At 45.7% G+C, this 72089-nt stretch overlaps 1 protein-coding gene across 1 annotated transcript; it reads right to left on the bottom strand.

Annotated features, from left to right (window-relative positions):
- Nucleotides 1-34523: 34523 nt before the first annotated feature.
- On the bottom strand, nt 34524-38228 carry LOC122559477 (transmembrane protein 213-like). The gene is made up of 3 exons (XM_043708967.2): nt 38072-38228; nt 37891-37968; nt 34524-36457 (listed from the first exon to the last, which is right to left on the bottom strand). Exons 1-3 carry the CDS (start codon nt 38154-38156, stop codon nt 36273-36275), a joined length of 348 nt encoding a protein of 115 aa, XP_043564902.2. The 5' UTR covers nt 38157-38228; the 3' UTR covers nt 34524-36272.
- Nucleotides 38229-72089: the final 33861 nt, after the last annotated feature.

Below are 72089 nucleotides of genomic sequence, written 5' to 3'. Positions count from 1 at the left end.
TGTTTCACAGTGATACTGACTCACTGCACACTCCGACCAGTGTGTTTCACAGTGATACTAATTTACCGCACACACCTCCCAGTCTGTTACACAGTGATACTGACTCACTGCACACTCCTACCAGTTTGTTTCACAGTGATACTGACTCACTGCACACACACCTCTGTCTGTTTCACAGTGATACTGACTCACTGCACACTCCTCTCTGTCTGTTTCACAGTGATACTGACTCACTGCACACACCCCTCTGTCTGTTTCACAGTGATACTGACTCACTGCACACTCCTACCAGTGTGTTTCACAGTGATACTGATTTACCGCACACACCTCACAGACTGTTTCACAGTGATACTGACTCACTGCACTCTCCTCCCAGTCAGTTACACAGTGATACTGACTCACGGCAGACTCCCCCCAGTCTGTTTCAGTGATACAGATTCGCTGCACACTCCCCTCAGTCTTGTTCACAGTGATACTGACTCACCGCACACTCCCCTCATTCTGATTCACAATGTTACTGTCTCTCTGCACACTCCTCTCTGTCTGTTTCACAGTGATACTGACTCGCCGCACACTCTCCTCAGTCTGTTTCAGTGATACTGACTCACTGCACACTCCTACCAGTGTGTTTCACAGTGATACTGATTTACCGCACACACCTCCCAGTCTGTTTCACAGGGATACTGACTCACTGCACACTCCTCCCAGTCTGTAACACAGTGATACTGACTCACTGCACACTCCTCCCAGTCTGTTTCGCAGTGATACTGACCCACTGCACACTCCCCTCAGTCTGATTCACAGTGATTCTGACTCACTGCACACTCCTCCCAGTCTGTTCCAGTGATACTGACACACTGAACACTCCCCTCAGTTTGTTTCAGTGATACTGATTCACTGCACACTTCCCTCAGTCTTTTTCACAATGATACCTACTCGCCGCACACTCTCCTCAGTCTGTTTCAGTGATACTGACTCACTGCACACTCCTACCAGTGTGTTGCACAGTGATACTGATTTACCACACACACCTCCCAGACTGTTTCACAGTGATACTGACTCACTGCACACTCCTCCCAGTCTGTTACACAGTGATACTGACTCACTGCACACTCCACCCAGTCTGTTTCACAGTGATACTGACCACTGCACTCTCCTCCCAGTCTTTTACACAGTGATACTGACATACTGCACACTCTTCCCTGTCTGCGTCATAGTGGTACTGACTCACTGCACACTCCTCCCAGTCTGTTTCACAGTGATACTGACCCACTGCACACTCCCCTCAGTCTGTTTCAGTGATGCTGACTCACAGCACACTCCTCCCAATCTGTTTCACGGTGATACTGACCCACTGCACACTCCCCTCAGTCGGATTCAGTGATACTGACTCACCACACACTTCTCCCAGACTGTTACACAGTGGTACTGACTCAGTGCACAATCCCCTCAGTCTGTTTCGCAGTGATACAGACCCACTGCACACTGCCCTCAGTCTGACTCAGTGATATTGACTCACTGCACACACCCCTCTGTCTGTTTCACAGTGATACTGACTCTGCACACTCCTCCCAGTCTGTTACACAGTGATACTGACACACTGCACACTCCCCTCAGTCTGTTTCAGTGATACAGATTCACTGCACACTCCCCTCATTCTGATTCACAATGTTACTGTCTCTCTGCACACTCCTCCTGTCTGTTTCACAGTGATACTGACTCACTGCACACTCCTACCAGTGTGTTTCACAGTGATACTAATTTACTGCACACTCCTACCAGTCTGTTACACAGTGATACTGACTCACTGCCCACTCCTACCAGTTTGTTTCACAGTGATACTGACTCACTGCACACACACCTCTGTCTGTTTCACAGTGATACTGACTCACTGCACACTCCTCCCAGTCTGTTTCACAGTGATACTGACCCACTGCACACTCCCCTCAGTCTGATTCTCAGTGGTACTGACTCACTGCACACTCCTCCCAGTCTGTTACACAGTGATACTGACACACTGCACACTCCCCTCAGTCTGTTTCAGTAATACTGACTCACCGCACACTCCCCTCATTCTGATTCACCATGTTACTGTCTCTCTGCACACTCCTCCCTGTCTGTTTCACAGTGATACTGACTCACAGCACACTCCTCCCAATCTGTTTCACGGTGATCCTGACCCACTGCACACTCCCCTCAGTCTGTTTCAGTGATACTGACTCACCACACACTTCTCCCAGACTGTTACACAGTGGTACTGACTCACTGCACACTCCCCTCAGTCTGTTTCGCAGTGATACAGACTCACTGCACACTGCCCTCAGTCTGACTCAGTGATATTGACTCACTGCACACACCCCTCTGTCTGTTACACAGTGATACTGACACACTGCACACTCCCCTCAGTCTGTTTCAGTGATACAGATTCACTGCACACTCCCCTCATTCTGATTCACAATGTTACTGTCTCTCTGCACATTCCTCCCAGTCTGTTTCACAGTGATACTGACTCACTGCACACTCCTCCCAGTCTGTTTCACAGTGATACTGACACACTGCACACTCCCCTCAGTCTGTTTCAGTAATACTGACTCACCGCACACTCCCCTCATTCTGATTCACCATGTTACTGTCTCTCTGCACACTCCTCCCTGTCTGTTTCACAGTGATACTGACTCACTGCACACTCCCTTCAGTCTGTAACACAATAATGCTGCCTCACTGCACACTCCCCTCAGTCTGTTTCACAGTGATACTGACTCACTGCACACTCCCTTCAGTCTGTAACACAATAATGCTGCCTCACTGCACACTCCCCTCAGTCTGATTCACAGTGATACTGAGACACTGCACACTCCTCCCTGTCTGCTTCACAGTGGTACTGACTCATTGCACACTCCCCTCAGTCTGTTTTAGTGATACTGACTCACTGCACACTCCTCACCGTCTGTTACACAGTGATACTGACTGACTGCACACTCCTCCCTGTCTGTTTCACAGTGATACTGACCCACTGCACACTCCTCCCAGCCTGTTACACATTGATACTGGCTCACTGTACACTCCCCTCAGTCTGTTTCACAATGATATTGACTCACTGCACACTCCTCCCTGTCTGCTTCACAGTGATACTGACGCATCGCACACTCCTCCCCAGTCTTTTACACAGTGAGACTGACTCACTGCACACTCTCCTCAGTCTGATTCACAGTGATACTGACACACTGCACACTCCTCCCAGTCTTTTACACAGTGATACTGACTCACCACACACTCCCCTCAGTCTGTTTCACAGTGATACTGACTCACTGCACACTCCTACCAGTGTGTTTCACTGAGATACTGACTCACTGCACACTCCTCCCTGTCTGTTTTTTACACAGTGATACTAACTGACTGCACACTACTCCCTGTCTGTAACACAGTGATACTGGCTCATGGCACACTCCACTCAGTCTGATTCACGATGATACTGACTCAGTGCAGACTCCTCCCAGTCTTTTACACAGTGATACTGACTCACCAAACACTCCCCTCAGTCTGATTCACAGTGATACTGACTCACTGCACACTCCTCACAGTTTTTTACACGGTGATACTGACTCACTGCACACTCCTCCCAGTCTGTTACCCACTGATACTGACTCACTGCACACTGCTCCCTGTCTGCGTCACAGTGATACTGACCCACTGCACGCTCCTCCAGGTCTGTTTCACAGTGATACTGATTCACTGCACACTCCCCACTGTCTGTTTTTTATACAGTGATACTGACTGACTGCACACCACTCTCTGTCTGTAACACAGTGATACTGGCTCATGGCACACTCCCTTCAGTCTGTTTCATGACGATACTGCCTCACCGCACACTCCCCTCAGTCTGATTCACAGTGATACTGACTCACTGCGCACTCCTCCCAGTCTGTTTCAAGACGATACTGCCTCACCGCACACTCCCCTCAGTCTGATTCACAGTGATACTGACTCACTGCACACTCCTCCCAGTCTGTTTCACACTGATACTGACACACTGCACACTCCTCACTGTCTCTTTCACAGTGATACTGACTCTCCGCGCACTCCCCTCAGTCTGTAACACAGTGATACTGACTCACTGCACACTCCTCCCAGTCTGTTACCCACTGATACTGACTCACTGCACACTCCCCTCAGTCTGAATCAGTGATACTGACTCACCGCACACTCCTCTCAGTCTGTTACCCACTGATACTGACTCACTGCACACTGCTCCCTGTCTGCGTCACAGTGATACTGACCCACTGCACGCTCCTCCCAGTCTGTTTCACAGTGATACTGATTCACTGCACACTCCCCTCAGTCTATTTCAGTGATACTGACTCACTGCACACTCCACCCAGTCTGTATCTCAGTAATACGGACTCACTGCACACTGCTCCCTGTCTGCTTCACAGTCGTACTGACTCACTGCACACACCCTCAGTTTCACAGTGATACTGATTCACTGCACATTCCTCCCAGTCTTTGACACAGTGATACTGACTCACTGCACACTCCTACCAGTGTGTTTCACAGTGATACTGACTCACCGCACACTCCTACCAGTCTGTTTCACAGTGATACTGACTCACTGCACACCCCTCTCAGTCTGTTACCCTTTGATACTGACTCACTGCACACTCCTCTCAGTCAGTTACCCACTGATACGGACTCACTGCACACTCCTCCCTGTCAGCGCCACAGTGATACTGACTCACTGCACACTGACCTCAATCTGTGACACAGTGATACTGGCTCACCGCATACACCTCTCAGTCTGTTTAACAGCGATACTGACTCAGCGCACACTCTCCTCAGTTTGATTCACAGTGATACTGACTCACTGCACACTCCTCCCAGTCTTTTACACAGTGATACTGACTCACCACACACTCCCCTCAATCTGTTTCACATTGATACTGGCTCACCGCACACTCCACTCAGTCTGATTCACAGTGATACTGACAAACTGCACACTCCTCCCTGGCTGCGTAACAGTGATACTGACTCACTGCACACTTGTACCAGTGTGTTTCACAGTGGTACTGACTCACTGCACACTCCTCCCAGTCTGTTTCTCAGTGATACGGACTCACCGCACACTACCTCCCAGTCTGTTTCTCAGTGATACGGACTCACCACACACTCCTCCCAGTCTGTTACACAGTGATACGGACTCACCGCCCACTCCTCCCAGTCTGTATCTCAGTGATACTGACGCATCGCACACTCCTCCCAGTCTTTTACACAGTGATACTGGCTCACTGCACACTCCCCACAGTCTGATTCACAGTGATTCTGACTCACTGCACACTCCCCTCAGTCTGTTTCACTCTGATACTGACTCACTGCACACTCCTCTCAGTCTGTTACCCACTGATACTGACTCACCGCACACTTCCCTCAGTCTGCTTCACAGTGATACCGACTCACTGCACACTCCTCCCAGTCTGTTTCTCAGTGATATGGACTCACCGCACACTCCTCCCTGTCAGCATCACAGTGACACTGACTGACTGCACGCTCCTCCCAGTCTGTTTCACAGTGATACTGATTCAGTGCGCACTCCCCTCAGTCTGTTTCAGTGATACTGACTCACTGCACACTCCTCTCAGTCTTTTACACAGTGATACTGACTCACTGCACACTCCACTCAGTCTGATTCAGTGATACTGACAAACTACACACTCCTCCCTGTCTGCGTCACAGTTATCATGACTCACTGCACACTCGTACCAGTGTGTTTCACAGTGATACTGACTCATTGCACATTCCTCCCTGTCTGCTTCACAGTGGTACTGACTCATTGCACACTCCTCCCAGTCTGTATCTCAGTGATACGGACTCACTGCACACTGCTCTCAGACTGTTACCCCGTGATACCGACTCACTGCATACTCGCCTCAGTCTGCTTCACAGTGATACTGACGCATCGCACACTCCTTCCAGTCTTTTACACAGTGATACTGACTCACCGCGCACTTCCCTCCGTCTGATTCACAGTGATACTGACTCACTGCACACTCCTCCCAGTCTGTTTCACAGTGATTCTGACTCACTGCACACTCCTCCCAGTCTGCTTCACAGTGATAGTGACGCATCACACACTCCTCCCAGTCTTTTACACAGTGATACTGACTCACCGCACACTTCCCTCAGTCTGCTTCACAGTGATGCTGAGTCACTGCACACTCCTCCCAGTCTTTTACACAGTGATACTGACTCACTGTACACTCCCGTCAGTCTGATTCACAGTGATACGGACTCACTGCACACTGCTCCCTGTCTGCCTCACAGTGATACTGACCCACTGCACGCTCCTCCCAGTCTGTTTCACTGTGATATTGATTCACTGCACACTCCCCTCAGTCTGTTTCAGTGATACTGACTCACTGCACATTCCTCCCAGTCTTTGACACAGTGATACTGACTCACCACACACTCCCCTCAGTCTGTTTCACAGTGATACTGACTCACTGCACACTCACCTCATTCTGTAACACAGTGATACTGGCTCACCGCATACTCCCTTCAGTCTGTTTCACAGTGATACTGACCCACTGCACTCTCCTCCCAACCTTTTACACTGTGATACTGACACACTGCACACTCCTCCCTGTCAGCGCCACAGTGATACTGACTCACTGCACACTGACCTCAATCTGTGACACAGTGATACTGGCTCACCGCATACACCTCTCAGTCTGTTTAACAGCGATACTGACTCAGCGCACACTCTCCTCAGTTTGATTCACAGTGATACTGACTCACTGCACACTCCTCCCAGTCTTTTACACAGTGATACTGACTCACCACACACTCCCCTCAATCTGTTTCACATTGATACTGGCTCACCGCACACTCCCTTCAGTCTGTAACATAGTGATACTGACTCACTGCACACTCCACTCAGTCTGATTCACAGTGATACTGACAAACTGCACACTCCTCCCTGGCTGCGTAACAGTGATACTGACTCACTGCACACTTGTACCAGTGTGTTTCACAGTGGTACTGACTCACTGCACACTCCTCCCAGTCTGTTTCTCAGTGATACGGACTCACCGCACACTCCTCCCAGTCTGTTTCTCAGTGATACGGAATCACCACACACTCCTCCCAGTCTGTTACACAGTGATACGGACTCACCGCCCACTCCTCCCAGTCTGTATCTCAGTGATACGGACTCACTGCACACTGCTCTCAGACTGTTACCCCGTGATACCGACTCACTGCATACTCGCCTCAGTCTGCTTCACAGTGATACTGACGCATCGCACACTCCTCCCAGTCTTTTACACAGTGATACTGGCTCACTGCACACTCCCCACAGTCTGATTCACAGTGATTCTGACTCACCGCACACTCCCCTCAGTCTGTTTCACTCTGATACTGACTCACTGCACACTCCTCTCAGTCTGTTACCCACTGATACTGACTCACCGCACACTTCCCTCAGTCTGCTTCACAGTGATACTGACTCACTGCACACTCCTCCCAGTCTGTTTCTCAGTGATACGGACTCACCGCACACTCCTCCCTGTCAGCGTCACAGTGACACTGACTGACTGCACGCTCCTCCCAGTCTGTTTCACAGTGATACTGATTCAGTGCGCACTCCCCTCAGTCTGTTTCAGTGATACTGACTCACTGCACACTCCTCCCAGTCTTTTACACAGTGATACTGACTCACTGCACACTCCACTCAGTCTGATTCACAGTGATACTGACAAACTGCACACTCCTCCCTGTCTGCGTCACAGTTATACTGACTCACTGCACACTCGTACCAGTGTGTTTCACAGTGATACTGACTAACTGCACATTCCTCCCTGTCTGCTTCACAGTGGTACTGACTCATTGCACACTCCACCCAGTATGTTTCTCAGTGATACGGACTCACTGCACACTCCTCCCAGTCTTTACACAGTGATACGGACTCACTGCACACTGCTCTCAGACTGTTACCCCGTGATACCGACTCACTGCATACTCGCCTCAGTCTGCTTCACAGTGATACTGACGCATCGCACACTCCTCCCAGTCTTTTACACAGTGATACTGACTCACCGCACACTTCCCTCAGTCTGATTCACAGTGATACTGACTCACTGCACACTGCACTCAGTCTGTTTCACAGTGATACTGACCCACTGCACACTCCTCCCTGTCTGATTCACAGTGATACTGAAAAACTGCACACTCCTCACTGTCTGCGTCACAGTGATACTGACTCACTGCACGCTCGTACCAGTGTGTTTCACTGTGATACAGACTCATTGCACACTCCTCCCTGTCTGTTTCACAGTAATACTGACTCACTGCACACTCCTCCCAGTCTGCTTCACATTGATACTGACTCACTGCACACTCCTCCCAGTCTTTTACACAGTGATACTGACTCACTGTACACTCCCCTCAGTCTGCCTCACAGTGATACTGACCCACTGCACGCTCCTCCCAGTCTAGTTCACTGTGATACTGATTCACTGCACACTCCCATCAGTCTGTTTCAGTGATACTGACTCACTGCACATTCCTCCCAGTCTTTGACACAGTGATACTGACTCACTGCACACTCCCCTCAGTCTGTAACACAGTGATACTGACTCACTGCACACTCCACTCCGTCTGATTCACAGTGATACTGACAAACTGCACACTCCTCCCTGTCTGTGTCACAGTGATACTGACTCACTGCACACTCGTACCAGTGTGTTTCACAGTGATACTGACTCATTGCACACTCCTCCCAGTCTCTTTCACAGTGATACTGACCCACTGCACACTCCCCTCAGTCTGTTTCAATCATAGTGAATCAGTGCACACTCCTACCAGTGTGTTTCACAGTGATACTGACTCATTGCACACTCCTCCTTGTCAGCGTCACAGTGATACTAACTGACTGCACACTCCTCCCTGTCTGTTTCACTCTGATACTGACTCACTGCACACTCCTCTCAGTCTGTTACCCACTGATACTGACTCACTGCACACTGCTCCCTGTCTGCGTCACAGTGATACTGACCCACTGCACGCTCCTCCCAGTCTGTTTCACAGTGATACTGATTCACTGCACACTCCCCTCAGTCTATTTCAGTGATACTGACTCACTGCACACTCCACCCAGTCTGTATCTCAGTAATACGGACTCACTGCACACTGCTCCCTGTCTGCTTCACAGTCGTACTGACTCACTGCACACACCCTCAGTTTCACAGTGATACTGATTCACTGCACATTCCTCCCAGTCTTTGACACAGTGATACTGACTCACTGCACACTCCTCCCAGTCTGTTACCCACTGATACTGACTCACTGCACACTGCTCCCTGTCTGCGTCACAGTGATACTGACCCACTGCACGCTCCTCCCAGTCTGTTTCACAGTGATACTGATTCACTGCACACTCCCCTCAGTCTATTTCAGTGATACTGACTCACTGCACACTCCACCCAGTCTGTATCTCAGTAATACGGACTCACTGCACACTGCTCCCTGTCTGCTTCACAGTCGTACTGACTCACTGCACACAACCTCAGTTTCACGGTGATACTGATTCACTGCACACTCCTCCAAGTCTTTTACACAGTGATACTGACTCACCACACACTCTCCTCAGTCTGTTTAACTGAGATACTGACTCACTGCACACTCCTACCAGTGTGTTTCACTCTGATACTGACTCACTGCACACTCCTCACTGTCTGTTTTTTATACAGTGATACTGACTGACTGCACACCACTCTCTGTCTGTAACACAGTGATACTGGCTCATGGCACACTCCCTTCAGTCTGTTTCATGACGATACTGCCTCACCGCACACTCCCCTCAGTCTGATTCACAGTGATACTGACTCACTGCACACTCCTCCCAGTCTGTTTCACACTGATACTGACACACTGCACACTCCTCACTGTCTCTTTCACAGTGATACTGACTCTCCGCGCACTCCCCTCAGTCTGTAACACTGTGATACTGACTCACTGCACACTCCTCCCAGTCTGTTACCCACTGATACTGACTCACTGCACACTCCCCTCAGTCTGAATCAGTGATACTGACTCACCGCACACTCCTCTCAGTCTGTTACCCACTGATACTGACTCACTGCACACTGCTCCCTGTCTGCGTCACAGTGATACTGACCCACTGCACGCTCCTCCCAGTCTGTTTCACAGTGATACTGATTCACTGCACACTCCCCTCAGTCTATTTCAGTGATACTGACTCACTGCACACTCCACCCAGTCTGTATCTCAGTAATACGGACTCACTGCACACTGCTCCCTGTCTGCTTCACAGTCGTACTGACTCACTGCACACACCCTCAGTTTCACAGTGATACTGATTCACTGCACATTCCTCCCAGTCTTTGACACAGTGATACTGACTCACTGCACACTCCTACCAGTGTGTTTCACAGTGATACTGACTCACCGCACACTCCTACCAGTCTGTTTCACAGTGATACTGACTCACTGCACACCCCTCTCAGTCTGTTACCCTTTGATACTGACTCACTGCACACTCCTCTCAGTCAGTTACCCACTGATACGGACTCACTGCACACTCCTCCCTGTCAGCGCCACAGTGATACTGACTCACTGCACACTGACCTCAATCTGTGACACAGTGATACTGGCTCACCGCATACACCTCTCAGTCTGTTTAACAGCGATACTGACTCAGCGCACACTCTCCTCAGTTTGATTCACAGTGATACTGACTCACTGCACACTCCTCCCAGTCTTTTACACAGTGATACTGACTCACCACACACTCCCCTCAATCTGTTTCACATTGATACTGGCTCACCGCACACTCCCTTCAGTCTGTAACACAGTGATACTGACTCACTGCACACTCCACTCAGTCTGATTCACAGTGATACTGACAAACTGCACACTCCTCCCTGGCTGCGTAACAGTGATACTGACTCACTGCACACTTGTACCAGTGTGTTTCACAGTGGTACTGACTCACTGCACACTCCTCCCAGTCTGTTTCTCAGTGATACGGACTCACCACACACTCCTCCCAGTCTGTTACACAGTGATACGGACTCACCGCCCACTCCTCCCAGTCTGTATCTCAGTGATACTGACGCATCGCACACTCCTCCCAGTCTTTTACACAGTGATACTGGCTCACTGCACACTCCCCACAGTCTGATTCACAGTGATTCTGACTCACTGCACACTCCCCTCAGTCTGTTTCACTCTGATACTGACTCACTGCACACTCCTCTCAGTCTGTTACCCACTGATACTGACTCACCGCACACTTCCCTCAGTCTGCTTCACAGTGATACCGACTCACTGCACACTCCTCCCAGTCTGTTTCTCAGTGATATGGACTCACCGCACACTCCTCCCTGTCAGCATCACAGTGACACTGACTGACTGCACGCTCCTCCCAGTCTGTTTCACAGTGATACTGATTCAGTGCGCACTCCCCTCAGTCTGTTTCAGTGATACTGACTCACTGCACACTCCTCTCAGTCTTTTACACAGTGATACTGACTCACTGCACACTCCACTCAGTCTGATTCAGTGATACTGACAAACTACACACTCCTCCCTGTCTGCGTCACAGTTATCATGACTCACTGCACACTCGTACCAGTGTGTTTCACAGTGATACTGACTCATTGCACATTCCTCCCTGTCTGCTTCACAGTGGTACTGACTCATTGCACACTCCTCCCAGTCTGTATCTCAGTGATACGGACTCACTGCACACTGCTCTCAGACTGTTACCCCGTGATACCGACTCACTGCATACTCGCCTCAGTCTGCTTCACAGTGATACTGACGCATCGCACACTCCTTCCAGTCTTTTACACAGTGATACTGACTCACCGCGCACTTCCCTCCGTCTGATTCACAGTGATACTGACTCACTGCACACTCCTCCCAGTCTGTTTCACAGTGATTCTGACTCACTGCACACTCCTCCCAGTCTGCTTCACAGTGATAGTGACGCATCACACACTCCTCCCAGTCTTTTACACAGTGATACTGACTCACCGCACACTTCCCTCAGTCTGCTTCACAGTGATGCTGAGTCACTGCACACTCCTCCCAGTCTTTTACACAGTGATACTGACTCACTGTACACTCCCGTCAGTCTGATTCACAGTGATACGGACTCACTGCACACTGCTCCCTGTCTGCCTCACAGTGATACTGACCCACTGCACGCTCCTCCCAGTCTGTTTCACTGTGATATTGATTCACTGCACACTCCCCTCAGTCTGTTTCAGTGATACTGACTCACTGCACATTCCTCCCAGTCTTTGACACAGTGATACTGACTCACCACACACTCCCCTCAGTCTGTTTCACAGTGATACTGACTCACTGCACACTCACCTCATTCTGTAACACAGTGATACTGGCTCACCGCATACTCCCTTCAGTCTGTTTCACAGTGATACTGACCCACTGCACTCTCCTCCCAGCCTTTTACACTGTGATACTGACACACTGCACACTCCTCCCTGTCAGCGCCACAGTGATACTGACTCACTGCACACTGACCTCAATCTGTGACACAGTGATACTGGCTCACCGCATACACCTCTCAGTCTGTTTAACAGCGATACTGACTCAGCGCACACTCTCCTCAGTTTGATTCACAGTGATACTGACTCACTGCACACTCCTCCCAGTCTTTTACACAGTGATACTGACTCACCACACACTCCCCTCAATCTGTTTCACATTGATACTGGCTCACCGCACACTCCCTTCAGTCTGTAACATAGTGATACTGACTCACTGCACACTCCACTCAGTCTGATTCACAGTGATACTGACAAACTGCACACTCCTCCCTGGCTGCGTAACAGTGATACTGACTCACTGCACACTTGTACCAGTGTGTTTCACAGTGGTACTGACTCACTGCACACTCCTCCCAGTCTGTTTCTCAGTGATACGGACTCACCGCACACTCCTCCCAGTCTGTTTCTCAGTGATACGGAATCACCACACACTCCTCCCAGTCTGTTACACAGTGATACGGACTCACCGCCCACTCCTCCCAGTCTGTATCTCAGTGATACGGACTCACTGCACACTGCTCTCAGACTGTTACCCCGTGATACCGACTCACTGCATACTCGCCTCAGTCTGCTTCACAGTGATACTGACGCATCGCACACTCCTCCCAGTCTTTTACACAGTGATACTGGCTCACTGCACACTCCCCACAGTCTGATTCACAGTGATTCTGACTCACCGCACACTCCCCTCAGTCTGTTTCACTCTGATACTGACTCACTGCACACTCCTCTCAGTCTGTTACCCACTGATACTGACTCACCGCACACTTCCCTCAGTCTGCTTCACAGTGATACTGACTCACTGCACACTCCTCCCAGTCTGTTTCTCAGTGATACGGACTCACCGCACACTCCTCCCTGTCAGCGTCACAGTGACACTGACTGACTGCACGCTCCTCCCAGTCTGTTTCACAGTGATACTGATTCAGTGCGCACTCCCCTCAGTCTGTTTCAGTGATACTGACTCACTGCACACTCCTCCCAGTCTTTTACACAGTGATACTGACTCACTGCACACTCCACTCAGTCTGATTCACAGTGATACTGACAAACTGCACACTCCTCCCTGTCTGCGTCACAGTTATACTGACTCACTGCACACTCGTACCAGTGTGTTTCACAGTGATACTGACTAACTGCACATTCCTCCCTGTCTGCTTCACAGTGGTACTGACTCATTGCACACTCCACCCAGTATGTTTCTCAGTGATACGGACTCACTGCACACTCCTCCCAGTCTTTACACAGTGATACGGACTCACTGCACACTGCTCTCAGACTGTTACCCCGTGATACCGACTCACTGCATACTCGCCTCAGTCTGCTTCACAGTGATACTGACGCATCGCACACTCCTCCCAGTCTTTTACACAGTGATACTGACTCACCGCACACTTCCCTCAGTCTGATTCACAGTGATACTGACTCACTGCACACTGCACTCAGTCTGTTTCACAGTGATACTGACCCACTGCACACTCCTCCCTGTCTGATTCACAGTGATACTGAAAAACTGCACACTCCTCACTGTCTGCGTCACGGTGATACTGACTCACTGCACGCTCGTACCAGTGTGTTTCACTGTGATACAGACTCATTGCACACTCCTCCCTGTCTGTTTCACAGTAATACTGACTCACTGCACACTCCTCCCAGTCTGCTTCACATTGATACTGACTCACTGCACACTCCTCCCAGTCTTTTACACAGTGATACTGACTCACTGTACACTCCCCTCAGTCTGCCTCACAGTGATACTGACCCACTGCACGCTCCTCCCAGTCTAGTTCACTGTGATACTGATTCACTGCACACTCCCATCAGTCTGTTTCAGTGATACTGACTCACTGCACATTCCTCCCAGTCTTTGACACAGTGATACTGACTCACTGCACACTCCCCTCAGTCTGTAACACAGTGATACTGACTCACTGCACACTCCACTCCGTCTGATTCACAGTGATACTGACAAACTGCACACTCCTCCCTGTCTGTGTCACAGTGATACTGACTCACTGCACACTCGTACCAGTGTGTTTCACAGTGATACTGACTCATTGCACACTCCTCCCAGTCTCTTTCACAGTGATACTGACCCACTGCACACTCCCCTCAGTCTGTTTCAATCATAGTGAATCAGTGCACACTCCTACCAGTGTGTTTCACAGTGATACTGACTCATTGCACACTCCTCCTTGTCAGCGTCACAGTGATACTAACTGACTGCACACTCCTCCCTGTCTGTTTCACTCTGATACTGACTCACTGCACACTCCTCTCAGTCTGTTACCCACTGATACTGACTCACTGCACACTGCTCCCTGTCTGCGTCACAGTGATACTGACCCACTGCACGCTCCTCCCAGTCTGTTTCACAGTGATACTGATTCACTGCACACTCCCCTCAGTCTATTTCAGTGATACTGACTCACTGCACACTCCACCCAGTCTGTATCTCAGTAATACGGACTCACTGCACACTGCTCCCTGTCTGCTTCACAGTCGTACTGACTCACTGCACACACCCTCAGTTTCACAGTGATACTGATTCACTGCACATTCCTCCCAGTCTTTGACACAGTGATACTGACTCACTGCACACTCCTCCCAGTCTGTTACCCACTGATACTGACTCACTGCACACTGCTCCCTGTCTGCGTCACAGTGATACTGACCCACTGCACGCTCCTCCAGGTCTGTTTCACAGTGATACTGATTCACTGCACACTCCCCTCAGACTATTTCAGTGATACTGACTCACAGCACACTCCACCCAGTCTGTATCTCAGTAATACGGACTCACTGCACACTGCTCCCTGTCTGCTTCACAGTCGTACTGACTCACTGCACACAACCTCAGTTTCACGGTGATACTGATTCACTGCACACTCCTCCAAGTCTTTTACACAGTGATACTGACTCACCACACACTCTCCTCAGTCTGTTTAACTGAGATACTGACTCACTGCACACTCCTACCAGTGTGTTTCACTCTGATACTGACTCACTGCACACTCCTCACTGTCTGTTTTTTATACAGTGATACTGACTGACTGCACACCACTCTCTGTCTGTAACACAGTGATACTGGCTCATGGCACACTCCCTTCAGTCTGTTTCATGACGATACTGCCTCACCGCACACTCCCCTCAGTCTGATTCACAGTGATACTGACTCACTGCACACTCCTCCCAGTCTGTTTCACACTGATACTGACACACTGCACACTCCTCACTGTCTCTTTCACAGTGATACTGACTCTCCGCGCACTCCCCTCAGTCTGTAACACTGTGATACTGACTCACTGCACACTCCTCCCAGTCTGTTACCCACTGATACTGACTCACTGCACACTCCCCTCAGTCTGAATCAGTGATACTGACTCACCGCACACTCCTCTCAGTCTGTTACCCACTGATACTGACTCACTGCACACTGCTCCCTGTCTGCGTCACAGTGATACTGACCCACTGCACGCTCCTCCCAGTCTGTTTCACAGTGATACTGATTCACTGCACACTCCCCTCAGTCTATTTCAGTGATACTGACTCACTGCACACTCCACCCAGTCTGTATCTCAGTAATACGGACTCACTGCACACTGCTCCCTGTCTGCTTCACAGTCGTACTGACTCACTGCACACACCCTCAGTTTCACAGTGATACTGATTCACTGCACATTCCTCCCAGTCTTTGACACAGTGATACTGACTCACTGCACACTCCTACCAGTGTGTTTCACAGTGATACTGACTCACCGCACACTCCTACCAGTCTGTTTCACAGTGATACTGACTCACTGCACACCCCTCTCAGTCTGTTACCCTTTGATACTGACTCACTGCACACTCCTCTCAGTCAGTTACCCACTGATACGGACTCACTGCACACTCCTCCCTGTCAGCGCCACAGTGATACTGACTCACTGCACACTGACCTCAATCTGTGACACAGTGATACTGGCTCACCGCATACACCTCTCAGTCTGTTTAACAGCGATACTGACTCAGCGCACACTCTCCTCAGTTTGATTCACAGTGATACTGACTCACTGCACACTCCTCCCAGTCTTTTACACAGTGATACTGACTCACCACACACTCCCCTCAATCTGTTTCACATTGATACTGGCTCACCGCACACTCCCTTCAGTCTGTAACACAGTGATACTGACTCACTGCACACTCCACTCAGTCTGATTCACAGTGATACTGACAAACTGCACACTCCTCCCTGGCTGCGTAACAGTGATACTGACTCACTGCACACTTGTACCAGTGTGTTTCACAGTGGTACTGACTCACTGCACACTCCTCCCAGTCTGTTTCTCAGTGATACGGACTCACCACACACTCCTCCCAGTCTGTATCTCAGTGATACTGACGCATCGCACACTCCTCCCAGTCTTTTACACAGTGATACTGGCTCACTGCACACTCCCCACAGTCTGATTCACAGTGATTCTGACTCACTGCACACTCCCCTCAGTCTGTTTCACTCTGATACTGACTCACTGCACACTCCTCTCAGTCTGTTACCCACTGATACTGACTCACCGCACACTTCCCTCAGTCTGCTTCACAGTGATACCGACTCACTGCACACTCCTCCCAGTCTGTTTCTCAGTGATATGGACTCACCGCACACTCCTCCCTGTCAGCATCACAGTGACACTGACTGACTGCACGCTCCTCCCAGTCTGTTTCACAGTGATACTGATTCAGTGCGCACTCCCCTCAGTCTGTTTCAGTGATACTGACTCACTGCACACTCCTCTCAGTCTTTTACACAGTGATACTGACTCACTGCACACTCCAATCAGTCTGATTCAGTGATACTGACAAACTGCACACTCCTCCCTGTCTGCGTCACAGTTATCATGACTCACTGCACACTCGTACCAGTGTGTTTCACAGTGATACTGACTCATTGCACCTTCCTCCCTGTCTGCTTCACAGTGGTACTGACTCATTGCACACTCCTCCCAGTCTGTATCTCAGTGATACGGACTCACTGCACACTGCTCTCAGACTGTTACCCCGTGATACCGACTCACTGCATACTCGCCTCAGTCTGCTTCACAGTGATACTGACGCATCGCACACTCCTTCCAGTCTTTTACACAGTGATACTGACTCACCGCACACTTCCCTCCGTCTGATTCACAGTGATACTGACTCACTGCACACTCCTCCCAGTCTGTTTCACAGTGATTCTGACTCACTGCACACTCCTCCCAGTCTGCTTCACAGTGATAGTGACGCATCACACACTCCTCCCAGTCTTTTACACAGTGATACTGACTCACCGCACACTTCCCTCAGTCTGCTTCACAGTGATGCTGAGTCACTGCACACTCCTCCCAGTCTTTTACACAGTGATACTGACTCACTGTACACTCCCGTCAGTCTGATTCACAGTGATACGGACTCACTGCACACTGCTCCCTGTCTGCCTCACAGTGATACTGACCCACTGCACGCTCCTCCCAGTCTGTTTCACTGTGATATTGATTCACTGCACACTCCCCTCAGTCTGTTTCAGTGATACTGACTCACTGCACATTCCTCCCAGTCTTTGACACAGTGATACTGACTCACCACACACTCCCCTCAGTCTGTTTCACAGTGATACTGGCTCACCGCACACTCCCCTCAGTCTGTAACACAGTGATACTGACTCACTGCACACTCCACTCAGTCTGATTCACAGTGATACTGACAAACTGCACACTCCTCCCTGTCTGCGTCACAGTGATACTGACTCACTGCACACTCGTACCAGTGTGTTTCACAGTGATACTGATTCATTGCACACTCCTCCCTGTCTGCTTCACAGTGGTACTGACTCATTGCACACTCCTCCCAGTCTCTTTCACAGTGATACTGACCCACCGCACACTACCCTCAGTCTGTTTCAATCATAGTGAATCACTGCACACTCCTACCAGTGTGTTTCACAGTGATACTGACTCATTGCACACTCCTCCTTGTCAGCGTCACAGTGATACTGACTCACTGCACACTCCTTCCAGTCTGTTTCACAGTGATACTGACACACTGCACACTCCACCCTGTCAGAGTCACAGTGATACTAACTGACTGCACACTCCTCCCTGTGTGTTTCACTCTGATACTGACTCACTGCACACTCCTCTCAGTCTGTTACCCACTGATACAGACTCACTGCACACTCCCCTCAGTCTGCTTCACAGTGATACTGACGCATCACACACTCCTCCCAGTCTTTTACACAGCGATACTGACTCACTGCACACTCCCCTCAGTCTGATTCACAGTGATACTGACCAACTGCACACTCCTCCCTGTCTGCATCACAGTGATAGTGACTCACTGCACACTCCTCCCAGTCTGTAACACAGTGATACTGACTAACTGCACACTCCTCCCTGTCTGCATCACAATGATACTGACTCACTGCACACTCCTACCAGTGTGTTGCACAGTGATACTGACTCACTGCACAATCCTCCCAGTCTGTTACACAATGATACTGACTCACTCCACACTCCCCTCAGCCTGAATTACAGTGATACTGACTCACTGCACACTCCTCTCAGTCTGTTACCCACTGATACTGACTCACTGCACACTGCTCCTTGTCTGCGTCACAGTGATACTGACCCACTGCACGCTCCTCCCAGTCTGTTTCACAGTGATACTGATTCACTGCACACTCCCCTCAGTCTGTTTCAGTGATACTGACTCACTGCACACTCCTCCCAGTGTGTTTCACTGTGATACTGACTCACAGCACACTGCTCCTTGTCTGCGTCACAGTGATACTGACTCACTGCACACTCCTCCCAGTGTGTTTCACTGTGATACTGACTCACAGCACACTCCTTCCAGTCTGTTTCACAGTGATACGGACTCACCGCTCACTCCTCCCAGTCTGTATCTCAGTGATACGGACTCACCGCACACTCCTCCCAGTCTGTATCTCAGTGATACGGACTCACTGCACACTGCTCTCAGACTGTTACCCCGTGATACCGACTCACTGCACACTCCCCTCAGACTGCTTCACAGTGATACTGACGCATCACACTCCTCCCAGTCTTTTACACAGTGATACTGACTCACCGCACACTTCCCTCAGTCTGATTCACAGTGATTCTGACTCACTGCACACTCTTCCCAGTCTGTTTCACAGTGATACTGATTCACTGCACATTCCTCCCAGTCTTTGACACAGTGATACTGACTCACTGCACACTCCTACCAGTGTGTTTCACAGTGATACTGACTCACCGCACACTCCTACCAGTCTGTTTCACAGTGATACTGACTCAATGCACACTCCTCACTGTCTGCGTCACAGTGATACTGACTCACTGCACGCTTGTACCAGTGTGTTTCACTGTGATACAGACTCATTGCATACTCCTCCCTGTCTGTTTCACAGTAATACTGACTCACTGCACACTCCTCCCAGTCTGTTTCACTCTGATACTGACTCACTCCATACTCCCCACTGTCTGTTTCACAGTGATACTGACTCACTGCACACTCACCTCAATCTGTAACACAGTAATACTGACTCACTGCACACTCCTCCCAGTCTGATTCACAGTGATACTGATTCACTGCACATTCCTCCCAGTCTTTGACACAGTGATACTGACTCACTGCACACTCCTACCAGTGTGTTTCACAGTGATACTGACTCACCGCACACTCCTACCAGTCTGTTACCCTTTGATACTGACTCACTGCACACTCCTCTCAGTCAGTTACCCACTGATACGGACTCACTGCACACTCCTCCCTGTCAGCGTCACAGTGATACGGACTCACTGCACACTCCTCCCTGCCAGCGTCACAGTGATACTGACTCAATGCACACTCTCCTCAGTCTGATTCACAGTGATACTGACTCACTGCACACTCCTCCCAGTCTGTAAAACGTGATACTGGCTCACTGCACACTCCTCCCAGTCTGTTTCACAGTGATACTGACTCACCACACACTCCCCTCAGTCTGTTTCACAGTGATACTGACTCAATGCACACTCCTCACTGTCTGCGTCACAGTGATACTGACTCACTGCACGCTTGTACCAGTGTGTTTCACTGTGATACAGACTCATTGCATACTCCTCCCTGTCTGTTTCACAGTAATACTGACTCACTGCACACTCCTCCCAGTCTGTTTCACTCTGATACTGACTCACTCCACACTCCCCACTGTCTGTTTCACAGTGATACTGACTCACTGCACACTCCCCTCAATCTGTAACACAGTGATACTGGCTCACCGCATACTCCCTTCAGTTTGTTTCACTGTGATACTGACCCACTGCACTCTCCTCCCAGCCTTTTACACTGTGATACTGACACACTGCACACTCCTCCCTGTCAGCGCCACAGTGATACTGACTCACTGCACACTGACCTCAATCTGTGACACAGTGATACTGGCTCACCGCATACACCTCTCAGTCTGTTTAACAGCGATACTGACTCAGCGCACACTCTCCTCAGTCTGATTCACAGTGATACTGACTAACTGCACACTCCTCCCAGTCTTTTACGCAGTGATACTGATTCACTGCACACTCCCCTCAGTCTGTTTCAGTGATACTGACTCACTGCACACTCCTCCCAGTGTGTTTCACTGTGATACTGACTCACCGCACACTCGTTCCAGTCTGTTTCACAGTGATACGGACTCACTGCACACTCCTCCCTGTCTGCATCACAGTGATAGTGACTCACTGCACATTCCTACCAGTGCATTGCACAGTGATACTGACCCACTGCACACTCCTCCCAGTCTGTAACACAGTGATACTGACTCACCGCACACTCCCCTCAGTCTGTAATACAGTGATACTGACTCACCGCACACTCCCCTCAGTCTGTAACACAGTGATACTGACAAACTGCACACTCCTCCCTGTCTGCGTCACAGTAATACTGACTCACTGCACACTCGTACCAGTGTGTTTCACAGTGATACTGACTCATTGCACACTCCTCCCTGTCTGCTTCACAGTGGTACTGATTCATTGCACACTCCTCCCAGTCTCTTTCACAATGATACTGACCCACTGCACACTCCCCTCAGTCTGTTTCAGTGTAGTGACTCACTGCACACTCCTACCAGTGTGTTTCACAGTGATAATGACTCATTGCACACTCCTCCCTGTCAGCGTCACTGTGACACTGACTCACTGCACACTCCTCCCTGTCTGGTTCACTCTGATACTGACTCACTGCACACTTCCCTCAGTCTGTAACACAGTGATACTGCCTTACAGCACACTCCCCTCAGTCTGTTTCACGATGATACTGACTCACCGCACACTCCCCTCAGTCTGATTCACAGTGATATTGACTCACTGCACACTCCTCCCAGTCTGTTTCACAGTGATACTGACTCACTGCACACTCCCCTCAGTCTGTTTCACAGTGATACTGAATAACTGCACACTCCTCCCCATCTGTTGCATAATGATATGGACTCACTGCACACTCCCCTCAGTCTGTTTCACAGTGATACTGAATAACTGCACACTCCTCCCCATCTGTTGCATAATGATATGGACTCACTGCACACTCCTCCCTGTCTGCATCACAGTGATAGTGACTCACTGCACACTCCTACCAGTCTGTTACACAGTGGTACTGACTCACTGCACACTCCTCTCAGTCTGTTACCCACTGATACTGACTCACTGCACACTGCTCCCTGTCTGCGTCACAGTGATACTGACCCACTGCACGCTCCTCCCAGTCTGCTTCACAGTGATATTGACTCACTGCACACTCCTTCCTGTCTGCTTCACAGTGGTACTGACTCACAGCACACTCCTCGCCAGTCTTTGACACAGTGATGCTGACTCAATGCACACTCCTACCAGTCTGTAACACAGTGATACTGACTCACTGCACAATCCTCCCAGTCTGTTACACAATGATACTGACTCACTCCACACTCCCCTCAGCCTGAATTACAGTGATACTGACTCACTGCACAATCCTCCCAGTCTGTTACACAATGATACTGACTCACTCCACACTCCCCTCAGCCTGAATTACAGTGATACTGACCCACTGCACGCTCCTCCCAGTCTGTTTCAGAGTGATACTGATTCACTGTACACTCCCTCAGTCTGTTTCAGTGATACTGACTCACTGCACACTCCTCCCAGTGTGTTTCACTGTGATACTGACTCACTGCACACTCCTCCCAGTCTGTTTCTCAGTGATACGGACTCACCGCACACTCCTCCCAGTCTGTATCTCAATGATACGGACTCACTGCACACTGCTCTCAGACTGTTACCCTGTGATACCGACTCACTGCATACTCGCCTCAGTCTGCTTCACAGTGATACTGACGCATCACACTCCTCCCAGTCTTTTACACAGTGATACTGACTCACTGCACACTCCCCTCGGTCTGATTCACAGTGATACTGACTCACTGCACACTGCTCCCTGTCTGCGTCATAGTGATACTGACCCACTGCACGCTCCTTCCAGTGTGTTTCACAGTGATACTGGCTCACTGCACACTCCCCTCAGTCTGATTCTCAGTGATACTGACACACTGTACACTCCTCCCTGTCTGCATCACAGTGATACTGACACACTGCACACTCCTCTCTGTCTGCATCACAGTGATACTGACACACTGCACACTCCTCTCTGTCTGCATCACAGTGATACTGACTCACTGCATACTCCTACCAGTGTGTTGCCCAGTGATACTGACCCACTGCACTCTCCCCTCAGTCTGTTTCACAGTGATACTGACTCACCGCACACTCCCCTCAGTCTGTAACACAGTCATACTGACACACTGCACACTCCTCTCAGTCTGTTACCCACTGATACTGACTCACTGCACACTCCCCTCAGTCTGATTCACAGTGATACTGACTCCCTGCACACTGCTCCCTGTCTGCGTCACAGTGATACTGATACTGCACACTCCTCCCAGTCTGTTTCACAGTGATACTGACTCACTGCACACTCCCCTCAGTCTGTTTCACAGTGATACTGGCTCACCGCACACTCCCCTCAGTCTTTTTCCCACTGATACTGACTCCCTGCACACTGCTCCCTGTCTGCGACACAGTGATACTGACCCACTGCACGCTCCTCCCAGTCTGTTTCACAGTGATACTGATTCACTGCACACTCCCCTCAGTCTCTTTCACAGTGATACTGACTCCCTGCACACTGCTCCCTGTCTGCGTCACAGTGATACTGACCCACTGCACGCTCCTCCCAGTCTGTTTCACAGTGATACTGACCCACTGCACGCTCCTCCCAGTGTGTTTCACTGTGATACTGACTCACCACACACTCCTCTCAGTCTGTTTCACAGTGATACTGCCTCACTGCACACTCCTTTCAGTCTGTTACCCACTGATACTGACTCACCGCACACTCCTCCCAGTCTGTATCTCAGTGATACGGACTCACTGCACACTGCTCTCAGACTGTTACCCTGTGATACCGACTCACTGCATACTCCCCTCAGTCTACTTCACAGTGATACTGACGCATCGCACACTCCTCCCTGTCTGTTTCTCAGTGATACGGACTCACCGCACACTCCCCTCAGTCTGATTCACAGTGGTACTGATTCCCTGCACAGTCCTCCCAGTCTGTTTCACAGTAATACGGACTCACTGCACACTCCCCTCAGTCTGTAACACAGTGACACTGGCTCACCGCACACTCCCCTGTCTGTTACACATTGATACTGACTCACTGCACACTCCTCCCTGTCTGTTTCTCAGTGATACGGACTCACCACACACTCCTCCCAGTCTGTTTCTTAGTGTACTGACTCACTGCACACTCCTCCCTGTCTGTTTCTTAGTGATACTGCCCCACTGCACAGTCCCCTCAGTCTAATTCACAGTGATACTGACCCATCGTACAAACATTTCAGTCTGTTTCTCATTGATATTGACTCACTGCATACTCCCCTCAGTCTGTTCCTCAGTGATAGACTCACCGCACACTCCCCTCAGTCTGTTTCACAGTGATACTTACTCAGCACACACTCCCCACAGTCTGATTCTCAGTGATTCTGACCCATCGATACTCATGTTAGTCTGTTTCACTGTGACACTGACTCATTGCACACTCCTCCCAGTTTGTTTCACAGTGATACCGACTCACCGCACTCTCCCCACAGTCTGTTTCTCAGTGATACTGACTTACCACACATTCCCCTCAGTCTGTTTCACTGTGACACTGACTCACCGCACAGTCCTCCCTGTCTGTTTCACAGTGATACTGACCCACTGCACTCTCCTCCACATCATTTGCAGGAATAGCTCTATTTTTAACAATTGGCAGAGAAATGATTTGTAATCTAGTATTGTTCTCAACTTTGAGACAAATGCACACCATCCTCCTTCAAAACGTAGACTGATAAAACATAATGTTTTGGACACGGTAAATAATATATAAATAGGGAACAATGTTTTGAAGAACAAAAGTCTAGATTACAAGGGAGTGTTCAGTTGTCTCTCACGGTCTCTTAATTTTTAACTCTGCTGACGTTGTCTGTCAAAATTCACTTTGACAGTTTATGTGCTGTACCTCGGTCTTTTTTTTTGAAGTACTCTTTTCAGTGTTCTACTGTCTTTTCCCCCACACGTAGAAAGGGGAGACAGAGATGTGTTGAATTTTGAGAGTCTGGCTGCTCCAAAAGATGACAAAAAGAAACCAGCTGTCTTGCTGTGTCTGATGTTATAACTTAATCAGTGATTTATTTGTGGAAATTTTAGCCGACAATGTAAATAAGAGTTTTGCAACAAGTGCATTAAGTTGACTTTTTTTGTTAAAACAGATATTAAACCAAAGTCAGGTGCACTGTAGTTACAGAACTGCAGCAACTTTAGCAGAGACTGAATTAACAGTTTTAGAACTGTTGCAGTTCTTTGTATATGCGGAGCACCGCTGGTGAAATGAGAGCAGAGTTTCATCTTACTTTGTGTAATGGAATATTGCTAATTCATTGTGGAAAGTGCTTTGCTTTGTGCATTGTCCTATTTTATATCCTTTTCCAGTCAATCCTTGATGATGATACTTGACGGGTGAAAAGAGCTTGCACTCACACTCCTGGCAACGTGACATCATTCAGAATAAAACTTCCCACATGCCCATTGAAATTTGATTGCACAGGATAAGGGGTTAGTTGTCTGCACAAAAATAAAGCTAACAAACTCACTTCTGAAAGTTGTAATTCTACTGTGAATGCGTTACTAGCATCTCCATTTTTAAACTAGTATTGCCAAAAGTTGAATGTTAACAGGGTTGGGAAAAACAAAGGATCCTTAATCTCATGCCCTCTCTATTTAGCCTTTCAGAAAAGCAGGGCAGGCTCTACTGACAGTACATACTCTCTCACTTTCCATTGGGATGTGAGTGGGTGACTTTTTTTCCTTTTGGAATGTTAATTGGCTCCCAAGAGTGTTTTGGATGAAGATAGCCTCTGAATCCTATCTGATCGCCAGCGTGCAAACTAAAGCACCACTATTTCTCACTTACAACATCTGCTCAATTCAAGCTGACCTTACTGCTACATTTTAACTTCAAATCATAATCGCCTGTTCATCTATTATCACCCTCCAAATATCTTTATATAATAATTAACTAAAGAACAAAGAAAATTACAGCACAGGAACAGGCCCTTTAGCCCTCCAGGCCTGCACTGATCCAGATACTCTATCTAAACCTGCCACCTATTTTCTAGGGATCTGTATCCCTTTGCTCCCTGCCCATTCATATATCTTCTAAAGAACAAAAAAACTGTTTGCTTAGCTCATTGAAATCTTCATCTATGGAGGCCCAGAGAGATTTAGTGTTTCAGGTGCACAGATCATTCTGTCATGGTCAATTCCAAAAAGGTCATTAAAAACATTAATGACTTGTTTGTCTTTAGATATAACTAGGGTACATGCCAAGCTATAGCTACATAAAGGTTTTATTGGACCAAACCTGGAGCAGTGTTCCGTTCTGGGCACTACACGTTAGGAAGGATACATCGGCTCAGAATTCAATGGTGTTTTATCAGGATGATACATTGACACTAAGTATCAAATTTCAAGAAAGTTCACATAATCCCAATATATTGCCCATAATATATGAGATTAAGGGATGGTTTGATTTTGGGTTTCAAGATATTAAGGGGAACAGATTGGATGGCCAGCAAGAAATGATTTGTATAGATTAGAACATCTCAGACTGGCGCATAGTGGAAACATTAAAGTCAAGCATTCATGACTCAAGTTTGGAAACAATTCTACATGCAAAGGGTGGTGGAAATGTGAAACCTTTCTACCAATGGCTCTGGGTACTTGGTCAATTATTGATTTGTAAAAACCAGAATTGACAGATTTCTGTTAACTCGAGTTATTAAGAATTTGGGGGTTAGGTGACAAAACAGCCGGGATTTCATTCAAACATACAAAAGAAAATTTCAAGACTGTAAATGGCTGCCTTCTGTTCCTGTAAAGGTCCAGTGTAAAGTTTACTGCAGTGAAAAATCCTTATTCATCAGCCGAGAGGAAATGCACTGTCAACTTTGAGCTCTTTTACTCTTCCCAAACCTACCAGACCAAGGCTTCTCTCTGCATTAAGATACGAGGGTCACATTTACTGTCCTAGAATAACCCAATTTCTGTATTTTTAAAATTTTCTTTTTTATTTGCTTGTCTTTTCATTTTAGACACAAATTAAAGGAGTAGAATCTTTGCTTTCGGCAAGATTGACAGTGGAAACTTTGAAAACATTATCTCTCAGATCTTTGCTCAAATTTATACCGTGAGTGGTATTTTAAGAATTTTGTTTAAATTTCCTTTGGAAATATTTCACAAAATATTTAACTGTGGTGACTTGGCAAATTTTGATTCACACAACTGAGAGTGGGTTTGTAGCAGAGCAAGTATTCATTTTAAATCACAGTTTCCAAATATGAGCTGTGAATAACCAATTTGCAAAACACTTAAAATGACACTCTAGCAAAAAAGTAAAATTGTTTTCCAGTTAGATTGTTGGACAGTAATAAGTTCCGTAGTAAACTGAAAATCATTCAGACCTTTCAAAGTGTAGCCTGTTAGTGTCAGAGCACAGAGGGGCCAACTTGATTTTGGAACCTCTTTGAAGGTCAACAGATGATCACAATTATTGGAACGCACCCTGGTGCTGAATCTGAGAACATTACCTGCTGAGATCTACATGTTGCACGATTTTGTTTACAATGAGTGCAAAAAGCTGTGCTCACATGTTTTCAACTTGTGCTCAAAATTCTGTGAAAGTTTGTAGCAGTAACATCAATAATGAATGAATTATGCCCATAAATCATCTCAATTAAGCAGAAAGTCTAGGTTCTCTAACTATAACATTGTTCAGTGATTCTATTTTTGATCTGAATCTGCTTCCTGCTGTATTATATCCCTAGAACACCAATCACCCTTTAACTTCTTAACCAACAATCAGTCTAAATACCGAATGGCTCTGATGTCAACTGTTGCGCCAAAAAAAATTGCCAATGCTCTATTTAACAATGTATTGTCTGAAAGGCTCAGTGATATATTAGGAAAGGTGACAAAATGATACAAGATAATGTTCTGAGTCACTCAGAAACCAGGGGCTGAATTTTACTGTTTTTTTTCAGCAAAGTCACGTTTGGTGAAGTGGTTGTTACCATAATTCTTGTCATCTCTTACCAAACTCACCTGCGATGAGAATAATGTCCAGCATCCGTCCATCTTACCACGTTTCGTTCATGAAGAAATTTGCCACTCAGCGAGGGTCCTGCGTAGCATCCCTCAGGGCCACATCAAGGTACACTGCCATCTGCATGCTGCGCTATTAGGCATCATGCAAGATGGCACAGAGAGGGAATGTTGGCAGCAGGGCTTCTCTAAGAGGGACTTGGATGCCCCTTGTGGGTGATGGGGCACTACCAGCCTGATTGGAGATACAACCTGGGTCAGTGCTATCTCCAGGGTGAGAGGGATTGGGCAGCAGTACAGGAAGGACAATGATCTCCTTGCTGTGCCAGATGAAGTGTAGTACTCTGCTCTCTGCTGCCTCAGTCATTATCTATCACTTCCCACCAACGCTGTGTCCGACAGCCCCTCTGCAGCGTTTCACACCTCACTCTCATTTCCCCCTCTTCCATTCCACACCACTAACACAGTATGCCCTCTGAACTGCCTTGTCACCCCCTCTGCCACATGCACCAGCCCTAACAGCCATTCTACCCAATGGCTGTAAACCTGATGTATGGTTTGTTAGAATTAGAATTAGAACTAGGTTCATTGCCACATGTACTCAAATACAAGGGTACACGAGTACAGCAAAAAGTGTATGAAGTTGCCATTTCTGGCATCATCTTAGGTACAAAGATTTATAAGGTCAAAATCTTAAATATAAGTTAGAAATATACAGAAGTATAGGTAAAATTCAACATTATAGTCCTTGTGAAGCAGGGGGTCTATGCTGGGCTTACCTGGGTATCCATTGGGTCCATGCTTCCTCAACTCTCCACCGTCGATGTTGGAGGTCAGAAGTGAGAAAAATAAAACAAGTATGAAAAGAGGAACAAAGAAAGAAAGAAATGGATGGAATGGACGAGATCTGACTTAAAATTCATAGTCCACCTTCATCTTAGTCACTAAAGTTGAACATTATATTTGACAACGGTAGTTTATTGACCACCGTTGTTTAGAAAACCCTTTCATGTTTAAAGTTTCTTTCACAACCTATTGAAGTAGTGATAACACTTTATAAACCCTTGCATTACACCGTTCACCTAGTTTTGCCTGTCTCTGTATTGGCAGTAGATGTTTTACAGCATCCTGTGGCATCACTCCTTGGCCATTAACAAGGCACAAAGGATTTGGGCCTACAATGGTCACTAAATATGTCCTAAGACAGCAGGGGGCAGCGGAGCCCCCTTGCTGACTCAGCTTGCCCCATTACAGCCATTCCCCTCAGCACCGTGCGCTATCCGTATTGCTTCATCATCAGTATAACAAGTGAGTCATTCTCTGCTGTTGGCTTTCAGTGTGCCACTAAGTGGCATTGCTAATCAGGGTTAGTATCACAGCTGCAGAAAGGGAGATCATTGAGGAGAGTTTGTCTACAGAGTCAGTGTGGGTGGCAGTCAGAAACAGGAAAGTAGCAGTCATTTTATTGGGAGTTTTCTATAGACCTGCCCAATAGCAACAGAGACGCGGAGGAGCACGTTGTGAGGTAGACTTTGGAAAGATGCACAAGTAACAGAGTTGATGTCTTGGGTAACTTCAACTTCCCTAATATTGATTGGAACTTCCTTAGTGCAAATAGTTTGGATGGAGCAGATTTTGTCAGGTGTATCCAGGAAGGATACCTGACTCAATATGTAGATAGGCTGACGAGAGGGGAGACCATCTTGGATTTGGTGCTTGGCAAAGAATCAGGTCAGGTGTAAGATCTCTCAGTGGGAGAGCATTTCAGTGATAGTGATCACAACTCCCTGAGCTTTACTATAGTCATGGAGAGGGATAGGAGCAAATGGTATAGGAAAGTATTTAATTGGGAGTGGGGGAATTATAATGCTATTAAGCAGGAACTGTGACGAATAAATTGGAAACAGCTATTCTCAGGGAAATGCAGGACAGAAATGTGGAGGTTGTTTTGTGGGAGTACTTGTTTTGAGTCCTGGATACAAATGTCCCATTGAGGCAAGGAAGGGTGAAGGAACCTTGGATGACAAGAGATGTGGAACATCTAGTCAAGAGGAAGAAGGAACTTTATGTAAGTTTGAGGAAGTAAGGATCGGACAGGTTCCAAGGGAGCCATGAAGGAACTGAAGAATGGACTTAGGAGAGCTAGAAGGGGGCAGGAAAAAGCCTTGGCAGATAGGATTAAGGCTGTACAGGATATTGGTTAGGCCACTGTTGGAATATTGCGTGTAGTTCTGGTCTTCTTCCTATTGGAAAAATGTTGTGAAACTTGAAAGGGTTCAGAAAAGAATTACAAGGCTGTTGCCAGGGTTGGAGGATATGAGCTATAGGGAGAGGCTGCACAGGCTGGGGCTGTTTTCCCTGGAATGTCAGGCTGAGAGGTGACCTTATAGAGGTTTACAAAATTATGAGGGGCATGGATAGGGTAAATAGGCATAGTCTTTTCCCTGGGGTGAGGGAGTCCAGAAATAGAGGGCATAGGTTTAGGGTGAGAGAGGAAAGATATAAAAGAGACCTAAGGGGCAACCTTTTCACGCAGAGGGTGGTACGTGTATGGAATGAGCTGCCAGAGGATGTGGTGGAGGCTGGTACAATTGCAACATTTAAGAGGCATTTGGATGAATATATGAATAGGAAGGGTTTGGGCGCTGGCAGGTGGGACTAGATTGGGTTGGGATATCTGGTCAGCATGGACGGGTTGGACTGAAGGGTCCATGCTGTACGTCTCTATGACTCTATGACTCTATATGAGGAACAAGAGGATGGTCAGAGTGAGGTAAGGCTGACAGGGATCATGGAGGGAACTTGTGCCTGGAGTTGGTGGAGGTTGGGGAAGCCTTGAACGAATACTTTTCTTCAGTATTCACTACTGAGAGGGACCATGTCACTTGTGAGGACAGTGTGAAACTCGCTGATATGCTTGAACAGGTTGATATTAAGAAGGAAGATGTACTGGAAATTTTGAAAAACATGAGAATCGATAAGTCCCCTGGGCCAGACAGATTATACCCAAGGGTACTATAGGAAGTGAGGGAAGAGATTGCTGTGCCTTTGGCGATGATCTTTGCATTTTTACTATCCACTGGAGTAGTGCCAGAGGATTAGCGGGTGCAAATGCTACTCCTTTATTCATGAAAGAAAATAGGGATAACCCTGGGAATTACAAACAAGTCAGTCTTACGAATGTGTTGGGCAAATTATTGGAGAGGATTCTGAGAGACAGGATTTATGATTATTTGGGAAAGCATAGCTTCATTAGAGATAATCAGCATTGCTTTGCGAGGGGCAGGTCATGCATCACAAAACACATTGATGAAGGTAGAGCAGTGCATGTAGTGTACATGGACTTTATCAAGGTGCTTGGTAACGTTCCCCATGATAGGCTAAATCAGAAAGTAAGGAGGCATGGAAAAGTACAGGATTACGGAAGAAATGCTCAATAGGAGCAGGCCCTTCGACTTAAATAGTTCACGGTTGTGTTTCTGCTCCACTCGAGCCTCCAACTATCTTTCTTCTTCTAAACCTTCTGCACACTGAATTGGCTGACCCATAGAAGACAAAGGATGGTGATAGGTGGAAAGTATTCACCTGGAGCTTGGTGACCGGTGATGTTCCACAGGGATCAATTCTGGGACCTCTGCTATTTTTGGTTTTTATAAATGACTTGGATGAGGAGGTGGAAGGGTGGGTTAGTACGTTTGCCAATGACATGAAGGTTGGTGAATTTGTGGATGGTGTGGAGGACTGTTGCAATGGGACATTGACAGGACGCAGAACTGAGTTAAGCATTAGCAGATGGAGTTCAAAGTGAAAAGTGAGAAGTGATTCATTTTGGAAGATCAAATTTGAATGTAGATTACAGGGTTAAAGGCAGGATTCTTGGATGTGAGGAGGAACAGAGGGATCTTGGGGTCCATGTCCATTGATCCCTCAAAGATGCCACCCAGGTTTTTTGGGGTTGGGGGTTATTAAGAAGGCATGTGGTGTGTTGGCTTTCATTCGCAGAGGAATTGAGTTAAGAACCATGAGGTTATGCTGCAGCTCTGTCGACCCTGATTAGACCACCATTGGAATATTGTGTTCAGTTCTGGTCACCTCAATATAGGAAGGATGTGGAAGCTTTAGAGAGGTTACAGAAGAGATACACTAGAATGCTACCTGGACTAGAGGGCAGGTCTTATGAAGAAAGGTTGAGGGAGCTAGGGCTTTTCTCATTGAAGCGAAGAAGGATTAGATTAGATTAGATTCCCTACAGTGTGGAAACAGGCCCTTCAGCCCAACAAGTCCACACCGACCTTCTGAAGAGTAACCCACCACGCTCTGACTAATGCACCTAACAACTATGGACAGTTTAGCATGGCCAATTCACCTGACCTGCACATCTTTATGGATGAGAGGTGACTTGGCAGAGATACAAGATAATGAGAGGCATAGATAGAGTGGATAGCCAGTGACTTTTTCCCAGGGTGGAAATGGCTAACACAAATGAGCATAATTTTAAGGTGATTAGAGAATGGTTTAGGGGAGATGTCAGAGGTAGGTTCTTTACACAGATAGTGGTGGGTGTGTGGAATACACTTTCTGGATTAGTGGTGCTGGAAGAGCACAGCAGTTCAGGCAGCATCCAAGGAGCAGCGAAATTGACGTTTCGGGCCAAAGCCCTTCATCAGGAATAAAGGCAGAGAGCCTGAAGCGTGGAGAGATAAGCTAGAGGAGGGTGGGGGTGGGGAGAAAGTAGCATAGAGTACCTGGAAGTTGCAGTGGGAGAGGGACTCCCTGAGATTCTTGTAGAGAGAGGAGGAAAATTTCTTCAAGGCACGTTTCCAGCATCTGCAGTCATTGTTTTTACCTCGTTTTTATCTCGTGTGGAATACACTGCCAGTTGTGGTAGTAGAGTCAGATACATTAGGGACATTTAAGTGACTCTTGGTTAGGCACATGGATGATATTACAATGTAGGTTAGTTTGATCTTAGAGTGGGATAAAAGATCCGCACAACATTGAGGGCTGAAGGGCCTGTACTGTGTTGTATTGTTCTATGTTCTAAGTGGAGGTCAAATATTGTTTGGAAGATTGGAAAAGTACAGGATTACAGAGGAAATACTCAATAGGAGCAGGCCATTCGACTTAAGTAGTTCACGGTCGTGTTTCTGCTCCACTCGAGCCTCCAACTATCTTTCTTCATCTAAACCTTTCATTGGAAACCTCTGTTCTCTCCTGTCCATAAGCGATCCACTTCATTCAGCCCCTTTCAGAATAGATTTCAGAAGAGATTACACTCCTCCTCCAACCAAGACTTTTCTTCAGAATTTCTTGATGGTTGCCTCTAGTTATGCTCTTTCTCAGCTCTGCCAAAATATTTCATAATTCTTAAGGCCTCTGTTTGGAGGAGACAGTGGTGATATCACTGGACTAGTAACCCAGAGAGCAAGGCTACTGTGCTGAGACATGCGGTTAGATCCCACCATTTTAATAGCGGAATAATCTGGAATAAAAAGCAAGTGTCAGTCATGGTGACCATGCCAACTAATGTCAATTGTTGGAAAAACCCAACTGAAAATCTGCCATCCTTATCTGCTCTGGCCTACACGTGACTCCGGATCCGCAATAATGTGATCGACTCTTAACTGCCCTCTGAGATGACTTCATCTGTAGGCAATTAAGGTTGGTCAATAAATGCAGACTTTGCCAGTAATACCTAGAGCCCATGAATAAAAAGAATATGGCAACCGAACAGTTTGTCTTCAGGGGGTAAGAGACCCATCTGTCAAATAGTCCCTGATATGCAAACTCACCTCAAAATTCAGTGTCATCCACAAATTCTAAAATTGCGTTTTTGGTTCAAAAATCCAAATCATTAATGCTAATTCAATTTAAAAAAACCTTGATTCCTATACTGACAGATGTGTGCAGCCATTTAGAAAACTAATCTCATAGTGTTACATTCACGTGACTAATATCATTGTGTAAGCCACTTATGCAAACAGATTCTGGGCAAGACAGTCAAGCTGAGATTCAAAATAAAACTGTGGTCAATGTTTCAATGCTAAACAAAACTTGCAAGATTGGCCAAATTTTGCAGTAAAGCAGATTGTTTTACTAAGCGTTCTGCAGCTCTATTACTGTAAGTCGATACTACTCTTAATGAGGTATCTGAGGTACAACAGGATCGTCTGAATAGTGAAGAAATGTAAACAAGCCCAGTTGAAATGTTTATTTATTTTATTACCAATCGTAAATCACACAAAAATAAAACAAAGAACTGCAAATGTTGGGGATCTGAAGCAAAAACAGGAATTGTTGATGGAACTCAGCATTTGTGGAGAGAAATAGCGTTAACGTTCAAAGTCTGGGAATGGTTCAATCTTCTGGTGAAGAGTCATTGGGATTCGAAATGTTAAATCTAGTTTCTCTCCACAGATGCTACCCGACTTGCTGAGTTCCACCAGCTGCCTTTGTTTTAAATCATGCAGATACAGTAATTGTGGCAGATGAGCAAATGTCACGGACGATAAAAGTTCATTCCCTCCTTTAATCCCATTCCTCTCTGTGCTGTGGGCTTTGTAATGATTGTCCCAGTTTTGGAGGCAGCACAAATGAAAGAAACAGCTGCTGGAAGCATCACAGTAACCCTCACATTTGTTGATTCCTCAAATGAGTGAAGTTGTTTTGCTGTAGGACTATTCGATATACTTCCTCAATAATGATTATTCCAAATGGTATTTTGACTTGTTCTGTATTGAAATTCAAATCAAACATATCAGACATTCTTAAGACAAGGTTTAATATTTTAATGAAATTTCGGATTTAGTATGGCACATAAATAAACTCTTTGTGTGAAAGATATTGGTTTGAAATGAACTGTACAGCAATTCAGGGCTAGACTTGTTCAGAGAGGAACCTGGGTGAAGAATTGGACAATGCAGCTATTGTCAAAATTGGAGGGAGTGGAATGAAAGACAAGGCAAGAGTTTGAATCCCAACTGGGTTCTTCAAAAGCTGAAGATGGCATGGAGAGAAGATTAACAAACATAAGGAATTTGAGAAACAGAGTTGTGATCTTAGCATAATGGAGATGAACAGGAAAGCAAGTAAGCATTCGGGACAGTGATATTCGGGAAGTTTGTGCAGGAGCTAAAAAGCTCGTTTTCCTCTCAGGAACTTAGGAATGCTCTGGCAGCAAAGATCTGATTAAAATAGTTGTGGAAAAGGTTATAACAGAAAGATGGCTGCCCAAAGGAGAAAAGAACTGTCTATCAAATTATCAATTCTCCTTCGTATCCAGTTCAGCAGCATGAAAGAAATATTTACTGCAGTGTTCATAAATATTGACAGGTATTTGATTCTTTGGTTGCTTGTTTCAAAACTTAGAGATAAATGAAGCCCAGTACAATAATCTGATTTCCATTGTTGTGTTATATGTTTAAGAACATGTGGGCGGCACGGTGGCACAGTGGTTAGCACTGCTGCCTCACAGTGCCAGAGACCCGGGTTCAATTCCCGCCTCAGGCGACTGACTGTGCGGAGTTTGCACATTCTCCCCATGTCTGCCTGGGTTTCCTCCGGGTGCTCTGGTTTCCTCCCACAGTCCAAAGATGTGCAGGTCAGGTGAATTGGCCATGCTAAATTGCCCGTAGTGTTAGGTAAGGGGTAGATGTAGGGGTGGGTTACGCTTTGGTGGGGCGGTGTGGACTTGTTGGGCCGAAGGGCCTGTTTCCACACTGTATGTAATCTAATCTAAAAGAGAGTCTTGCTTTGGTTACATGCCATTTCTTTGCTGCAGTGTGCTGACAGGGGTATAATAAACCCAGAGAAAGGCTACAGTCAACAGAGTGCAAACCATACTTGAAACATCGCTCATTCATCCTGAGTTGATCAGAGCTGATTGCCACTCTTTTCCCGCCTTTCACTCCATTCCAGTTTTGCGTTTCATTTCGCTTCCTGTGCCTCAAGATGAAGGGTACTTCTCAGATTCATCAGGCCTGAGTTTATCTACTTTATTTACACAAATAAGGATGAGGGTGAGAAACCAGAGACTCCAACCGACTGCAGCAGCGATCCATCCGTATTCATCCACCCCGTTCTGACAACACAGCCTTGTTGTCGCACAGATGTCCTGACCATTTTGGAAATCTGCGAAGGAGATACAAAAGCTCTTTTTACTCTCAGAAAATATGTCAATAAAATTAAAATTCTAGCAAGCCAGTCCAAACCCTTTATAGGTTTTAATAGAGGCCAACCAGTGTCTGTGACAAATTCAGTCTTTGGGACTTTTAAGGATTTGTAAAGAAGTATCCTAGTTTTACATTTAAATTTATCTTTATCTTTAGCCCCTCATGAAATCTGGTTGCTGAAGGGAGGGGTGAGGTACCAAATGGAGCAGTTAAATTCCTTTACAGCTTGTGGACCAAGAGAAGCGATTGTGCCACATCGGTAAACGCTTAGGCAACTCCCCTTTCCTTCCTGCTTCAGTCCAATTCCACTGCAAACTTTCAAAACTCCCTCTGATATGTCCCATTTCCACCCTCTTCCACCTTGGCTGGTCGGTAATCTGTCCAACTGTCTTGCAATCCGTCTGTTCAAACCCTCACTCCAAGAGGTCAAATACTGAAACATTTTGGAAACAACAAATATACTAAACAATCCTGATCAAAAGCTTTCTTTTGGCAAAAGATTCTGTGAAGTAAACACCACATTGGTATATTTTTATCACATCACCCTTACAAATACACCTCAAATAAGGTTTGAACCACAATGGTTCCTTCATCTGAACGGATATTTGCACCTATGGAGCAGGTGGGAATTGTACCTGGCCCTCCTGCCTCAGAGGCAGGGACAGCACCACTACAACACAAAAACCATGCCTGCTAGTATTATACTGATCAACAGTTGGTCTTTCTAAACATACTAGCAGAAAAGGACCTGATTTATTCAGCATAATGAAATGTTACAAGATTGTTCACAAGACAATTTTAAAACAAAGTATAACACTCGTCATGTTTTGGTGCTCTTTGTTCAAAGATCTGAAGCAAGGTTATACTGGGAATAATTGATAGGAGACTCAAGTGTGTGCAATCAGCTGAACACTGCTCTAGAGAATGATTGCAGGAGGAAGAGTTGCCGTAAAAGATATTCAAACCAATTTATACATGTTATTTCCACCACGCTATCTATTCAAACAGGTAAGCTCTTTCAAATAACAAGAGGATATAAAAAGTACCAAGTACACAGTGTTACAGAAACAGCTAGAAGATTATTTCGCCTTTGATGCAATTTTCATTATTTCAAGGCTAGCAATGATAAATGGGTTGTGTTAACAATTCCAATAACAAATTTAAAATCTGCATTTTTGAATCTTTTTGTGCTCATGTAAGGAAGAGTCATAGTTGTAACTCCAAAAGAGATTTATAATGATTTAGCTGGAGGAGTTGTAAATTCCTTTAAGTTATAAATCTATTTGTGATGAACCAATGACATTGTTGTTCTGCTTAATGTGTTCAAAAATCCTTTCACTCAATATTTTATGTTCAAACTTATGCTGCTCTGCGTCCCTTAGTCATACTCACATTGTTCACACTGGACCAGACTTTGTCTATTGGGCTCTGTTTGTAAGGAGTTATTGTTGAGTGAAGTTTCTCCTTGCTCTGAAAGAAGGAAACAAAGCTCCTGTTTCTTCAAAGTTGATTAAAAGTTGTTGATGAAATGACACTGGAAATTCTTGCAGGGTAACAGAGCCTGAACACTTACCAGCTGCAGCTGAAGCCCAGTGAACACAAAGCAGAATCAGACAAACAGTCCTCGTCATACACCCACTCACAGATCTCAGATTCATGACTTAGAGGAGGCGACAAGTCAGCTTCACTCTTGAGACAATCCTTTATCTTGCCTATGCTCAATAACGTCCCTTTAAAAAACTTCAGAGGGAAAAAAAAACTTGTCGGTGATTTCGCCACACCTCCAATCTGTTAAAACAAGCTTTCCCAACTTTACACTAACTGGGAAAGAGCAATTAATTCAGTCAAGCGAAGCCCTAATGTCGTCAGAGATTGCATAATTGGGGAATAAGTGAAGGCAATTAACATGGAAAATCTCAGTGGATTTCTGGAGTTTTCTCCTTCCTTGTCTCGCTGCATTTCTTTTGTGCCACAGATTGTCTCCATATGCATCTGCATTATTTAAGTTGTCTGTTGTTCAGAAGAAAGAAGAAATTTGCATCTCACAATGTCCCATACCAATTACAGTAAAGTACTTGGGTCAATAATGTACTTTTGATAACACTCACTCCCCCCACCATCACCTCTCAGTGGCAACAGTGTGTACTACCTACAAGACACCGTGCTGCAAATCCGCCTGCTTCCTCCGACAGCACCTTCCAAACCCACAACTTCTACCATCCAGATGGACAAGGGCAGGAAAAAAACAGAGGAACACTACCACCTGCCAGTTTTCCTCCAAGTCACTCAAAATCCTGACTTGGAAATATATCACTGTTCCTCCACTGTGCCTGGGTTAAAATCTTGGAGCTCCCTTTTAAACACCACTGTGGATTTATCTCAACTATAAGGACTGGAATTGCTCAAGAAGGCACCTCACCACCCACCACCTTCTCAGGTGTAGCTGGGAATGGGCACTACAATGCTGGTCTGTATCCCTTGAATATCCCATGAACAAATGATAAAATAGTTGATGTTGCTGCAGTTAATAAACACATAAAGTCATAGAGTTATACAGCAGGAAAACAGACCCTTTGGTCCAACTCGTCCATGCCAACCAGATATCCTAAATTCCTCTAGTCCCATTTGACAGCATTTCCCTCTAATCCCTTCCTATTCATATATCCATCCAGATACCTTTTAAATGTTGTAATTGTACCAGCCTCCACCATCTCCTCTGCTAGCACATTCCATACACGCACCACCCTCTGGGTGAAAATGTTTCCCCTTAGGTTCCTTTGAAATCTTTCCTCTCCCACCCCAACTCCCCTACCCTGGACAAAAAGATCTTGGCTATTTACCCGACCTATGACTCTCATGATTTTCTAAGGGTTACCCCTCAGCTGCTGACACTCCAGGGAACGCAGCCTATTCGGGCTCTCCCTGTATCTCAAACCCTTCAATTCTGGCAACATCCTTTGTAAATCTTTTCTCAACCTTTTCATGTTACACAACATCTTTTCTAGAGCAAGGAAACCAGAATTGTACACAATATTCCAAAAGTGGCCTACCCAATGTCCTGTAGAGCCACAACATTACCTCCCAACTCCTATACTCAATGCACCGTCTGATAAAGGCAAGTGTACTAACCGCCCTCTTCACTATCCTGTCTACCCGTGACTCCATTTTAAAGGAACAATGAACCTGCATCTCAAGGTATTTTTGTTCAGCAACACCCCAAGACATTACCATTAAAAGTGCATAGTCTTGCTCTGGTTTGCCATTCCAAAATGCAGCACCTCACATCCAGCACTTCGCGGCCCGTTGACTCATCTGATCAAGCTCCCTTTGTACACTGAGGTAACCTTCTTCATTGTCCATTGCACCACCAATTTTGGTGTCACCCACAACCTTACTAACCATACCTCCTATACTTACATCCAAATCATTTATATAAATGACAAAAAGCAGTGGACCCAGCACCGATCCCTGCAGCACACCACTGGTCACAGGCCTCCAGTCTGTAAAGCAACCCTCCATCACCATCCTCTATCTCCTACCTTCAAGACAATTTTGTATCCAAATGGTTAGCTCCCCCTGTATGAAGTGATCTAACCTTGCTAACCAGTCTACCATATGGAACCTTGTCGAATGTCTTTCTGAAGTCTATATAAGCAATGTTCACTGCTCTGCCTTCTTTGTCACTGTTTCAAAAAACTCAATCATGTTAGTGAGACACAATTTCCCACCCACAAAACCATGTTGACTATCCGTAATCATTTTTGTCTTTCCAAATACACGTAAATCCTCTCCTTCAAAATCTGATCCAACAATCTGCCCACAACTTACAATTCCCTGGTATTTCCTTAACACCGTTCTTAAATAATGGCACCATGTTAGCCAACCTCCAGTCTTCTAGCACCTCACTATGATTATTGATGATACAAAGATCTAGGCAAGGGGCCCAGCAATCACTTCCCTAGCTTCCCACAGAGTTCTGACATACACCTGATCAGGTTCTGGGGGTTTATCCACCTTTGTGCATTTTAAGAAATCCAGCACCATCTCCTCTGTAATATGGAAACTTTTCAAGATATCACTGTTTATTTTTCCAAGTTCTCTCCCTTCCACATTCTTCTCCACAGTAAAAGCTGATGCAAAATATTATTTTAGTATCTCATCCATTACGTACAGTTCCACATATTGGCAGCCTTGTTGATCTTTGAGAGGCTCTATTCTCTCCCTACTTATTCTTTTGTTCTTAATGTACTTGTAGAATCTCTTTGGATTCTCCTTAACTCTATTTGCCAAAGTTATCTCATGTCTTCTTTTTGCCCTCCTGATTTTCCACTTGAGTATACTCCTACTGCCCTAATAATCCTCCAGGGATTCTCTCGATCTCTGCTGTCTATACCTGAAATATGCTTCCTTCTTTTTCTCGACCAGAGTCTCATTTTCTCAAGTCATCCAGCAATACCCCACACCTACGAGCCTTGCCTTTCACTTGAACAGGAACATACTGTCTCTGGACTCTCATTATCACATTTTTGAAGGTCTCCCACTTTCCAGCCGTCCCTTTACCTGCCAATATCTGTCCTCAATCAATTTTTGATTAATACCATCAAAGGCTGCCTCCCTCAAAAAACTTTTAGATCAGGCCTTTCTTTTTTCATGACTATTTTAAAACTAATAGAATTGTGAGCACTGGATCCAAAATGCTCCCCCCCACTGACACTTCAGTCACTTCCCCTGCCTCATTTTCCCAGGTCCGATACAGAACAAATCAGGAGCATTTACTGATGGTTGAGGGAAAAGTATGGATCGCGACATGACATTGAATCTATCTGTTCTTTAAAGCACTGAGGCTCCTGCCTGCGAGGGCAATCAGTAGTTGGGTTAAACTCCTCATTTGCAAACCCCACTGCAGCATCAGGCCTTTGTAGTTTGAGTTGTGGCCACAAACTTATGACTTTGAAGCAACTTTACCATTAAGCCATGGCTGCTGACACCAAAAGCAGTGTCATTTTTTTTCTTACATCAATACCGAATATTCCAGAAAAGCACAACAGAACCTGAGGGAAGAGAGAACTAGAATTAATGAATAGTAGAATTAAGAGCAGCACCTCTTCTTGTTGAAGACGTGAATGTCATTCAGTATGAGAATACATTCTGTGAGGTGGAATAGAATTGTAGTGAATGGAGACTGGCTGGACCTCTGTTCAAAGAAGAAGCAGAGAGCTCACAAGTACAGTGAGTGAGCCAGATTTGAATATCCACCAGGAAAATTGAGACTCCTAGGCCAGGAAACTAGAAAGTGTCAAAAAGACAGAGTACAACAGAAGAGTCACAGATATACAGGTTGGGGAATGACTGGAGAAGAGGGAGAGTAAAGGGAATCAAACTGGATGAAGCCAGTTTTGTTGGGCAGAAGCAGGGCAGATCTATAAATGGATGGTGAAGCAGGCTGTTTGAGTTAGGGCACCACAAGGTTGGAGGTAGTAGAGGAAAGATCTCCAGAGGAAATGGACAACTGTGACAGTCCTAGAAATATTTAAAAAAAGGCTTGCTGGTCAATGATTGAACCATATACTCGGGGAAGGTAACAGGAAGGGAGCATGTTCAGGAAGAGGGTGGTACACAAGATGACAACAGGACCATCTTTGTTAACAGATTTATCAGAGCATCTTAGGGTCTGACTGACAAGATTAGAAGGAAATAGGTTAGAGTCTGTAGAAAAAATGAGATGACTGGATCACTGCCAGTGTTCCACATCCTGAAGAAGCCAGAAGTCCAGATGGTATTAGAATACTAGAGATGTTTGGGGGAGGGGGGGATTCCTGTGGGTGGAGAAGTAAAGACTACAGATGAGGATCTCAACATCACACTAAGTTTGAAATTCATTTGAGGTGGGGTCATAAGGGGAGGCAGTCAAAACCTTTGCCAAGGGTAAATAGTTGTGGGGGACAGATAGCAGGGTGTCCAGGTCAGAAGGTCATTATCACCTGATGAAGGAGCGTCGCACCGAAAGCTAGTGTGCTTCCAATTAAACCTATTGGACTATAACCTGGTGTTGTGTGATTTTTAACCAGGTCAGAAGGTAGTGTCAACACTTGGCAAGGGTTGATCTTCACTAAGTCACCCTCAAGAAAAGTGCAGGGAACAGCAAATGTTGTTTGTAAACCTCACCAAAATGGTTTGAGCTGGTTCGTCAAGAGAAACTGAACTCCGTTAAAAAAAAATCGTTGGCCCACCAAACTTAACCAAGATCACGAAATCCTTTGACTGTGAAATGAAAGCAAGTCATTTGCAATGGAATGCGATCCGGCTTATTATCATTACAAGGTGATATAAAGATGTAAACGCTGTATCAATGTTCTTTGATATCTTCTTCTCCTTCTTCCTGTTATATGCTTTCCAGGATAAAGATTGCAGAGAATGAGTCTTACTTCATAATGAATCCAATTGGCCAACTGCCCAGACTGAATGCAAAATACTAAAATGAGACAATTCCTGATACACACATTACTGTTTGCCGATGATACAGCTTTTATGATACATTGAGCTGTAGGCCTGCAGTCAATTCTATGCACCTTCTCAGTCATTGTTGTGGAAGGTGGGGTCATGATCAGCCTAAGGAAGACATGACGTTGTCAGTTCAAAGCAGCATCATAAGTTAACAACATAGAAAAATGTGAACAAACCCTAGGCACAATGGTCTTGAGTGAAACGCAGCTTGATCAGAACATTTATATTTGTGCTACTGTGTCATTTGAATAGTTTCAGGCAACAGAGAGCCATAGATTCATAGAGTCACACAGCACGAAAACAGACCTTTCAGTCCAATTTGTCCATGCCAACCCGATATCCTAAATCAATCTAGTTCTATTTGCCAGCATTTGGTCCATATCTCTGTAAACCCTTCTATTCATGGATCCATCCAGATGCCTTTTAAATGTTGTAATTGTACCAACCTCTGGATTCACTCCCGGGTACCTATTATTCAAGTATGGAGAAATCCCAAACTCTCCATTGTCATTGAGACAATCAAGAATCATATAGATGCTCAAGAGTCTATAATACTTGCATACTCAATAGGCAGCTGTATTTGGGCTATGTATCAGAATCAGGAAATTACGGTGAATTTGTTTTTCAACGTATTGCCTGAGAAAGGTCATTAGGATCCATTGGCTGCACCGAGATTCTAACATAGACGTACTGCAGATTTCTGAGTCAATTTTCACATGACTGCTTAAGCAATGTCAGCTCATAGTCACCGCACTGTGAGGACAGTGTGATAGTTGCAGTTGGCCATCTGTTAGGAAGCCAGAACTAAAATACAAGGATTGACTTCACTCATGGAAAAAAAATCAGCACCTGATCAAAACATGTGGAGACAAAGGCCCCACACTGGAGCATGGAAATGTTTAGAGTACGCTTTTGTGGCACATATCTCAGTGGTTAACTCTGCTGCCTCACAGGGCCAGGGACTCGGGTTCAATTCCACCCTCAGGCGACTGTCTGTGTGGAGTTTACACATTCTCTCTGGGTCTATGTCAGTTTCCTCTGGGTGCTCCAGTTTCCTCCCACAGTCCAAAAATGTGCAGGTTAGGCAGATTGGCCATGTGAAATTGCCCATAGTGTTCAGGAACCACGTAGATTAGATAGATTAGACATGGGAAATGTAGGGGGGTGTGGGGGAGAGGGAAGGGGGGAAGGGGTATTCCTTGGAGAGTTGATGTGCACTTGATAGGCTGAATAGCCTGTTCCACATCGTAAGGATTCTATGATTCCACCACAGGAGGAGCACAGTAGTTCCTGCAACAGAAAATGATGACCTATAGTGCCTCTCCTGCAAGCAAAGTGGGCCTTAATTGAGTCAGATGAGCGCGAAATGAGAATTAATGACAATGATGCAAACCAAAGAAATTTTGTCGCTGACAGCAGTGAAACTAGCAGTGCTCGTTGTTTCTTTCAATATGTAAAGTGAATAGCAGGGCCTGATGCTGCATATGTGGAGGCAAATATGCAACTCATTGAGTTACTGTCTAAATTGCTCTCCTCTTGCTGAGGTTTTAGTTTAGTGGCGAGAGCTTCAGCATTTAAATTCATGGAACTGATTAAAGGTTGCTCAACATGCCAAATAATTGAGTCTTAAAATCTCCAAAGAAAAGAATAAAACTTATATCGAACTGGATAAGTAATTGTTTAATGTCATGGTAAGTTTGAATTTCCGACAATCTCTCTAGCACTGAAAGTTCACTTTTACAAATATGGAAGCCTTATTTCTTCAGATTATAACTATTGCTAGAGTTTCTTTGTAATTAATTCAATTTTAAATTTTTCCATTGTCTCTTTCAACTTTCTCACCTTCAATCTAATCTATTTTTCCTCCTTTTTATTTGCTTTTCTGCAGTTGATTTAATATTGAAATCAATATTCTAGTTGGCATTTCCTGGTTTTGAATCTGCACAGCTCATTCACAATTTGTCAATCTGTTTGGTGAAGGAGATACATGGCTGCTTGACTGTTCTCACTGACCTCACATTGTCTTCAGGCTTTTCCTGTTTTTTAATTGTACGGCAGGAAAAAAAAAGTATAAGATTCTAGAAGAAGGGCAAGTGCAAAGGGTTACAAAGTTCATTACTGACTGCATAATCCAGCCATACAATCATAGAGTCATAGAGCACAGAAACAGACCCTTTGGTCCAACTTGTCCATGTCAACTAGGTTTCCCAAACTAAACTAGTTCCATTTGCTTGCACTTGGCCCATATCCTTCTTAACCTTACCCACTCACACACCTGTCCAAATATCCTTTAAATGTTGGCATTGTAGCCAAGTGGCTTTATGTGCCTACTAATGTGCCAAGTCTAACTCCTCTTTTGAATAGGTAAAATGGAAAGGAAAATGTAGCAGTAGAATAATTGCGAAGTATAGAGACTTACAAATGAAGTATCTGGGTATTGTTGAGAAGTAGCTGCAGCAATTTGTGATCCCATGTTCAATTCCTGTCAATGTTTTGTTGATCCTGGCTAGGATATGAGGGAGTTACGTCTAGTGTTTGTGTCTTTAATTATTAAGAAGAAACAAAAATTGCAGAAACTTCCTATTTTTAACATCTGTTTACTGATCCTTGCTGAAAAACACCTTTCACAGCTCTTGGATGTCCCAGTGCCTTGACGTCCCGTGAAGCAGTTTTGATGCTGAGTCACCATTGCAATATAAGGAATGCCGATGCAAATTATACACAGTATGGCGCCACCAGTAGTAGTGATATAATGATTGGTCTAATGATGTACTGAGGGTAGATAGGCCAGGAAATGGAGTTACTCTAAGAGTGTATGTGGGTTCTTTTATCTCGAGCTAAGAGAACCTTAGTTAAACATCTCATCTAAAAGACCACATCTGTAATACAAACATTTTGTCAATCTGAAATTGAAGTTTCTTCGAATCCCAACAGTGTGGGAACAAGCCTTCAGCCCAACAAGTCCACACCGACCCTCTAAAGAGCATTCCAACCAGACCCATCCGCCTTATCCTTTAATCCTGCATTTCCCATGGCCAAAGCACCTAATCTATGCATCCTTGAATGCTATGGGAAATTATAGCATGAGCTGGAAATGTGTTGCTGGAAAAGCGCAGCAGGTCAGGCAGCATCCAGGGAACAGGAGAATCGACGTTTCGGGCATAAGCACTTCTTCAGAAATTATAGCATGGCCAATCCACCTAAGTTGCACATCTTTGGACTGTGGAAGAAACTGGAGCACCTGGAGGAAATCCATACAGACCTGGGGAGAATGTGCAAACTCCACACAGACAGTGGCCTGAGAGTGGAATCAAACCCAGATCCCTGGCACTGTGAGGCAGCAGCGCTAACCGCTGAGCTACCTTGCTGCTGTTCGATGTCAGCCAAAGACGTTATGCTCAAGTTAGTGAGTGAGTCTTGAACTCACGACCTTCTAACTTCAAAATTAGAGTGTTACCATTGAGCCTTGGCTGACATCAAAAGCCAGATTTTTGACACAATTTGATAGTGAGTTTATTAGTCTGTATTGTTAGGTAGATGGACCATAGAGATGCAAGCAGTCACTTGGACAGAGTTGGTGCTGAAAGAAAATTAAATAGGAAAGAAGCAAAAACCGCACAAGGATGCGAAGACTGGTTCAGTTCATTGAATCTGTAGACCTTCACAATCTGCTTCCATGTTCTATTGGATAAGATATTAAGCCAATATGTCATCTGTCCTCTCGGGTGAATATAAAATTTCTCATTACTTAGAAGAAATTATCCTTGTAACCTGGTGAATATTCACTCCTAATTAACATTGTAAATCACTATGTTGGGACCTTATTGTGTGCAAATTAGTTGCGATGAATCTCATGAAACTGTTGACTATACTTCAAAAATATTTGATTGGATATAAAACACTTTGGGACATTCCACAGTTCTGAAATGTATGTTTGGAATGCAATTCCTTCTTACCTATTTGTAGTAGTGATAACAATGAGTGGAAGGCGCTGCTAAAATTGAATTCCAGGTCAGCATATCACCATGTGGTTAAATAAAGTTGCAAATCCTTAATCTGTGAAGGAATGGAAAAGTACAACATGTTTCTCAGAATTTGTGCAGATAAAGTTAGATTGATGGTCCAGTCAGACACTTTATTACCCAGATACTGACATGAGAAGTCATTTTGTAAACACATGATGGAAGTGCTGTCTCAAGCTTATCACTACATAACCAAAGTAATAAATATACTTGTCCACACAAAAATAAACCACTCTGCTCTACGAATATTAATGATATACTTTGAGACATCTCAATGACACATGGTGTTATTGTGTAGGAGTTTTTGCATCCCACCTACTACAGACTCGACCACCAAACTTACATAACGATTTGGAAATGGGATAATAAGTTATTTTAAAGAAGACAAAGTGTAAGATTGAGGGAATTTACTAAAAGAATAAACCCAACAAGATTGCATGGTTTTGAACAAACAGTAAACTTTACAGCACATCATTGGAACAAATACAGAGTATGTACAACTTATTTATAGCACCCGGAATTAACATATGGGAAAATGTGTGGAATGCACCGTGTTTAAATACCCCTTAGAGCAGATCAGATAACAAATGTGATCAAGACTGATTCTATGGATTTCTAAACAATTCTCCTTGCAGCTATTAATGTCATAATGAATCATCAAATCTTATTAAACTTCACAAAGGACCCAGACTTCTGCACCTTTACTGATCTGGCCTCGAAATGCTGTTGCAAGAACCACTCTGGATCTTGTACTTCATCAGTGAATGCTCCCAGTCTGGTCAGCCATTCACTTTACCTGGGTCTATGTTATCCTGGGCCTGAAAACTGTACCCAGCACTCTCTCACAACTATAGCTCCAGCTCTTCACCCATAGTCTCCCTTACTGAGTCACTCATCCTCCAGGACTTTTTTCTGAACTCCAATCATGCTCAATTGCTTAAAGAAAATATTGCTTCTGAGCTTTTCAGCACCCACAATCTCAGGTGGTTTGATGTATTAGAGTCATAGAGATCCACAGCACAAAACGGACCCTTCAGTCAAACTTGTCCATACTGACCAGATATCTTAAACTAATCAAGTCCTATTTGCCAACATTTGGCCCATATCCCTCTAGGCCTTCCTATTTACATATCCATCCAGATGCCTTTTACATGTTGTCATTGTACCAGCCTCCACCACTTCCTCTGGCAGTGTCATTCCATTCACGCACCACCCTCTGTTTGAAAAAATTGCCCCTGAGGTCCGTTTTAAATTTTTCCCCTCTCTCCTTAAACCTGTGCCTCTAGTTTTGGACTCCCCCACTCCAGAGAACATACCTTGTCTATTCACCCTGTCCACGCCCCTCATGATTTTATAAACCTCTATGAGGTCACTCCTCAGCCTCTGACACTCCAGGGAAAATAGCCCCAGCTTATTCAGCCTCTCCCTATAGCTCAAAACTTCTAACCCTGGCAACATCCTTATAAATCTTTTCTGAACCCTTTCAGGTTTCACAAGTTTATATCACACTGTAAACTTTTGCTATAAATTCTGTGTTTTACAATTGGAGGTGTATTGGACAGCAAAGAGGGTTATCTCAGATTACAACAGGATCTTGACCAGATGGGCCAATGGGCTGAGAAGTGGCAGATGGAGTTTAATTCAGATAAATGCGAGGTGCTACATTTTGGGAAAGCAAATCTTAGCGGGACTTATACACTTAATGGTAAGGTCCTAGGGAGTGTTCCTGAACAAAGAGACCTTGGAGTGCAGGTTCATAGCTCATTGAAAGTGGAGTCACAGGTAGATAAGATAGTGAAGAAGGCTTTTGGTATGCTTTCCTTCATTGGTCAGAGTATTGAGTACAGGGGTTGGGAGGTCATGTTGCGGCTGTACAGGACATTGGTTAGACCACTGTTGGAATATTGCATGCAATTCTGGTCTCCTTCCTATCAGAAAGATGTTGTGAAACTTGAAAGGGTTCAGAAAAGATTTACAAGGATGTTGTCAGGGTTGGAGGATTTAAGCTATAAGGAGAGGCTGAACAAGCTGGGGCTGTTTTCCCTGGAGCGTCGGAGGCTGAGGGGTGACCTTATAGAGGTTTATAAAATTATGAGGGGCATGGATAGGGTAAATAGGCAAAGTCTTTTCCCTGGGGTCGGGGAGTCCAGAACTAGAGGGCATAGGTTTAGTGTGAGAGGGGAAAGATATAAAAGAGACCTAAGGGGCAACTTTTCACACAGAGGGTGGTACGTGTATGGAATGAGCTGCCAGAGGAAGTGGTGGAAGTTGGTACAATTGCAACATTTAAGAGGCATTTGGGGGGGATCTAAGATGTCAGTGACCCAGCAAGTCTGAGTCTATAGTGCTCCTCCCAAGACTTGGGTAAAGTGGGTCACCCACCCCCACCACACTCACTAAATCATTTATAATAGCTGTTTAATTTAATTAGTTACTTAGTATTACATTTAAGCAATCTAATATTTAGTAAAAATGACCAAAGGGAAGGGAGCCCGCAGCTCTCAGCAAGCAGGAACCCCTCCCCCACCCTCTCCAGCTGCAGCTGAGGCGTCCACAGCCGCCCCGGGGGACTTACCTACAGTGGCAAGCCTTGTGGAAATGATCTCCAAACTGGATGCGAAGATCGACGCTTTTATCGAAGAATCCCGAAATCGATGGGACTCACTCTCGGCCGCGCTGCAGAAGCACGACCGAGACATCCAGGAAATCGAGCGCCGAGTTGGAGGGGCGGAGTTAAAGGCCGCGACCTCCAAAACTACAGCGCAATCGGCTGTGGATCAGGTCCGGACTCTCGAACAGCGAGTCCGGACCTTAGAGAATTACATTGATGACCTCGATAATCGAGGTCGTCGAAAAAATATTCGTTTGCTGGGCCTTCCCGAACGGCTTTTAAATTTGGAAGATGAATCAGGCCAGGTAAGGGTGGAATGGGCCTACCGGGTCGCAATACGCGGGCCCGGCTCGAACCAGCGTCCACGCCCGGTCCTGTTCCGGCTGCAGAGCTATAGGGAGAGGCAGATACTCCTAGAAGCTTCCAGAAATCTTGGAATAGACCCCCAAGCTATGATCTATAAAGGATCCAAGATCATGTTATTCCAGGAGTTTTCCCCAATTCTGGTCCGAAAGAGGAAGGCATTCAACGAGGCGAAGCGTTTAAGGGACTTAAATATTCAGTACTCCTTACGCTACCCAGCGACGCTACGCTTTAACCATGAAGGATCCGTGTATAACTTCAGATCGCCAGAAAAGGCTAAGGAATTCTTGGACTCTCTTAGATAAACTGTAAGAGATAACAGATGTTGGTTTGCCTTTCCCCACGCTTTGGTTTATATCCCACACCCCCTTTTTTCTTTTTTCTTACCTTACTGTTTAATATTATCATGGGGGGTGGGGAGAGGGATTTGATTTTCTCCCCCCCCCGTTGGGGTTGTTTTCTTTTATTATTTTATGTATATATGTAGGTATGTATGTATATGTGTGTATATATATGTATGTATGTGTATGTATGTATATATATGGTTAATGTTGGTGGGGGGAGGTGGTTACCTTATTCTATTTTACCTCTGTCTTTAGGAGCAGGGTTGTTTCTCCCTTGTTATTTTGTATTATTATATTTAATTATTATTTGTTGAGGTTGTAATTTTATAGTTATATGTTTATATATGGTATTAACATTACCAAATATATCCAGGTGTTGGTATGAGTGGGGGTAGGCTGCTCACTGTACTAGCTTTGTACTATATCATTTTATTGAGAAGTGCCTGGGTTAAGGGTGGGGCATTGGTTGGAAGAGGATACGACGGACTTTTGGAAAGGAAGTGACACCCCCTGGGAACAAGGGGGAAAATCTTCACTTAAATACGTTTTATATTTTTTTTATTATTTAGAAATAGTTTTTTATTATACTGTTGTGAGTGTATTAGAGAGCCTTTATTTTTGTAAATTTTATATGCTCTATGCTCAGGATGTTCTGGATAGGGTTTCCCTTCCCGAGGGGCCTCGGATTTGCCCGGATGATTATGGTTGATCAGTTGGTTCAGTGGTGCACCTGGAATGTCAAGGGGAGTAATTCGCCAGTCAAAAGGAAGAAAATATTATCAAATCTTAAGAAAGAAAGAGTTGATGTAGCTCTCCTACAGGAGACACACCTGTCGGATAAAGAACACTTGAAATTATGACAGGGTGGATTTAATCAGGCCTTTTTTTCTTGTTTTAGCTCAAAAAGCAGGGGAATTGTTATTCTTGTTCGGAAGAGTTTCCCTTTCAAAATCCTAAATCAGATAAAAGACGAATCTGGACAATATATTCTGATTAAAGCCCTTATAAATGGAGAGGAATATGGTATTATAAATTTGTACTGCCCCCTGGCACACCCCTTTACATTTATAATGGAAGCCTTTTCAAAATTGATGGCTTTTGGTGCCCGTCATACAATTATAGGGGGAGACTTTAATTGTATTATGGATCCGGAAATAGATAGGATTCCCAAGAGTACTACAGGAGTATCTCCCAGATCTAGACAATTGGTGGATCTGAACAAAGAATTAGGATTAGTAGATGTATGGCGATGTCTTCATCCACAGGGCAGAGATTTTTCTTTCTACTCCAATCCACATAAATGTCATACCAGAATTGATATGTTTTTTGCCCCCTCGATTTTTAAAAATTCTATACTATTCTGTAAAATAGGTAATATAGCAATTTCCGACCAAGCTGCTGTATATATGGAAACTAAGGCGAGGAACAATGGGACATCCCCTCGGTATTGGCGTATGGACCCCTTCCTAATGAAAGATAGTAAATTTGTAAAGTACTTCTCTCAAGAATTTAAAACTTTTTTAGAAATTAATTCAGGTACAGCTAGCAACCCATCAATTATGTGGGAGACCATCAAAGCTTACACGCGAGGCTTGATCATCTCCTACTCAGCGACCCAGAAAAAATTGAAGGGAGAACAACAGCGTCTGCTTGAAGCTCGCTTAAAAGCAGCTGAAACAGCATACACTGATAGACCTTCTATTATTAAATTGCAAAGGATTACGGCTCTTAGGACAGCTTTAAACACTACGCTTACTCAAACGGCTAAGAGGGAAATATTATTTGCAAAACAAAGGTTATATGAATACGGGTAGATACTTAGCATTTCTTGCAAAGAAAGAAAAGGCCCCTCAGAATATTACGTCTATCAAGGAAAGTACGGGTATTTTTGACTCATGATCATAAAAAGATTAATGCGATCTTTAGAGAATTTTATTCTGAGTTATATAAATCGCAGGATTGTGAAGATAGGACTAGGAGGATGCAGTCATTTTTTAAAAATTTGACTTTTCCGGGCCTAACTCCGGAACAGGTATTGGTCCTAAATGCTCCTCTAACAGTCCAAGAAATACTTGATGCAATTAGGCAACTTCAGAGCGGTAAGGCACCGGGCCCAGATGGTTTTCAAGCTGAATTCTATAAAGAATTTACAGAAATATTGGCTGGTCCACTCATGGACATGTACAACTATGCATATAGTCAGGGCTGTCTCCTGCCTTCACTGAAAGAGGCAAATATCTCTCTTATCCTTAAAAAAAGAAAGGATCCAGAAGATTGTACATCATATAGACCAATATCCTTGCTAAATGTAGATTTTAAAAACCTTTCTAAAACGTTAGCACTGAGACTAGAAAGGGTACTGCCACATATTATAAAGGAGGATCAGACAGGGTTTATTAAGGGCCGTAGATCATCCAATAATATTAGAAGGGTTTTGAATATGATTCAAGCCTGTCATCAGGGAAAGATACCAGGAGTAGTAGTTTCATTAGACGCGGAAAAGGCATTTGATAGGGTTGAATGGTCATATTTGTTTTACACATTGGAAAGGTTTGGCGTTGAACAGGTGTTTACCAAATGGGTCTCAATATTGTATAGTGATCCCAAAGTAGTTGTGGTTACCAATGGATTAGGTTCAGATAGCTTCAGTGTGGGTAGGGGCTGCCGTCAGGGATGTCCTCTCGCCATTGTTATTTACGCTAATAATTGAATCCCTAGCAGAAGCTATACGAGCTGATCCTAATATGACGGCCCCGAGGATTGGTACAGGTAAACATAAAATTATCCTTTATGCAGATGATGTTCTTCTATTCCTCAGTAATCCTCTGATGTCTGTACCTCGCCTAATCCAAGTTATTAATACATTTAGCGTATTCTCAGGCTACAAAATTAATTTTTCAAAATCGGAGGCTCTATCAATGGGTAGCCTTGCTATGATACCCAACTTAGTGGATGGATCCCTTTTTCCCTTTCGTTGGTCCCTGGAGGGCATTTTTATTACCCCAGTATTTGGTCAGTTGTATAAGGCTAATTTTGTGCATTTACTGGAAAGGATAAGGCAGGACCTCCAGCGATGGGGAGACCTTCCAATTTCTTGGTTGGGTAGAAGAGCACTAATTAAAATGAATGTCCTGTCTCCTATATCCTATGAGAATGCTTCCGGTGATGCTGCCGAGGCTGGCTCTACGTAAATTATATGGCTGGCTGGGTTCCTTTATCTGGAATCATAGACGGCCCCTCATTAAGCTGAAGAAGCTACAGCTTCCACAGGCAAGGGGAGGATTGGACTTCCCAGATTTTAGGAAATATCAGTTAAGTTCCCCATTAAGTTACATAGCTGATTGGGTCTTGTCTGATCCACAATCAATCTGGTTGGACATCGAGGTCTGTCAAGTAAAATACCCACTTATTAACCTTTTATTTTCAGACAAGAGGAAAATCATTACAGATCACTGCAAAACCCTATAATACTAAACACAATTAAGGCTTGGAATATAATACGGCAAAATGAGGGTAATTCACATAAAACATCCCCCTATGCACCGATAGTGGGAGCATGGGGATTCCAACTGGGGTTTACAGATGCCACTTTTAAACTCTGGAGATCCAGGGGTATCTCATGTCTAGGGGACCTATTTAAAGATGGGGTCCTGATGTCTTTTGAACAGCTGCGTCAGAAATTCGGATTACCTAATGGAGACCTCTTTCGATACTTCCAAATTCGAGACTATATACAGAAGAAGACTACGTTATTAGATAATCTTTATAAATCAGATAGAGAATGTGGTGTCCTATGACCAGTGGGGATATCTTCCATCAGTACTATTTAACATTTACTACATGATGAAGTATCGGGAGATATGGATAATCCGCTTAAAACATGGGATCAGGATTTGGGACTAGAACTCTCTACAGAAACATGGAATGATATTTGGGAAAATGCTAGAAGAATTACTATCTGTAACAGAACCCAAGCTATCCAGCTGAAGATACTTCATAGGGCCCATATAGCACCGGTTCGATTGGCAAAATTTAAGGCAGGAGCATCTCCAATGTGTCCAAAATGTAAAATAGAGGTGGGCACTCTTGTACATTGCTTATGGACCTGTCATAAGATCTGTAGATATTGGACGAAAGTAGCAAGTACCCTGACAGAAATTTTAGGAACGGAAATTAAAGTGGACCCTGTATCTCTCCTTTTGGGCTTTTCGAACTTTCCCTCCCTGGACATGTACGGGAAGAGACTATTTTCTATTCTCTCTTTCTATGCAAGGAAAAATATTTTGGTGAACTGGGTGGCTGAGGGCCCCCCTGAACTTTCAAATTGGCACAGATTAATTATGGACTTCCTTGACTTCCTTACAAATATGGTGCACCGAAAGACCAAATTATTTTATAAAATATGGCAGCCCTTCTTGAATTACATAAATACAGATATTTTGGCTATCCTAACAAGGGCTTTTATTTAATTGAGATTACAAACCTGGCTGGTCCGGGGCCCCTTAGGAGAGGAATCCCGCACGAATACGGGTTTTATTACATTTGATGTTAACACATTCCGAGCATGTAAGAGACTTAAATATACACTTTGGTTAGTTGTAGGTTAGATTAGTAGACAGTTGAGTTTTGTTTTTTTTTCTTTTTCGGTATTTTTTCTTTTGTTAAATTTTGGCTATTGTATATTTGATTTAATTGTATATCAATGTTTGTATTTGAGAGTTTTGTTTATTTTTGTAAACTTGTAAAAATGTTAAATTTCTAATAAAAATATCTATAAAAAAAGGCATTTGGATGGGTATATGAATAGAAAGGGTTTAGAGGGATATGGGCTTAGTGCTGGCAAGTGGGACTAGATTGGGTTGGGATATTTGGTCGGCATGGACGGGTTGGACCGAAGGGTCTGTTTCCGTGCTGTACATCTCTATGACACTATGATTCTTGTGTAAAACTAACATGGCCATTCTAACAGATGAGAGACTTAGCAAACAATCAATGTATTTTTCAATGTATAATTTCAGTTACATCACACTGTAAACTTTTGCTATAAATTCTGTGTCTTACAATTGTGTATTCCACAACCACCTGATGAAGGAGCAGCACTCCGAAAGCTAGTGTTTCCTCGTGTTGTGTGACTTTTTAAGTTTCTCAACATCCTCCTTATGGCAGGGAGACCAGAATTGCACAGAATATTCCAAAAGTGGCCTAACCAATGGCGCATACAGCTGCAACATGACCTCCTAACTCTTATAGTCAATGCTCTGACCAATAAAGGAAAGCATACCAAACACTTTCTTCACTATCCTATCTATCGGCCACTCCAGTTTCAAGGAACTATGAACCTGCACTCCAAGGTCTGTTTGTTCAATAACACTCCCAAGGACTTTACTATTAAGTGTATAAGTCATGCCCTGATTTGCCTTTCTCAAATGCAGCACCTCACATTTACCTAAATTAAACTCCATCTGCCACTCCTGAGCCCATTAGCCAATCTGATTAAGATCCCATTGTACTCTAAGGTAACCTTCTTCGCTCTCCACGACACCTCCAATCTTGGTGTCACCTGCAACTTTCTAACCTTACCTCCTATGTTCACATCCAAATCACTTATATAAATGATGAAAAGCAATGGACCCAACACCAATTCTTGTGGCACCCACTGATCACAGGCCTCCAGTCTGAAAAGCAACCCTTCACCATTACCTTCTGTCTTCTACCTTCGGGTCAGTTCTGTATCTAACTGGCTAATCAGTCTACCATGAGGAAGCTTGTTGAACATCTTACTGAAGTCCATATAGATCATGTCCACCATCCCACCCTAATCAGTCTTCTTCATTACTTCTTCAAAAAACTCAATCAAGTTTGTGAGAAATGATTTTCCATGTACAAAACCATGTTGTCCATCCCTAATGAGTCCTTGCCTTTCCAAATGCATGTAAAACCTGTCCAACAACTTGCCCACCACTGATGTCAGGCTCACCAGTCTGTTGTTCCCTGGCTTTTCCTTACCACCTTCTTAAACAGTGGGACCACTTTAGCCAACCTCCAGTCTTCCGGCACCTCACCTGTGGTGATTGATAATACAAATATCTCAGCAAGAGGCCCAGCAATCACTTCTCTAGCTTCCCACAGAGTTCTAGGGTACACCTGATAAGGCAGTGGGGATTTACCCACCTTTATGCATTTTAATATGTTCAGCAACTCCTCCTCTGTAATATGGACATTTTTCAAGATATCACTATTTATTTCCCCATATTCTCTACATTCCATAACCTTCTCCACAGTAAACACTGATGTATCAATATTCATCTTTATCCCCCCCAAATTGTGCCATTCCATACATAGGTAGCCTTGCTGATCTTTAAGGAGCCCTATTCTGTCCCTAGTTATCCTTTTGTCCTTACTGTATTTGTAAAAACCCTTTGGATTCTCCTTAACCCTATTTGCCAAAGCTACTTCATGTCCCCTTTTTGCCCTCCTGATTTCCCTCTTAATTATACTCCTACTGCCTTTATACTCTAAGGATTCTCTCGATTTCTGCTGTCTATACCTGACATATGCTTTCTTCTTTCTCTTGACCAAAACTTCAATTTCTTTAGTCATCCAGCATTCCCTATACCTACCAGCCTTTCCTTTCACCCTGACAGGAATATACTGTCTCTGGACTCTCGATATCTCATTTCTGAAGGCTTCCCATTTTCCAGCCGCCCCTTTACCTGTGAACAGCTGTCCCCAGTCAGCTTTTCAAAATTCTTGCTTAACGCCATCAAAATTGGCCTTGCTCCAATTTAGAACTTTGACTTTTAGATCTGGTCTATCCTTTTCCCTCACCATTTTAGAATTATTAGAATTATGGTCGCTGGCCCCAAAGTGCTCCCGCACTGACACCTCAGACACCTGTGAGGAGAAAGTGAAGTCTGCTGATGCTGGAGATCAGAGCTGGAAATGTGTTGCTGGAAAAGCGCAGCAGGTCAGGCAGCATCTAGGGAACAGGAGAATCGACATTTCGGGCATAAGCCCTTCTTCAGGAATGAGGAAAGTTTGTCCAGCAGGCTAAGATAAAAGGTAGGGGGGAGGGGCGTCGGAAATGTGATAGGTGGAAAGAGATCAAGGTGAGGGTGTTGAGGAGAAAGTGAGGTCTGCAGATGCTGGAGATCAGAGCTGGAAGTGTGTTGCTGGAAAAGCGCAGCAGGTCAGGCAGCATCCAGGGAACAGGAGAATCGACATTTCGGGCATAAGCCCTTCTTCAGGAATGAGGAAAGTTTGTCCAGCAGGCTAAGATAAAAGGTAGGGGGTAGGGGCGTCGGAAATGTGATAGGTGGAAAGAGCAATCTTCTTCCCGACCTCTCCGACCCCACCCCAGTCTGACCTATCACCCTCACCTTGACCTCTTTCCACCTATCACATTTCCGACGCCCCTCCCCCCTACCTTTTATCTTAGCCTGCTGGACAAACTTTCCTCATTCCTGAAGAAGGGCTTATGCCCGAAACGTCGATTCTCCTGTTCCCTGGATGCTGCCTGACCTGCTGCGCTTTTCCAGCAACACATTTCCACCTCAGACACCTGCCCTACCTTATTTCCCGGGAGTAGGTTGAATTTTGCACCTTCTCTAGTAGGTGCATCCACATACTGAATCAGAAAATTTTCTTGTACGCACTTAACGAATTCCTCTCCGTCTAAACTCTTAACACTACGGCAGTCCCAGTCTATGTCTGGAAAGCTAAAATCCCCTACCATAACCACCCTATTATTCTTACAGATGACTTGAAACTCCTTACAAGTTTGTTTCTCAATTTCCCAATGACCATTAGGGGGTCTATAGTACAATCCCAATAAGGTGACCATCCCTTCCTTACTTCTCAGTTCCACCCAAATAACTTCCCTGAATGTACTCCCAGATACATCCTCCCTAAGTACAGCTGTAATGTTATCCTTTATTTTAAAAAAACACAACTCTCCCTCCTTCCTATAGCACTGATACCTGCAGGCTCTTCTGAGCTGCCTAAGAATTTCATAGAATCCCTATAGTGTGAAAATAGGCCCTTCAGCCCATCAAGTCCACACCAACCCTCCAAAGAGTATCCCACCCAAACCTATTCCCCAACATTTACTTCTTACTGATACATTCCCTGAACACTGTGGGCAAATTAGCATGGCCAATTTACCTAACCTGCACATCTTTGGATTGTGGGAGGAAACCAGAGCACCTGGAGGAACCATGCAGACACAGGGAGGGCATGTAAACTCCACACAGTTGACCAAGGGTGGAATTGAACCTGAGTCCCTGGCATTGTGAGGCAACAGTGCTAACCACTGAGCCACCGAGCTGCTCCCTTGAGACAGAGCCAGTGATCTTTCTACTTTCTCAGCTCTCCAGGACCTCATTTGAGCCCTGACACCAATACTGGGCTGTCCACTAATTCCTAGAACCTTCCCTTAAGTTCTAACAGCATAGTGCCATCTAGCTGCTCCTGATTCCTCACAGAGTCTCTTACACAGATTCTGTGGAGTAGGGCTAACTGCAGCACTCCCAACATGAAGTCTGTTTCTGATTATGCCTGTCCCTTTCTCCAACTGCCTGCAACCTTTGAACACTCCTTTAGTGACGCCTTAACTGTCCTGAGTCACTATTGAGGTCCTTGCAATAAACCCCTCTCCTATTGCTTGGCAGAACTGAATGTTGTCGCTTTGTAAATCTTGGAACTGTCTGTTCCAATGAATGTTAATTCTCACAGAATGCTGGAAATGGATTCCATTGTACAGCCCATTGCTGCTGGTAGGAATGGGATGATGCAGATGAAAATGCTGGCAACATTCTAGGCAGATCATCAGACAATTATCTTTGTGTACGGAGCACTGTCTTTTTTTATTGTAAGCCAAGCAGGGATTTGTTACTCGCAAACCAGAATGACTCCAACTTTGAAGAACTGTTGGGATCAATTCCATAGACAGATGTCTCAATTTGACCCAGAGATAGGCTCAGTGGGGAGGAACAGCAGTTCCTCTTCATCCCTTACTTATCCCTCCACTCCATCCATCCACCCCCATCTCTCTCCTTAAGTCAGTATGATACCACTTGGGCTTAACCTGAAGACTTGCAGGCCTGCCTCTGCCCTGCAACCGTCATCTGAACCAAAGCCCACAAATAGGAATTGAGGAGAAAATGAAAAGTCACTGAGCGCCCCAGGGGGAACATTCACTTGCCTGAGTTAAATTCCATAAGTGCTTACAATGCCTATGTCAATCGACAAGGTTCTGGATGGGGGGACCAAAGCTATGCGACATGGAAGTGTACTTTTTGATGTTAAAATCACAGTGCTAGGGATCATCATAAGAATTGCTATATGCGTATTTTAATTGGGATCTAGCAATTAAATCATCTGTGGGTGAGTATGCAATGGGTTCAATGTTGTTGCCATTATACCAACCTCCCTATTTACATTCCTACATTCTCTCTTTCCTAAGATGGCAGGATTGACCTATGAAAGAATATTGGCTTAGTTAGGAGTATACTCACTGGAGGTTAGAGGGCAAAATCTAATCAAAACCTCTATAATTCTAACAGGACTGGACAGGGTAAATGCAGAAAATTATATTCCTGATGAGCAGGAAGTCCAGACTGGGAGTCACAGTCTAAGGATATTGGGAAGACCATGTAGGACGGAGATGAGGAGAATTTTTTTTCACTCAGAGGGTGGGGAGCCTGTAGAATTCTCTTGGTTGCGAATGATTGAAAATAAGATGGCTGTGCGAGATTAGGCAGTGTTTGGGCTCCCATGACCAGGCTTGTCCTCCTCATCTGCATTTTCCTTTTTCCTTTTTCCTTCTATCCCCTTAGACATACTCTTGGCAGTATCGCGTGAGCCGGTGTAGCCCAGAGTGGGACATAACCTCGGCATTATGGTGTGGGCTAGTGTAGCCGAGTGTGGGACATAGTCGCTGCAGTATGGTGTGGGCCAGTGTATCCCAGAGTGGGACATACTCTCGGCCGTATGGTGTGGGCTAGTGTAGCCCAGAGTGGGACATACTCTCTGCAGTATGATGTGAGCTAGTGTAGTCCAGAGTGGGACATTTCCCCGGCAGTATGGTGTGGGCACGTTTATCCCAGAGTGCGACATACTCTCGGCAGTATGGTGTGGGTTAGTGTAGCCCAGAGTGGGACATAGTCGCTGCAGTATGGCGTGGGCAAGTGTAGCCCAGAGTGGGACATACTCTCGGTGGTATGGTGTTGGCCAGTGTAGCTTAGAGCGGGACATTATCTCGGCAGTATGGTCTGGGCTAGTGTAGCGCAGAGTGGGACATAGTCGCTGCAGTATGGTGTGGGCTATTGTAGCTCAGAGCGCGACATACTCTCGGCAGTCTGGTGTCGGCCAGTGTATCCCACAGTGGGACATCCTCTCAGCAGTATGGTGTGGGCTAGTGTAGCCCAGAGTGGGACATACTCCTGGCAGTATTGTGTGTAGACCATAGTGGGACATATGCTTGGTGGTATGATGTGTCCAGTGTAGCCCAGAGCGGGACATACACTTGGCAGTATGGTGTGGGCACATTTATCCCAGAGTGCGACATACTCTCGGCAGTATGGTGTGGGCTATTGTCGCCCAGAGTGGGACTAATCTCAACAGTATGGTGTGGGCCAGTGTAGCTCTGAGTGAGACATACTCACGGCAGTATGATGTGGGCCAGTGTAGCCCAGAGCTGGACATACTCTTGGTGGTATGGTGTGGGCCAGTGTAGCCCAGAGTGGGACATACCCCCGGCAGTATGGTGTGGGCACATTTATCCCAGAGTGCGACATACTCTCGGTGGTATGGTATGGGCTAGTGTAGCGCAGATCGTGACATATTCTCGGCAGTATGGTGTGGGCTATTGTCGTCCAGAGTGGGACATAATCTCGACAGTATGGTGTGGGCCAGTGTATCCCAGAGTGGGACATACTCTCAGCTGTATGGTGTGGGCAAGTGTAGCTCAGAACGGGACATAATCTCGGCAGTATGTTGTAGGCTAGTGTATCTCAGAGTGAGACATACTCTCGGCAGTATGGTGTGGGCTAGTGTAGCCCAGAGTGGGAGATACTATCGGCAGTATGGTGTGGGCCTGTGTATCCCAGAGCGGTTCATGTTGTCAGCGGTATAGTGTAGGCTAGTGTAGCCCAGAGTGGGACATACTCTCGGCAGTATGGTGTGGGCTAGTGCAGCCCAGAGCACGACATACTCCCGGCAGTATGGTATAGGCTAGTGTATCTCAGAGCAGGACATACTCCCGGCAGTATGGTATTGGCTAGTGTATCTCAGAGCGGGACATACTCTCGGCGGTATGGTGTGGGCTAGTGTATTTCAGAGCGTGACATACTCTCAGCAATATGGTGTGGGCTAGTGTAGCCAGAGTGGGACATACTCTTGGTAGTAAGGTGTGGGCTAGTGTATCCCAGAGTGAGACTTACTCTCGGCAGTATGGTGTGGGCTAGTGTAGCCCAGAGTGGGACATACTCTCGGCAGTATGGTGTGGGCTAGTGCATCCCAGAGCGGGGCATACTCTCGGCAGTATGGTGTGGGCTAGTGTAGCCCAGAGTGGGACATAACCTCGGCAGTATGGTGTGAGCCAGTGTAGCCAAGAGTGGGTCTTAACCTCGGCAGTATGGTGTGGGCTAGTGTAGCCCAGAGTAGGACATACACTTGGTGATATGGTGTGGGCCAGTGTAGCCCAGAGCAGGACATACTTTCCAAAGTATGGTGTGGGAGAGTGTAGCCCAGAGTGGCACATATTCTCGGCAGTATGCTGTGGGCTAGTGTAGCACAGAGCAGGACATACTCTCGGCAGTATGGTGTGGGCCAGTGTAGCCCAGAGTGGGACATACTATCGGCGGTATGGAGTGGGCTAGTTTAGCCCAGAGCGGTACATATTCTCGGCAGTAGTGTGGGCTAGAGTATCCCAGAGTGGGGCATATTCATGGCATTATCGTGTGGACTAGTGTAGCCCAGAGTGGGACATACTCTCGGCTGTATGGTGTTGACTAGAGTATCCCAGAGCGGGACATTTTCTCGGAAATATGGTGTAGGCTAGTGTAGCCCCAAGTGGAACATGCTCTCGGCAGTATGGTGTGGGCCAGTGTAGCCCAGATCGGGACACACCCTCAGCAGTATGTTTTGGGCTAGTGTAGCCCAGAGTGCGACATATGCTCGGCAGTATGGTGTGGGCTAGTGTAGCCCAGAGTGGGACATGCTCTCGGCAGTATGGTGTGGGCTCGTGTAGCTCAGAGCGGGACATAATCTCGGCAGTGTGGTGTGGCCTAGTGTAGCCCAGAGTGGTGCATACGCTCGGCAGTATGGTATGGGCGAGTGTAGCCCAGAGCGGGACATAGATAGGAGGAGGGCTGAGGATGTTAGGCAGGCTTTCAGGGAGCTAGGCTGGAAGCTCAGAGTTAGAACGAACAGAGTTGTTGTCTCTGGTTTGTTACCCGTGCCATGTGATAGAGAGTCGAGGAATAGGGAGAGAGAACAGTTAAATGCGTGGCTACAGGGATGGTGCAGGAGGGAGGGATTCCGGTATCTGGATAACTGGGGTTCTTTCTGGGGAAGGTGGGACCTCTATAAACAGGATGGTCTACAACTGAACCTGAGGGGCACCAGTATCCTTGGGGGAAGGTTTGCTAGTGCTCTTGGGAGGGGATTAAACTAACTCTGCAGCGGCATGGGAACCTAGACTGTAGCTTTAGGATGCAGGACCTGGAGTGTAGGGAGGTTAGGAACATGGCATCAATTTCAAAGGAGGGTGCCTGTAAACAGGAAAGTGCCTTGAAGTGTGTATACTTCAATGCAAGAAGTATACGAAATAAGGTAGGTGAACTTGCAGCGTGGGTTGGTACCTGGGATTTCGATGTTGTGGCTATTACGGAGACATGGGTAGAACAGGGACAGGATTGGCTGTTGCAGGTTCCAGGGTTTAAATGTTTTAGTAGGGTCAGAGGTGGGGATAAAAGAGGGGGAGGTGTGGCATTGCTTGTCCAGGGGGAGGTGTGGCATTGCGGTGGAAAGGATGATGGATGAAGACTTGACATCTGAGGTAGTTTGGGCTGAGGTTAGGAATAGGAAAGGTGAGCTCACCCTTTTAGGAGTTTTCTACAGGCCTCCTAATAGTCCTAGAGACGTAGAAGAAAGGATTGTGAGGATAATTCAGGAGAAGAGTGAAAGTAATAGGGTGGTTGTTATGGGGGACTTTAACTTTCCAGATATTGACTGGGAAAGCTATAGCTTGAGTTCGTTAGATGGGTCAGTGTTTGTCCAGTGTGTGCAGGAGGGTTTCCTGACACAATATGTAGACAGGCCAACAAGAGGTGAGGCCATACTGGATTTGGTTCTGGATAACAAACCAGGCCAGGTGTTAGAATTGGAGGTAGGCGAGCACTTTGGGGACAGTGACCACAATTCGGTGACTTTTACTCTAGTGATGGAGAGGGAAAAGTGTGCACTGCAGGGCAAGAGTTATAGCTGGGGGCAGGGAAATTATGAAGCGGTGAGGCACGGCTTAGGATGCGTGGCTTGGAAAAGTAGGCTTCAAGGCAAGAGTGTAAATGATATGTGGAGCTTGTTCAAGGAGCAACTATTGAGTGTCATTGATAAGTATGTACCTGTCAGGCAGGGAGGAAAGGGTCGTGTGAGGGAGCCGTGGTTTAATAAGGATTTGGAATCCCTTGTTAAATGGAAGAGGGCGGCCTATGTAAAGATGAGGCATGAATTGGGGCGATTGAGAGTTATAAGGTAGCCAGGAAGGATCTGAAGAGAGAGCTTAGAGCAGCAAGGAGGGGACATGAAAAGTCCTTAGTTGGTAGGATTAGGGAAAACTCTAAGGCTTTCTATAGGTATGTCAGGAATAAAAGAATGACTAGGGTAGGAATAGGTCCAGTCAAGGATAGTAGTGGGAAGTTGCATGTGGAGGCTGAAGAGATTGGGGAGACACTGAATGAATACTTTTCGTCAGTATTCATTCAGGAACAGGACATTGTTGCCGATGTGAATATTGAGTCACAATTAATTAGAATGGATGGCTTTGAGGTATGTAGGGAAGAGGTGTTGGAAATTCTGGAAAGGGTGAAAATAGATAAGTCCCCTGGGCCTGATAGCATTTATCCTAGGATTCTCTGGGAAGCAAGGGAGGAGATTGCAGAGCCATTGGCCTTGATTTTTATGTCCTCGTTGTCTACAGGAGTAGTGCCAGAAGATTGGAGGATAGCAAATGTGGTTCCCTTGTTCAAGAAGGGGAGTAGGGATAACCCTAGTAACTATAGGCCGGTGAGTCTTACTTCTGTTGTGGGCAAAGTCTTAGAGAGAATTGAAAATGTGTTGCTGGAAAAGCGCAGCATGTCAGGCAGCATCCAGGGAACAGGAGAATCGACGTTTCGGGCAGAAGCCCTTCTTCACGATTCTCCTGTTCCCTGGATGCTGCCTGACCTGCTGCGCTTTTCCAGCAACACATTTTCAGCTCTGATCTCCAGCATCTGCAGACCTCACTTTCTCCTCTTAGAGAGAATTGTAAGGGATAGGATTTATGAACATCTGGATAGGAATAATGTGATCAAGGATAGTCAGCATGGTTTTGTGAAGGGCAGGTCGTGCCTCACAAACCTTATTGAATTCTTTGAGAAGGTGACTAAGGAGGTAGACGAGGGTAAAGCGGTAGATGTGGTGTATATGGATTTTAGTAAGGCATTTGATAAGGTTCCCCATGGTAGGCTACTGCAAAAAATACGGAGGTATGGCATTGAGGGTGAGTTGGAGGTTTGGATTAGGAATTGGCTGGCTGGAAGAAGACAGAGGGTAGTAGTTGATGGTAAAGGTTCATCTTGGAGTGCAGTTACTAGCGGTGTTCCGCAAGGATCTGTTTTGGGACCATTGCTGTTTGTCATTTTTATAAATGACCTGGAAGAGGGGCTAGTAGGTTGGGTGAGCAAGTTTGCGGATGATACGAAAGTCAGAGGAGTTGTTGACAGTGAGGAAGGATGTGTCAGTTTACAGCGGGATATAGATAAGTTGCAGAGCTGGGCAGAAAGGTGGCAAATGAAGTTCAATATAGGTAAGTGTGAGGTGATTCACTTTGGTAAGAGTAACAATAAGATGGGGACTGGGCTAATGGTCGGATACTTGGTAATGTGGATGAGCAGAGGGATCTTGGTGTCCATGTACACAGATCTCTGAAAGTTGCCACCCAGGTAAATAGTATGGTAATGAAGGCATTGGCGTACTGGCTTTTATTGGTAGAGGAATTGAGTTCCGGAATCCTGAGGTCATGTTGCAGTTCCGTAAGACTCTGGTGCGGCCGCATCTGGAGTATTGTGTGCAGTTTTGGTCGCCATACTATAGGAAGGATGTGGGGCACTGGAACGGGTGCAGAGGAGGTTTACCAGGATGTTGCCTGGTATGGTAGGAAGATCGTATTAGGAAAGGCTGAGGCACTTGGGGTTGTTTTCATTGGAGAAAAGAAGGTTTAGGGGTGACTTGATAGAGGTGTACAAGAGGATTAGGGGTTTAGATGGGGTTGACCATGAGAATCTTTTTCCACGTATGGAGTCAGCTATTACGAGGGGGCATAGCTTTAAATAAAGGGGTGGTAGGTATAGGACAGATGTTAGGGGTAGATTCTTTACTCAGCGAGTCGTGAGTTCATGGAATGCCCTGCCAGTAGCAGCGGTGGACTCTCCCTCTTTATGGGCATTTAAACGGGCATTGGATAGGCATATGAAGGATAGTGGGCTAGTGTAGGTTAGGTGGGCTTGGATCGGCGCAACATCGAGGGCCAAAGGGATGTACTGCGCTGTATTTTGCTATGTTCTATGTTCTATACTCTCGGTGGTATGGTGTGGGCTAGTGTAGCCCAGAGTGGGACATACTCTCGGCAGTATTTTGTAGGCTACTATAGCCCAGAGTGGGACATGCTCTCGGCAGTATGGTGTGGGTACGTGTAGCTCAGAGCGGGACATAATCTCGGCAGTGTGGTGTAGCCTAGTGTAGCACTGAGTGGGACATACTCTCGGCAGTGTTGTGTGGGCTTGTGTAGCCCAGAGCGGGGCATACTCTTGGCAGTATGGTGTGGGCTAGTGTAGCCCAGAGTGGACATACTCTTGGTGGTATGGTGTGGGCTAGTGTAGCCCCGAGTGGGACATAACATCGGCAGTATGGTGTGAGCTAGTGTAGCCCAGAGCGAGACATACTCTCGGCAGTATGGTGTGGGCTAGTGTATTTCAGAGCGTGACATACTCTCTGCAATATGGTGTGAGCTAGTGTAGCTAGAGTGGGACATACTCTCGGAAGTATGGTGTGGGCTAGTGTAGCTCAGATCGAGACATAATCTTAACAGTAAGGTGTGGGCTAGTGTATCCCAGAGTGGGACATACTCTCGGTATTATTGTGTGACAGTGTAGCCCAGAGTGGATCATACTCTCGTCAGTATGGTGTAGGCTAATCTAGCGCAGAGTGAGACATACTCTCGGCAGTATGGTGTGGGCTAGTGCATCCCAGAGCGGGGCATACTCTCGGCAGTATGGTGTGGGCTAGTGTAGCCCAGAGTGGGATATAACTCTCGGCAGTATGGTGTGAGCCAGTGTAGCTCAGAGCAGGACATACTCTTGGCAGTATGGTGCGGGCTAGAGTAGCCCAGAGTGGGACATACTCTTGGTAATATGGTGTGAGCTAGTGTAGCTCAGAGTGGGACATACTCTCGGCAGTATGGTGTAGGCTAGTGTAGCCCAGAGCGGGGCATACTCTCGGCAGTATGGTGTGGGCTCATGTAGCTCAGAGCGGGACATAATCTCGGCAGTGTGGTGTGGCCTAGTGTAGCCCAAAGTGGGACATATGCTCGGCAGTATGGTGTGGGCTATTGCAGCCCAGAGCAGGACATACTCTCGGCAGTATGGTGTGGGCTAGTGTAGCCTAGAATGGGACATACACTTGGTGGTACGGTGTGGGCCAGTGTAGCCCAGATTGGGACACACCCTCGGCAGTATGTTCTGGGCTAGTGTAGCCCAGGGTTTGGACATACTCTCGGCTGTATGGTGTGAGTTATTTTATCCCAGAGTGGGACATATTCTCGGCAGTATGGTGTGGGCCAGTGTAGCCCAGAGCGGTACATATTCTCGGCAGTATGGTGTGGGTTCGTGTAGCCCAGAGTTGGACATACACTCGGCAGTATGGTGTGGGCTAGTGTCGCCCAGAGTGGGACATACACTCGGCAGTATGGTGTGGGCTAGAGTATCCCAGAGTTGGACATACGCTTGGTGGTATGTTGTGGGCTAGTGTAGCCCAGAGCGGGACACACCCTCGGCAGTATGTTCTGGGCTAGTGTAGTCCAGGGTGGGACATACTCTTGGCAGTATGGTGTGGGCTGGTGTAGCCCAGAGCGGGACACACTCTCGGCAGTATGTTCTGGGCTAGTGTAGTCCAGGGTGGGACATACTCTTGGCAGTATGGTGTGGGCTGGTGTAGCCCAGAGTGGTACATACTCTCGGCAGTATGGTGTGGGCTAGTGTAGCCCAGAGTGGTACATACTCTCGGCAGTATGGTGTGGGCTAGTGTAGCCCAGAGTGGTACATACTCTCGGCAGTATGGTGTGGGCTAGTGTAGCCCAGAGTGGGACATAACCTTGGCAATATGGTGTGGGCTAGTGCATCCCAGAGTGCGACATAACCTCGGCAGTATGGTGTGAGCCAGTGTAGCCAAGAATGGGCCATAACCTTGGCAGTATGGTGTGGGCTAGTGTAGCCGAGTGTGGGACATAGTCGCTGCAGTATGGTGTGGGCCAGTGTATCCCAGAGTAGGACATACTCTACGAAGTAAGGTGTGGGCTAGTGTAGCCCAGAGCAGTACATACTCTTGGCAGTATGATGTGGGCTAGTGTAGCCCAGAGCGGTACATACTCTCGGCAGTATGGTGTGGGCTAGTGTAGCCCAGAGTGGGACACACTCTCAGCAGTATGGTGTGGGCTATTGTCGCCCAGAGCGGTACATACTCTCGGCAGTATGGTGTGGGCTAGTGTAGCCGAGAGCGGGACATACTCTCAGCGGTATGGTGTGGGCTAGTGTAGCCCTGAGCGGGGCATACTCTCGGCAGTATGGTGTGGGCTAGTGTAGCCCAGAGCGGTACATACTCTCGGCAGTATGGTGTGGGCTAGTGTAGCCGAGAGCGGGACATACTCTCGGCAGTATGGTGTGGGCTAGTGTAGCCGAGAGCGGGACATACTCTCAGCGGTATGGTGTGGGCTAGTGTAGCGCAGAGCGGTACATACTCTCGGCAGTATGGTGTGGGCTAGTGTAGCCCAGAGCGGTACATACTCTCGGCAGTATGGTGTGGGCTAGTGTAGCCCAGAGCGGTACATACTCTCAGTGGTATGGTGTGGGCTAGTGTAGCCCAGATTGGGGCATACTCTCGGCAGTATGGTGTGGGCCAGTGTAGCCCAGAGCGGTACATACTCTCGGCAGTATGGTGTGGGCTAGTGTAGCCCAGAGCGGTACATACTCTCAGTGGTATGGTGTGGGCTAGTGTAGCCCAGATTGGGGCATACTCTCGGCAGTATGGTGTGGGCCAGTGTAGCCCAGAGCGGTACATACTCTCGGCAGTATGGTGTGGGCTAGTGTAGCCTAGAGCGGGTCTCTAGTGGTGGTATACTGTAGCCACGGAGAAGGAAAAGTTGGACCCTCTTTTAGCTTGTTTAAAATTTTATTCTGTGAATGGCGCTTATATACGAGTGGTGGGGCCCAATTTTCACTGTATTTTGTACTGAATGCACATGACTTCAAAGGATATTCAAATATGTTGTCAAGAAGGAATTAAATAAAGTTCTTCGGGATCAAAGGATGTGGGGTAAAGGCAGAAACAGCGTTGAGTTAGGTAATCATCTATGATCATATTGAATGGTGAGGCAGGCTAGATGGGCTGAATGGCCTACTCCTTCTCCATTTTATATTTCAAGGTTAGTATATCGGTTATACATTCCAGATCAAGTATTGCCCCAAGTAACATTGATAAGTGTGGCGCTGGAAAAGCACAGCAGGCATACTCTCCATCTCTGATATCCAGCACCCGTCGTCCTCATTTGTTCAATTGCCCCATGCAAAGCTGATAATGTAATGAACAAAATGGGTAATTTCCTGCTCCAAAGCTGTGCAAATACAACATTTGATGTGACACTGAGCTAAACACAACGTAATGTGCTGGACAAATCCCAGTCTCTCATGGAATCAGCCTCATTGTCCATTGGCACTGAAGGTAAATTATCCAAACTCTGTTCCTGTCCCTGGAGGGCATTCAACAATGGCACTGAATGTGTTCAGATTTGATCATGATTCGTGTCAACTTACCCATCCTGCTCTAGACTTGCAATGGCCATGATCATTTAGAGTGTCAAAGAGATATTAATATTAACCAAACTAACTGCAAACATCAATGCTTCAGAAACAAAATGGCAAATAATAGAAAACCGATTTCAATATCTTGCCTTTAAATGTAAGTAATTTGTTTCTGCACTATCAGTGAATATGACCCCGATGTTTTGATTCCTAAATTCTTTTCTAAGCTGCTGAAATCTTAGAAATTCCTTTGGTAATTTATTTGACAGGTTGAAAGACAGGTACTTGGAAGCATTTACTCCCAGCAAGAAGTCTGCACATTTATCAGAACGATTATTAACCAGCTATTGTGCTATTGTTCTTTACATTCTGGGAAATTCCAGAATTGTACCAAGTTGGAGAAACTAAGCATGACAAAGGTTTTTGAGGTCTGCTATATTTGAAGGGGGTTGGAATTAGATTTGAGTGACCTGGTTTTGAGTGCTTTCAGAGGTCAGCATCATGTCCCCCAGCAGAGAGTTGAATTTGTTCCAGTTTTGGTTTCGTGATCCAGGGAATGAAAGATCATTCTCTGTTGAAAGTGAAGTCTTTGCCTGACCTAGCGTTGTGAGAAGGAATGTCCAGGGTTTTAACTATTACTTGTACAATTGCTATGTTTTACTGAATTGTTGCTTGATTCAAGAGGCATTAGATAGCTTGCCCATTCACCTCTTGCAGTTGTTTCCAAATTTAAGACATATGAGATAAAGGTCAGTAGTCAGACACAGACACAGTTGATTTAATGAGTTGTGTATTCCCACCTGACTTTGGGCAATTCCTCTGTTATATTTCAATTGACTATTGAATGGCAAAATCGTTATCAAAGGCCAGTCTACTAAGATTACCCGGCAGAGTAAGATAAATGAATCAATTTGATTTTGCCCTCCAAAGTCCCAGTCCCATAATACCAATCCAGGTGATACTGCATTGTAGTTTTAGAATCACTGAGCTGTATAGCACAGAAACAGACCCTTCAGTACAACTCATCCTACTGATCAGATATCCTAAATTAATCTAGTACCCATTTGCCAGCACATGGCCCATATCCCTCTAAACTCTTTTTATTCATATACCCATCCAGATGCCTTTGAAATGTTGTAATCGTACTGGCCTCCACCACTTCCTCTGGCAGCTTGTTCCGTACACGTACTAATGCTTTTCTAATATGAAGTTCTGAAGTTGGCCCTGTTTTGTTACCCTCAGCAATGATACCCAGCAAATGTCTGTTCAAAATACAAGTGGTGTTGCTCAGCGCATAATGTTCCTCCCTTCCCATTACAAAACCACAGGTTCCAGGGCTCCACTCCAGAACTTTTTGTGGCACTATGGGAGGTCTCATCTTCTGTGTGAGACATTAAACAGAGGCCTTCTTGGGAGATATAAAACACTTCTGACCTGACTCAAAGAGGAGAGATCACTCCAGGCTGAATATTTAATTCTTAACCAATATCAGTCAAATGAACAGATTGCTCTAACCTTCCGTGTAGGCCCTAAAATGCCAGAGATAGGTTTGTGCTGCTGTGCATGTGATCTGTATGAATTTATACTTGGATCTCAGTCACTGTGACAAGATGAGGTGCTAGCCTAATGGTATAATCACTGGACGTTAATCTAGAGAAACAGGTAATGTTCTGGGAGCCAGGGTTTAAATCCAACTGTGGCAGATGGTGGAATTTGAGTGCAATAAAAATCGGGAGTTAAGAGTCTAATGATGATCATTGCTGACTCATGGAAAAACCCATCTAGTTCAATATTGCCCTTTGGGGAAGATACCTGCCATCCTTACCTGGTATGGCCTACATGTGACTTCAGACCACATAGCAATGTGGTTGTCTATTTGTAGTTATGGCTAGCCAGTGATACTCCCATCCCAGAAATAAGTATTTAAAAAAAAATCTGGTTGTGTGAAATCTAGTGCCTCAGATGTCACTTAAAGGCCATTGCCGATTTGAAAAGAGGAGCTGATAAATTAAAATGGCTTCAAGTGATTTGAGCAAGGTTTCTGATTTCTCAATCGCTGTGTTGTTTCTCTTAATGATAGAGGATGCAGAGCAGCTTCAGTGTGATATGGGCAAGGTAAGTATATGGTGGAGGCAATATAATGTGGATAGATGTGAGGTTATTCACATTGGTAGCAAAAACAGGCAAGCAGATTACTATCTGAATGTTGATAGATTGGAAAGAGCAAGCTGCAATGTTTTATCCTCTGGCTGAGCCTGTCCAAACCCTCTTGAAGACACACCTTTATCCACAAATTTGGATATATTAAATTTCCAATTCCAATTGGAAATCATTGATGTATTTGTCTGAACAGCTGGGACCCAAGTTCTGATCCTTGTGGTACCCACTGGTCACAGCCTATTGATGTGTGAATGAC

This window comes from Chiloscyllium plagiosum, unplaced genomic scaffold (assembly GCF_037043375.1).
Source record: "Chiloscyllium plagiosum isolate Xiang-an unplaced genomic scaffold, Cpla_swu_hap1 HiC_scaffold_19, whole genome shotgun sequence".
Classification (NCBI taxonomy): Eukaryota; Metazoa; Chordata; class Chondrichthyes; order Orectolobiformes; family Hemiscylliidae; genus Chiloscyllium; species Chiloscyllium plagiosum.
The sequence above is the reverse complement of the archived record's forward strand: the minus strand, read 5'-3'. Positions and strand labels throughout refer to the sequence as shown.

What these genes read in the sequence shown, in the direction of transcription:
- LOC122559477 (XM_043708967.2), bottom strand. Translation starts at nt 38,156, where the DNA reads ATGAATCTGAGATCTGTGAGTGGGTGTATGACGAGGACTGTTTGTCTG. An exon ending in CTGGGCTTCAGCTGCAGCTG is followed by an intron (nt 37,969 to 38,071) that starts GTAAGTGTTCAG and finishes TCCTTCTTTCAG; the next exon opens with AGCAAGGAGAAACTTCACTC. An exon ending in TCTGGTCCAGTGTGAACAAT is followed by an intron (nt 36,458 to 37,890) that starts GTGAGTATGACT and finishes TCTCCTTCGCAG; the next exon opens with ATTTCCAAAATGGTCAGGAC.